This window comes from Mustela nivalis (genome assembly GCF_964662115.1).
Source record: "Mustela nivalis genome assembly, chromosome: 8".
In the NCBI taxonomy this organism is placed as follows: Eukaryota; Metazoa; Chordata; class Mammalia; order Carnivora; family Mustelidae; genus Mustela; species Mustela nivalis.
The window spans coordinates 34,761,904-34,812,628 of NC_139027.1; the positions used below are offsets into that span (position 1 = coordinate 34,761,904).

The 50,725-nt window shown below is 43.9% G+C and overlaps 2 protein-coding genes across 4 annotated transcripts; one reads left to right on the forward strand and one right to left on the reverse strand.

Moving 5' to 3' along the window:
* Positions 1-7,716: 7,716 nt before the first annotated feature.
* Positions 7,717-25,389, reverse strand: ZNF2 (zinc finger protein 2). 3 transcript variants are annotated; one of them, XM_082744220.1, is made up of 7 exons: positions 25,311-25,389; positions 22,499-22,558; positions 21,921-21,972; positions 16,063-16,134; positions 14,759-14,885; positions 12,348-12,461; positions 7,717-11,827 (listed from the first exon to the last, which is right to left on the reverse strand). In XM_082744220.1, the coding sequence occupies exons 4-7, from the start codon at positions 16,093-16,095 to the stop codon at positions 10,821-10,823; spliced, it is 1,281 nt and encodes a 426-aa protein (XP_082600346.1). In that variant the 5' UTR covers positions 16,096-16,134; positions 21,921-21,972; positions 22,499-22,558; positions 25,311-25,389; the 3' UTR covers positions 7,717-10,820. The 3 variants fall into 3 exon arrangements, with proteins under 3 accessions (XP_082600346.1, XP_082600345.1, XP_082600347.1); XM_082744219.1 differs by lacking the exon at positions 21,921-21,972; XM_082744221.1 differs by lacking the exons at positions 21,921-21,972; positions 22,499-22,558 and having other exon boundaries at positions 25,311-25,375.
* Positions 25,390-29,969: 4,580 nt separating this feature from the next.
* ZNF514 (zinc finger protein 514) lies at positions 29,970-40,616 on the forward strand. Its single transcript, XM_082744218.1, has 7 exons — positions 29,970-30,006; positions 30,589-30,681; positions 32,141-32,215; positions 32,978-33,033; positions 36,763-36,889; positions 37,220-37,303; positions 39,224-40,616. The coding sequence occupies exons 2-7, from the start codon at positions 30,663-30,665 to the stop codon at positions 40,201-40,203; spliced, it is 1,341 nt and encodes a 446-aa protein (XP_082600344.1). The 5' UTR covers positions 29,970-30,006; positions 30,589-30,662; the 3' UTR covers positions 40,204-40,616.
* The last annotated feature ends 10,109 nt before the right edge of the window (positions 40,617-50,725 follow it).

Below are 50,725 nucleotides of genomic sequence, written 5' to 3' on the forward strand. Positions count from 1 at the left end.
CTTCTTCAGGGTAATCTTTTTTGGTCACAGTCATTTTTTAAAAAAGTTTATTTATTTTTTAGTTTATTATTTCTACACACAACACGGGACTTGAACTCACAACCTTGAGATCAAGAGTTGCACACTCCTCCAACTCAGAGAGCCAGCTCCTCTGTTAGCCATTTTTTTTTAGTTTCCACAGCGCTAGGAGGCTATATGCAAAATGACACCCAGCTATTCAATGGTAAGTCCAGGCCTGAATACAGGGCAGCAGGACCAACCAGTGGACTGACTGACCACTGACCCTACATGGACTGGCATCTCAGAAGACCATGAGAAATAAAGGATTAGCTAGAGAGCTAGTGTATCCAGAGTGTAATGGTCACCTGCAGAGGCAGACAGGCCCCACCCAAAGTTTGGTTCCAATACTGAGAATGACGGTGCCACATAAACACACACCAAGTGTATGAAAAGGTTCATTACTTACGTAACTGAGGTCTAGACCAGGGTCAGTCTCTCAATCCGGGCCAAAATGGCTTAAGAGAGTGAGGAAAGGAGGTTGGGTTTGTATTGTGCTTAGGACCAGGGTGAGTGTTCCCACGCCCACAGGAAGGGGCTTGTGTGATGTGGATCTCTTGCCAAGGCCCAGGGAGACAGCATTCAGGCTTTCTTATCAGCTTGTACAGGTGTGAGACTCAAGGGGTAGGAGGGGTGAGTCTTAAAAGCTGTCAGCAGTCAAATATCAGAAAGCGAAGGCAGACTACACAGAGTAACTATCCATCTGGAACAGGATGAAGAATCTCTGTCCTCTTCTCTCCAATCCTGCTCATCGTTGGGCCTGATGTGGAGACCACCTATGACATAACAGTACCTGGAAGACAGGAGAGGTAATATTCTCAAGAGAAAGATGCATTCATCTGACAGAAATTTTATTCAGGGAATCTGAAAAAACATTCCAGGAGTGGCCAGGAACAATGGTCTCCCCAGGCTTGCCCACAGAGAAAGCTAGAACAATGTTCTGTCAGGGTTTTATTACAAAGGCTGTTGCAAGATGGAGTCAGTACCAGTAGGGAGGACGTTAGAGGAGAAAAAAAAGGGTAAAAGGATCCATCAGTGCTCATCTGAGGCTGATTCTATGTAACATAATCCCTATGGTTCAGCAGGATAAATCCTATTTGGCACCATCTTTGGGATTCTGATATGGTTGTGATCCACTACCAATCAGATTTTTTTTTTTTTCATTAATAGAGTTGTGTACCCTGCTGGATACTGAAGGATGATGGTGCTGCACATTCTTTATCTCTTGCTCTTAAGATCTCTACATAGAGAACGTGGATATGCCATCTTGGACACTTAGAATGGCCGATAGCAAGATTATATTTATAATTTCTGTGTATGCAGGCCATCAGATATGGGCATGGAGGCAACCACAAATGAGAATGGTGCTGAGATAAAGGGTGCTCTCTCAAGCCATCAGGGGCTAAATGGGTCTTGCATCTCTTCATCTCCCAACAGAATGTTTTCAGAACATTGTCCTCTGTACAGATAAGGCTCAGTGAGGTCTTTAACTCCCAGCCCTCCTGGGCTTGCTGATCTAACACCCACAATTCACTGGCCATGGTCTCTGCATCTCCTACTCAGAATTCTCAGGACCTTATCTGTTGTTAGCCATTGAGAGACTAATGACCTTAGATCATGTTTCCACCTCTTGCCCACTCAGCCATTCCCAGGAGCAGAAAGAGCAGTTCTCAGAGAAAGGGACTATGGCAAGGATAGGGTGTAAATTACTCTACATAAAGTAATTTTCTTAGTAGTCCTATTTCAGGGTGAGTGACAGGCAACAGGGAGCAGCTACTGTTCCGTCTCTTGAGCTCTGCCAATACTTTACACTTTTCAAGGAAATGGCTCTACCCACATGGATACAACAATAAAAACGGACTCTACTTCCTGGCCAAAACTGATTGGCATCTAAACCAATTAGTCCTTCTCATGGAATTTTGGAAGTGGAACCAAGAAAAAGAGGTCAGTCTCTTCTCATGAGGCTCCACTTGGGAGCCCTTGACAGTCACATTTTGTCAAGCCATTGGAGAGCAGAAATGCCGGTCAGCAGTGACAGGAAAATATGAAATATAAGTACGTACAAAAGCAGAGGCAGGGGGTTAAGAGAGGGTCTCCAGTCCCAGTTTACCCACCTGTATTCTTTTCTTTGGGGCTCCGTGACCTAAAAAATATCCTCTGCATGAAATCTTCCCCCACCCCCATAGTAGTTTGAGCTGGGTTTCCGTAATTTGCACCCCAGAGACCCAGATAGGTAGCAAAGGCAACCCTTCTACCTTCCTCACCTAAGGTTTCATTGTTCATGTTCTGCTACCAGACTTCTCCTCTCAAGAGCTCTTTGGAGTCTGGCGGGTACATAGAGGACACAGCATCCAATGTGGCTCACAGAACCAAAAGGTGGTATTAATCTTAAGATGCCCACCAGTGTCATTAAAATAAGCTATGGCTGTTTCCAGCCAAGCCTATAAACTCTTTTTTTTTTTTTTTTAAGATTTTATTTATTTATTTGACAGAGATCACAAGTAGGCATAGAGGCATAGAGGCAGGCAGAGAGAGAGAGGAGGAAGCAGGCTCCCCGCCAAGCAGAGAGCCCGATGCGGGACTCGATCCCAGGACCCTGAGATCATGACCTGAGCCAAAGGCAGCGGCTTAACCCACTGAGCCACCCAGGCGCCCCAAGCCTATAAACTCTTTTCCAATCCAGAACCAAATGGATCCTCATGATGAAACAAAGAGTCAGGGTCTTTATCTTCCTTGAACTCTCAGATTTCTGATTCAATCGCCTAGTATGTAAGTTATCTTTGTATCTTTGTCTTGCCAAGTAGGTGGTAAATGTTGGGACTCACATCTTGGTTCCCTCACACTAAGAAAGCTACTTCCACATAGTACTCCAGAACTATCTGCAGACTAACTGAAATACTAAGTTGTGCACGAAGTCTGGCTGGCATTGGAAAGCAGCACTCAGAAGAGGGAGCACCACTGGGCAGCTCCAAGGAGCCGGGTGTAAGAGGTTGAAACGCCTGGACCTGGCCCAGGGAACGGAGAGAAATGAGCGATTGAGGTGTTTTCCGGGAAAGACGGACCAACAGGGTTCTGTGGGCCCAGTTCAATCCCGGTGTACTGAACCCCTACGACGGGTAAGCAGGGGAAGGACAGCAGGGTAAGCTTCGGAAAGGAAGGCTAGGGGAGGAAATGCACCGTTCTACCCGAGGGACTCGCACCGCGGAGCGCGGCCCTGCGCACCCCAGGGCACTCACGCTCTGGGATCAGGCTAGGGACATCTCACTACACCTCCGAGCCACGTCGTCACCCTGAGCAGCGCCCGGCCTGCAGCCGGCGCCTCCTCCCCTGCCCCGCAGCAGGTCGGATCAAGGTCAGCCTGAGGAAGGGGCCAAGGATAGTTCGAAACATCCCATTTCGGTTCCACCCTCACGTCATCGCGTCTCGAATCCCTCCTTCCTTCCCCGTCCTTTCTTCACACCTCCCTCCCCCTGCCGCCGCTCCCGCCACACGCTACCCGCTACCCCTGGTCCTCACCTTGGGCGCCAACCTGCTCGCGGCGGCCCTACAAGGAGCAAGGACCACAGAGCGCCGACGCACAGTACCCTCAAAAATCTACGATTCCCAGGGGCGCCTGGGTGGCTCAGTGGGTTAAAGCCTCCGCCTTCGGCTCAGGTCAAGATCTCAGGGTCCTAGGATCGAGCCCCGCATCGGGCTCTCTGCTCAGCAGGGAACCTGCCTCCCCCTCTCTGCCTGTCTTTGCCTACTTGTGATTTCAGTCTGTTAACAAAAAACAAAAAACTACGATTCCCATAAGGCCCCAGGCCCCGCCCCTGAGGTACCAACGCGGTTCTCGAATGTGCCCTTCAAAAGGTGGAAATTGATATTTGGAGTAAAGATGAAGGGAGGCCGAGGGGTGAAGGGGTGAAGAACTAAAGCTGTCTCCTGGATCTTTTCGCCCTCGCCAGGCGGACCCCGCACCGCGTATGCCTGTTTTTATGCTGCTTGCAATTCAGTTCTCCAGGAGGATCTTTGTAACCTCTGCTCTCCCCAGGCCCCTGCTACTTCATCTTCCTCACTTTGCCGGGGGTTGCGGGGGTGGAGGGGGTGGGGTGAGGTGGGGGGGTGCGGGGTGCGCAAGAAGCATCCGAGAGAATTCCCATACTTGCCTGTAATCAGATAAACAAATTCGCCTTTCCTTACTTCCATTCTACTGCCCTCGCCAATTATAACAATAAACAAGAACTAGACCTGAGCTCTGCAATTCTATCAGTTAATAAAGTCCCTTTAGGCTTAAGCAAGTTAGGGAAGAATTTTCTGTCCCCTGTACCTGAAGGCATCCTGGTACATGTTCACATCTCTCCTATTTTAAAAGAAGTATTTGCTTAGTCTTACGTCCCCCTCCAGCTACCAGTCTTGACCTCTCCTTCTTCTAAAGCCAAACTACTCAGCATTGAAAATACTTGTTATTTCTGCCTTCCACTCCCCACTCATTCCTTAACCACATTCATTCCAACATGGCTTTGGCGCCACCATCCCAGTTACCGACAAACATGCGGGGAGTGGACGTTATTGCTTTGTCTTTCCCCATCCCGCCACCACAGTGAAAACCTTTATATTTAGCCAGCTGGGCTCAGTTTAGTATGGTCCCAGTTTTGTTGGCAACATCCAAAGCACCGTATTCAGTATTCACTGTATGCCTTCTCTCCATCAGGCCTGATTAGGGTGTTGACCTTGGCTCTGTCGGTGTCATAAGGCTTCTTCAGGGCCTGTTTGATCTGATGCTTGTTGGTCTTGACATCCACAATGAGCCAAGTGTGGTGTTGTCTTACATTTTCTTCATGGCTGACTCCATAGTCAGGGGTAATTGATGGTGGCATAGTGGTCAACCTTGTTTCTCCTGGCGGCAGTCTTTGGAGGGTGTTTGGGCTGCCTTCAGAGACACAGTGTCTTGGGCTGTGCAAATGTAGGTGACCTTGGATCTTCTTTTCACTGTAACTGTGGATGCCTTTCAGCACCACGTTCTTGGCCTTCAAAGCTTTTGCTTTGGCTTCTGCTTTGGGAAGGGCGGGGTTTTCCTTTCCCTTTGGTGCCATCTTCCTGAAAAGGCTAATGCTTTGTCTTTCTTGACCACCTGGCAGCATTGAATACTTTTTTGCTATCCTCTTTCTTGAAAGTCTTTCTGTGACCCTGCTCTCACCTAGTGTTTCTCTTGCTTCCCTATCCTCTTCTATGCATTCTGCTTTTATGGGCTCTTCCTCACTTCATGCCTGTCTAATCTCCATATTCTTCAAGGACCTATCCTGGATCCTAGTCTCTTCCTACCTACACTTTGATAAACTGTTTCCCACCACTCACCACCCATATACCTGGGATCACTCTTTTCACCTTCAGTTTTGCCTACAGAACATTCCCACATATGTCTGGATATTTCACAAGCATCTCAAGCTCAATGTATTCAAATGAACTTACTTTCTACCCTCATTCCAAACACCTTGGGTGCACTACTCCATATTCTCTTGGCCCAAATTTTACCCCAGCCACGCTGCAGCAACCACTTTTGCAAACACAATCAGATAAATACTTGCTTCAGTTGTACCCCACCCTCGTCACTTTATTCCCTGGAGTGAGTCTCTGACTTTGCCAAAGGGGATGACTACAGAAACCTTGGGTGTTCATGCAGCAGCACTTAACCACCAGGAAATGGAAGCCAGTAGATAAATGCTCCCTGCTTCAGGGGCAGACAATTATGAAGCCCATGCAACAGGACTCCCATGTCCCAGTGGGGTTGAGCCTCAGTTGCCCATGGCAGTGACTAACTTGATTATGTACTATTTACTGGCTTTTTCTCCTTCTCTTTTTTAACAGATACTGCCATTACTATAGTGAATAACTTAATTATTTTAATTATTTAAATCTTGCTTTATCAAATTATGGTACAATGCAAAAAAAAAAAAATCTCAGGGGCAGGCCAATAAAAATAAATTGCTAGTGTGTTAGGTAAGCTAAATTTACACTGCTATCGGCAGATCAACTTAATGGGTATAAAAAAGAACTAACTAGATCAGTCGCTACACATCAGTCAAAGGGCAACTTACAGCTACCTTCCAATATAGAAACGAGGTGAAGCACAGAACTAGCTACAGTTGACTCCACTTCATTAGCTTTTCTGTAATATCAGAGACACTTAACTTCCAGGATCTAGCTTTTTGATCAAACCAAGGAATCAGAAAGAAAATGGTGGAACAATCACTCCCAAGACCTCCAACTTTATCATCATGGCTGTAGTTTTCCTTGTTTGTATTGACAATCTTGGAGTGGTGGGGGAGCTCCAGTGGCTTCTACTGGGCACATCCTTCGCCAGCACCCATGCATGCTTTGCTCATTCTAACAGAACCCCTCCTCCCTCCAGAATCATAAGTGGATTCTAATAGTCTGCTCAGAAAACGTGAAATTATCAAAGTAATTTTCATCTTCCACTAACGGGCAATCTTAGGTACTTCCTCCTCCATATCCTGGTTGGGTTGTTAAAGATTCATAAATAACAATCCCTTCCCCACCTGAGGTAACAAAAGATCCAACTCAGAACAAAGGAGACAGGCACACAGAGATCAAAGCAGCTGTTTTGAGATGTGTTAAAAATGTGTCTGAGGGATGGTAAGAACAGGCTTCCCAGTCTTGGACCCCACTTGACCTACTGGAAGCAGATGACTACCTTATACAGGTGCAGAGTGCTTGCCACATGGCCAGAAGCAAGCATCCCTCCAACATCTCCAATGACCAAAACAATCCCTTTATCTTTTCCCTCTAAAAGCTCCTGATGGCTATCTGAAATTGTGCTATTCAAGGCAATAGCTATTGAGCACTTGAAATATGTCTAGTCTGAATTTGAGACGTGCTCTAAATACAAAGTAGTTGAAGATTCAGTTTTTTAAAAAAGGATGTAGGGTATCTCAATACTTTTTGTATTGATTACATGTTGAAGTAACACTGCATGAAAATTTTAAATATTTGAATTAAATTCAAATATTAAAATTCCATCAGTTTCATTTTTGATTTTAAAAATAGGGCATACTTCCAATTTGACCGATTTCTGATTCCAAGATTTGTACACCCAATGATCATTTGGTGAAGCTAACACCTCAAAATTTAAGGCCTCCATGGGGTGCCTGGGTGGCTCAGTGGGCTAAAGCCTCTGCCTTCGTCTCAGGTCATCATCTCAGGGTCCTGGGATCGAGCCCCACATGGCCCCACATTGGGCTCTCTGCTCAGCAGGGAGCCTGCTTCCTCCTCTCTCTGACTACCTCTCTGCCTACTTGTAATCTCTGTCTGTCAAATAAATAAATAAAATCTTAAAAAAAAAAATTTAAGGCTTCCAGTACTGTATGCCCTCTTGGAAGATATCAGTTAAAAGGGAAAATGGCCCTTCCCTCAGAATTTTTAGTAGGAGGTAGAATAGCACTTCACATTTTTAAAAATGCTCTGCAGATCACCAAATTTAAAAAAGGAACAAAGGCAATGTCCCCATTGTTTCACTTATCAGCATACTCAGAATTCCATTAGTGTTCTGAATTTGTTCTGGTCTCATCTTGCTGACAATGGCAGAATATCTTGGGGGAAATACTCAATCGTGTTTATTTTTAACAAGGGAATAGATTAAAGATTCAGAACTCTCAGATATAGTCCAGTCCAAAGTCTGTTAATAGTCCCTTTTATTTTCTACTTGACATTATTAAATAATACGAGATATTATCCACTCCAATAGATTCTGCACTCTCTGAAGTGTTTTTCTTCAGGTTGCTTCAAGAGTCCACACGTGAAAAGTCTTCCCTGTCACTCATCTGCTTTAAGAAAGGTGGACAAATAGGGTTGTTAGTAGACTGGGGTGTGGGGGAAGGGTGTCTGTTTGGCAATCCATCTTCTTGAATCTGGCTTTACCTCTTAGGAGAAATGCATCTTGGTCCACTGGGATTCATGCAGGTAAGCTAAATTCTAGACAGCCTCTGTCTAGAATCAAGTCCTCTTCCGGGCTTCACTTGAAGCAACTAGGAAGGGAATGCAGATGCCTAGGGCCAAAGCTGCCTAGTCCCTGATCCTTAATAAGATAAAAATAAAGGACTGGGCCCAGGGCATAGAAGAGTTTTGGGAGTCAGAACTTAATGTGGAATCACATCAAGGCAGACCTTAAATATTCAGAGAAGCTTTCATTAAACAGGGAGCTATTTTAGGTCTCAAGTAAGGCAATGATGAGCAGGAAAGGGTCATTTAGAAAGACTGGTCTACTGCAAAGAAGACATCCAGATGGCCAACAGACACATGAAAAAGTGCTCCATATCACTCGGCATCAGGGAAATACAAATCAAAACCACAATGAGGTATCACCTCACACCAGTCAGAATGGCTAAAATAAACAAGTCAGGAAATGACAGATGCTGGCAAGGATGCGGAGAAAGAGGAACCCTCCTACACTGTTGGTGGGAATGCAAGCTGGTGCAGCCACTCTGTAAAACAGCATGGAGGTTCCTCAAAATGTTGAAAATAGAACTGCCCTATGACCCAGCAATTGCACTATTGGGTATTTACCCTAAAGATACAAACGTAGTGATCCAAAGGGGCACATGCACCCGAATGTTCATAGCAGCAATGTCCACAATAGCCAAACTATGGAAAGAACCTAGATGTCCATCAACAGATGAATGGATCAAGAAGATGTGGTATATATACACAATGGAATACTATGCAGCCATCAAAAGAAATGAAATCTTGCCATTTGCTACAATATGGATGGAACTAGAGCGTATCATGCTTAGCGAAATAAGTCAAGCATAGAAAGACAACTATCATATGATCTCCCTGATATGAGGAAGTGGTGATGCAACATGGGGGCTTAAGTGGGTAGGAGAAGAATCAATGAAACAAGATGGGATTGGGAGGGAGACAAACCATAAGTGACTCTTAATCTCACAAAACAAACTGAGGGTTGCTGGGGGGAGGGGGTTTGGGAGAAGGGGGTGGGATTATGGACATTGGGGAGGGTATGTGCTTTGGTGAGTGCTGTGAAGTGTGTAAACCTGATGATTCACAGATCTGTACCCCTAGGGATAAAAATATATGTTTATAAAAAATAAAAAATTATATATTAAAAAAACAACATATGAAACTAAAAAAAAAAAAGAAAAAAAAGAAAGACTGGTCTAAGCATAATGTGCAAAATGTCAGTAATGTGCAAAATGTAATTCGTGACAGACACTTTTGATGTTACCAAATACTGAGGTGCTTGTTTACTTTTCTGGCCTCTGGTGCTAGGTTCTGGTTTATGAGATGTGGACACAAGTGATGGTTCTTAGAAATAACCTAAAATATCTTCCAGCTTTCTCTTTCATGATACCCTTAGAGGCAACATGTTCTAAATGATGAAGATGGAGTGAGACAGACTGACTCATAACAGATTTTATGTGAGATGTGAATTTTCAGTTTGGGGGTTACTTATTATGGCACCAAAGCTTAACAAACCCCTGTTCAGTAAGGAAGAGGTTAGGGATGCCTGGGTGGCTCAGTCGGTTAAGCCCCTGCCTTTGACTTGGGTTGTGATCCTGGGGTCCTAGGATCAAGTCCTGCATCTGGCTCCTTGCTCAGCAGGGAGCCTGGTTCTCTCTGCCTCTACCTGCTTGTGCATGCACACACTCTCTCTCTCTGACAAATAAATAAAATCTTTTAATAAAAAAAAATAAGAGGGAAGAATTCAATGACTACCACAGTAATGGGCGCCTGAGAGGATAAAGGTGCAGTCTACACTGAAAATTCAGAGAAAGGATGTACACTCAACAGATGTTTTAAATAGAGAGAACCTGATAAGTAGAAAAATCACTAATTCAGATAAATATTTATTGAGCACCTATTATATGCAAGGCACTGTGTGAGATGCAAAGACACCTAAGTCACGCCTCCAAGTGCTTCTAATCTAGTTGAGGAGATGATACCTGTACATAAATTATTAAACCACATAGCATAATGGTTAAGAGAATAGACTCTGAAGGTAGACTTGTATTCAAGGATTAGCTTCACCTTTTACAAGCTGTGTCACTTTGGGCAAATTATTTAATACCTCTAAATTTTAGTCTGCTTATATGTAAAATGAGGATAGTAATAGTACCTACTTCTACTTCACAGGGTTGGTGAGAGGACCAAACAGTCTACTCTTTGCCAAACTTTCCACTGAGTGCTTACCCCATAGTGAGCGCTCAGTAAGTGCTAGCCAGCAGTAGTAGTAGTAGTAGCACTAAGTGCTAGCCAGCAATAGTAGTAGTAGTAGTAGTAGTAGTAGTAGAAGAAAGGAACCTAGAAGTTGGGACACAAAGAACAAGACCATGGCCCAAAAAAGCTCCCAGGGAAAGGGACGCAAGCTATAAAAAGAAGTGTTCTGGAAACAACAGTGCTGTTTTAACTTCGCCTTCCCTCCTGCTCGAGCCTCCGGTTATTAAAGTGCAGTGATATTTGGGGCCTCAGACAAGAAACATGTCTGACGATCACCTCCTAATATTTATCCTGTTGTCTAACAAACTTCTGCAAAGTGTCGACCCTTTAGAGTCACATCCTAACTTCTGGCATCCTGCAGTTCTAGAACACGGTAAGTAGAGAATGTTTATTCACACTGTGGTAGCAGAGGTGGAAAAGGAGAGGTGTAGCCAGAATAAGTAGAATGCTCAAAGGATGGGTTTGCTTACAATGGGGAAGACCTAGCTTGAGTTTCTACGGAGGTCCTTTGACTAAAGCTTTCACCCAACTCAGTCTATTCCTTGTTTGGCATAACGCCGTTGGTGTTGAATAACGGATGACTTAGAACTGAAGACTTTCCCACACACGCTGCATTCAAAGGGTTTCTCTCCTGTATGCACTCGCTGATGTCGCGTGAGCCGGCATCTCTGGCTAAAGGCTTTCCCGCATTCGGCGCACTCATACGGCTTGTCTCCGGTGTGGATCTTCTGATGCTGTGTAAGGGATGAACGGTCGAAGAAAGCTTTCCCGCACTCACTGCACTGATAGTGAGGTTCTCCAGTGTGAGCCTTCTGATGTCTGTTCAGTGATGACACGCCGTAGAAGGCTTTCCCACACTCGTTACATTCGTAAGGCTTCCTGCCGGTGTGGATGAGCTGATGTCGAGTGAGAATACTTTTCTGGCTGAAGGCTTTCCCACACTGATTACATTCATAAGGGCTTTCTCCGGTGTGGATTCTCTGGTGTCGAGTAAGGGATGAGCGGTCGAAGAAGGCTTTTCCACACTCACTGCATTTAAAGGGCTTCTCTCCAGTATGAATTCGCTGATGGACAGTTAGGGACGACCGGTCGAAAAAGGCCTTCCCACACGCATTGCATTCATAGGGGCTCTCCCCCGTGTGAGACATCAGATGTCTACTGAGACTGCTCCTGTGACTGAAGGCCTTCCCACACTCGTGACAGTCATAGGGCTTCTCTCCAGTGTGAGTCCTCTGGTGGCGGGTAAGGGATGAGTGGTCAAAAAAGGTCTTCCCACAGTGGCTGCATTCCTGGTCTCTCTCTTTAGTGAGGATTTTCTTGAGAGGGGTAGACCCCGGCTGCAAGCTTTCCTTCTGGGAAAGGGACTTCTTGCAGGTCTGGATGGCAGGCCTCTCTTTCCCTGCTTCTGACTCACCCTCCAGTGCATGAGCATTGAATTTAGGACACACGGGAACTTCTCCTCGAAGCTTTCCCCTCCCCCTTCCTTCTGATTCTTCTCCTTCTGAAGGACCGTGAATCTTGGGCTTAGTCTCCCGGTCTGGAAGAGACAGAAAATACAGATGCAATTTCTCTCCTGGGCTAGGAAATACTACAGTGCGACAGCAGAAAGATGAGATGCTACAATAAATCTGAACAGTAGTGTACAGGGACTGCCCCGCTGGCTCCCATAGACAGTTGTTCGTGTTGGGAAAAGACAGAGACTTGAAAAGAGAACAGAACTGACAGCGGACAGCTCAGAAGAGAGAGAAGACTTTCCACTGGGAGCGTGGCCAGGATAATTGGGAGAGTAGGCTAAGTGGTGTGGGGGGGCGGTGGGCAATAGGTGTGTATGGGCAACATGACAGATCTGAGAGAAAAACAACATTTGGTGGATAAAGAGGAGTAACACTTTCATGTGTGGAGAAAAAAAAATGAAAGCTGGTGGGTGACAGAGAATAAACACTAAAGCAGAAGATGTGAATGTGAGAAAACTGTGGTACCCAAGCCTCCTTCCCACACACCCACCAAATAACAGTCACAAAACAAAAGTCGGCCCTGCTCTGTTCATACACAGTTACCTAGAGAGACATTCTCTGGACATTCTCTCTCCTCAGATCCATGAAGATCAACTACCCAAGGCTCATCCCCTCTCTTCAACTGAAAAATGATGTCAGGTTGAGGAACTGGAAGTCCTGCTCAGGGAGAAAGAAACAAGCCAGGTATAAGATGGAAATAAGCAACTATTCCAAAGCTTAAACCCAACCTCTCACTCTTTCTGACAGAAAATGGAAAGCCAGAGGACCCACGCTGGGAATGCAGAGTACAAAGTGAGGCAAAAGGATGTGGGAAGCTCACAATGGAGGTCAAGACTGAGGTTCTACAAAGGAACAAGTAGCACTTGGTCAAAAGTTGATAAAATCCATTTGAACTAATGTGTTTATTCTCCCCACTGAAGTGAATGGGATGTCATAGCTTTAGCACTGGTACAATCGTGAAAAGGAGTCCTTGGCTCAGGAAAGATAAGAATGAAAACAGATCATCCTGAGTAAAAAAACGTGTAATTTTGTCGGTTGGTTTACCCTTTAGTATTAAGCTTTTATTTACACAAGAGGGTCACGTTCATCGTAGGAGAATTAGAGGTAAGTAGAAATAAAAAGAAAGATCACCTTTTGTACTTTGTATTCATTTTTTCTTTCTTTCTATTCATTTTGAAACTGAAAGATACCTATAGATACATTCTGTTAAAAACTGGGTTATGAAATAATGCTAATTTGTAAATTTTATTTTTTTCACATAATAAAGTGTTACTTTACTTTGACTAGCACAGATCTACATCACCACTTTAATGGCTACACGCTGTTAGTTGTATGGGATAATCTAATTTATTTAATCTCCTGCTGACAGCCATTCAGACTGTTTTTACTGTTTTGCTATTAACAAACAATGATGTGACGAACATCTTTGTACACTCGGGGCTGCTGATGCTATTATTTGCTTGGGATGAATTTCTACAAGTGAGTCTATCCATTTTTGGTCACTGAAAGAAACAATCCATCCTAGAAGCAGTCTTGAAGTCTAAACTTCCCTTACATTGGGGGTCCCCAACTTGTGAAAGAGAAACACCTTCTTATTGAGCCCAAGGATCACCTATCTGGTTAAATTCTGATCACCTACTACAAATGGGCCACATGCATTGCCTTCCTGTTTGGTTTCCTGTTTCTGATCTTAGGAATTCTATTTTCCCCAATATTTCATCCCACCAAAGTCTGTGACAAAGGCTCAGCAGTCTCCCTTAGTGCTCCCTGAACATTCTATCCTGGCTATCCTGTTTTTCCTATTTGGCATACTTAAATTCTTGACTGGCCTCATAGAAAACCTGCAGTGTGAGTCCTCTGATGGCCACCTGTTGCTTGTTTTATACCTATTTCTGAATCTGCACACTCTCTCAGTCTCTTAATTCTGGAAGTTCCTGAGAGGTTGGCATTATGTACAGGAGCCCAACCTTTACTTCTCATGAATATCTCAAACCAACATTCTTTTTCTTTTTCCTTTTCTTCTTCTTTTTTTAAAGTAGGTTCTACACCCAATGTGGGGCTTAAACGCACGCCCCCAGATCAAGAGTTCCACGCTCTATAGACTGAGCCAGCCGGGCGGGGGCCTTCAGAGCAGTCATTCTTAATTTTCCTTTTGTCAGCCAAGTCTCTATAACTGCAAAGTGCCTTCTGTGGGCCTCTATCTAAGCCTGCACTTAAGATAAATATTCAAAATGAAACACACTTTTAGTGACTTACTCTGAAGCACAAGTTTGTATTTCTATACCCACACCTGCCCTCTTTTTAAAGGAAAACACTTGGGGCACTTGGGTGGTTCAGTCGGTTAAGCAACTGCCTTCGATTCAGGTCATGATCCCGGGGGCCTGGGATTGAGCTCTCTGCTCAGTGGGGAGCCTGCTTCTCCATCTCTACCTGCTATTCCCCCTCCTTGTACTCTTTCTCTCATTCTGTCAAATAAATAAATAAAATCTTTAAAAAAAATAAATAAAGGAAAACACTTCTTCCTCCCCTCCTCTGCTTCTCTGAGGAGAAATTTTCTCTCAACAAGATGGCATCCTTAGTCCTCTGGACGGAGCTGAGTAAGTTACCTGACGGATGAGCTGGTGGAGGAACTGGGCATATGTAACTCAGCTTCTTCTGTTTGCCCCCCACCCCCTTTGGAGAGTGGGTCCTCTATACTATAGGGACAGGCTTCTGAACAAGGGAGGCTGGGGTTGTACAATCTGCCCATGGCTCAGGAAGCCAGTCTGTCCAATCTTGGGGTTCAGGATGAAGAAGCCCACTGTCGCTGTACCCCTAAGCCATACCTTCTACTCCTCTATCTTGTCTCTCACTGCTTCAGAAGTCAGGTGGGAGAAGAGGTATCATTTATTGGCCCCTCAACCCCCCCATTAACACAGTACCGAGTCTAACTTCTTATGGGAAGCTCTCCTTACCTAATGAGACAATACTCTTATAGTTTTCCAGCATCACCTCCTTGTAGAGGTCCCTCTGAATAGGGACTAGATGTCTCCACTCCTCATCTGTGAAAATCACGGCCACATCCTCGAATGTCACTGATTCCTGGAAACACAATCACATTGCCCCTTACTTAAAACCCTTCTCTTCTCTTTATATGGACCAGACGAAACAGTCATCAAGATGATAGCCCTGAGGTTGTGGAAGGAGGGTAAGTAAAATTGTTCTGATGAAGCAGGGCTTTGAAGCACTTGGGAGAAAGTGGCATAATTCCCTGAGGCATGAAGTTCTTGGTCTTAATTCTTATATTCATAGCCAAGCCTGTAAATTTCAGATAATTTGCAAGAACAGAACAAAGAATGCCTATGTACCCTTCACCCAGCTTCCCCAAATGTTAACATTCTCCACATGTGCTTTATCTTTTTGTCTCTCTCAGTAAATACACATTCTCCTCTTTCCTGAACTTCTTGAGAGTAACTTGCAAACATGATGCCTCTTTACTCCTATTTTATAAAAACAAGGATATTCTCTAATATAATCACAGTGTAATTATGAAAGTCAAGCAAACACCATTGATATTATACTATAATCTACAACCTTATTTGAATTCTACCAATTATCTGGGTGTTGTTGTTGTTGTTTTACAAATCCTTAAAATGATGGTATTGATTAGATTGTCCTTAGGATCCCCTCATTTCACGCAAATGCTTTGTGATTGTGTAAGACAGCATCTTTACCCCCAATCCTAAAACCCCAGATGAGTTTCCAGTGTGCAAGTTCTAAGCTAGAGCATAGAATTCATGACTCCAGGTCCATGGGCAGGTGTGGGGCAAGCCCCATGTCTCTACCTATACTCATCTCTCTTTGGGACTCTTACCACCTCATTGAGGGGCTCTTCAGCAAGTATCATATCCCCCAGCCTAACCCAACACTTCCTGGAATACTTGGGGTCCACTCTCAAATGGATGCACTGAAGGCAGGTCAGGACAGGAACTGTTCCCTCAAACCACCCAAGCCAACCTGTACCATCATTTTTTAGGCAAAAGCTCTCAGAGCCAAGTCCACAGGGGCCGTGTCCCTGGTGACACACTACTGGGCACATGTTCAAGGCAAGAGGAGGTCACTGAAGGATACCACAAGTCAAATGGGAAAGACGCACTCCCCCCCAGAGCCTTTCATTTACCTGGCTCAGTTTGACTGAAGCAGCTCCCAGATAAAGAGAGAAAAGTGGTTACAATCTGGAGACTAACCGAGTATTCCAGACACACAAAGTTCACCTCACCTGGCATCTGGCAGTCGGAGACACAGCAGCCATTCCCTCCTGTGTACTCTCCTTGTAGAAAAGGGCAGAGTCCTAATGAGGAAAAGGTATGGGATGAGAAAGACAAGTCTTGGTTTGTAGTTTTTTGACCCATAAAGCAAGAAATCTCCAAATACCAGTGAGTTATATACCCATTCTCTTTCTTAATACCCTACAAACAGGAAAGACAAAGCAAAGCCAGGCTAGGAGCAACCCCACCCTAAACCAGAGTTGGAATGAAAGGCCACGGATAGTGCTATTCAGGACACAAGTGGGTGCTGGTTTGACCATGACCCCAGACGTAGAGCTCTGTTCCTGGGAATCAAGAACATATGAAGCTTATACTATATAAGTTCACATTCAATATTGCCCTGACGGTTACCAGGTAAGAAGTCTAAGAAATTTTATAAATGACTATATGGAAAGACATGTCCAGTAAATACCCACAGCCTCATTAAGGGAAAAATACCCCATTTGTAACTCTGTGCTAAAGGAGCCACTGTTGGGCAGCCACATCTTGTTCCACATGACACTGTCTCTCCCTCCTGGAGCCACACTGACGTAGGCCTCAGGTAGTGAACTGAGATGTGATCTACCTTGAAAAGGGGAACATGAGCTAAGAAATGTCAGCACAACAGGTGAGCAATGAGCTGAAAGGGTATCAGGAGGGACGGAAGTAACCATGAGGATCAGGGGAGCCAAAGCTACCCGGAAGCAGATTCCATGAGTGTGTAGGAGGCAGGACCCGGGAAGACTAGACACAGGCTGGGGGAAGAAGAGCCTGGTCACCTTAGTGGTGAAACACTGGAGCAAAGACTTACGGGTTTTTTACTGGTGTGAAGTCCCTCAATGCATGCAGACCACCCCTGGGCTCCAATTTGCATTTAGACCAGCCTCCTTTATTCTGGGATTCCTGTAACCTTCTTAGGCTTGGTGTGAATCCTATCGCTAACCCCCTTTCCTTGAGTTAGCTGAGTAGGTCTCAGTTTCCCACAGGCAAGAGTCTAAGTCAACACAGTTAAGTCAAGCATTTCTGGAAATCATGAGTGGGACGGGAAGTGCGGTCCGAGGAAGGACGAGGCAAAGAGGGGGCGCCCCGAGTACTCTCCTGTGGTCAAGGGGATACGGGTACTGATCCTTGAATTCATTCATCCGTCTATCCAACCAACATTTATTCAGCACCAGCTATTTATACCAAACACAAAAACTTTAGGACACTGTCCTTGTCCTCTAAAAGCTTATAGCTCAGAATATAGGACAAACCAGTAGCCCCAATAGTGTGTCACTACAGGATGGGTACGTACTATACAGAGATACCCACAACAAACTCTCAGAGCCCAGCAGAGGCTTGCCTCATCCAGACAGGAGGCTGTAAGTTCCTTGGCAGAAATGGGATGTAAGGCTTGATTTGGGGGAAGAGGTGGAACATTCTAGGCAGGAAAAGTACCAAGTTTTCAAAAATAAGGAGGTGTGTCTTTACATGGAAAAATGAACAACTGGAACTAGCTTAGAATGGCAGCAGTCTAGGCTGTGAGCAGTGCAGTGGGGAAGTAGACAGAGACCAGCTAGATCAAGGACAGCTTTGTATGGTCCCATACATGGAAGAGGGACCACAAGCATGGAGATCACTGAAGTATTTCAACATGGAAGTATTATCAGATTTGTGTTTTAGAAAGATCATTGCAAATTGTATGAAGAGCCTTGGAACACACATACTCTGGCTCAGCAAATCTTTCCTAGGAGTTTGTCCTAAGGAAGTAAGTGAGAATATCTTTTTTTTTTTTAAGATTTTATTTATTTGACAGAGATCACAAGTAGGCAGAGAGGCAGGCAGAGAGAGAGGAAAGGAAGCAGGCTCCCTGCTGAGCGGAGAGCGATGTGGGGCTCGATCCTAGGACCCCAGGATCATGACCTGAGCTGAAGGCAGAGGCTTTAACCCACTGAGCCACCCAGGTGCCCCACAGATAGGTACTATCTTACAGATTAGAAAAGTTAGGGTTAAAAGGGAGAATTTGAGGGAGAATTTGAACCCAGGTCTGTCCATCAGTTTCTAACCTCAATGCTATAATATGATTTTCATTTTCATGAAAAAAATAGCCACACAGATAACAGACCAATAGACTAGAATAAAAAAATCCCCAACATATCCAAACATGTACGGAAACTTGATATACAACTGAACCGGCATTACAAATCATTGAGGAAAAGATCACTAGTGATAAACTGCAAACAACTTAAATGTTCATCAGAAAAACCAATTGTTATTTTATGTGTGAACTTATGTGTATTGGAGTATTATACATTAAGATGAATGAAGTAGAGCTTAGTGTTAATAATAAATCATAAAAGGTAATTACTGAGCAAAAAAATAAAGTTTTAGAATTACTGTGTAACATCTATATAAAACTTAAAAAACAGGGCACCTGGATGGCTCAATCGGTTAAGCCTCTGACTCTTGATTTTGGCTCAGGTCATGATCTAGGGCCATGATCTCAGGGTCATGAGGTTGATCCCTGCATCAGACTACACACTCACTGGGGAGTCTGCATGAGGTTCTCTTTTTTCCTCTGCCCCTCCTTACCAAGCTCACACTCTTTCTCTCTCTCTCAAATAAATGTATCTTAAAAAAAAAAAAACCCAAACTTAAAAACAGGTAAATAATATCTATAAAAATCTGTGTGGGACAGTAAGTACCAAATTATGAGTTATCTCTGGGAAGGGAGGGATATGGAATTGGGACAGATAACCAGGAGAGTTCAACTTTGTCTGTGATGTTTTGTTAAAAAAATTTTTTTAAACAAATGTACAAATATTAAGTGAAGAATGCATACTTAAAGCTATTTACTTGTGTATGTGCATATGTAAAGAAAAAGGACTGAAATAGTGTACACTAAAATGTAAGTGCAATTTGAGTGGTGGCATTTCAAGTGGTTTTATTCTATTTCTTGTCATTCTTTATTCCCTGATTTTTTTTTTTTAAAGATTTTATTTATTTATTTTGACAGAGAGATCACAGTAGTCAGAGAGGCAGGCAGAGAGGGAGAGAGGGAAACAGGCTCCCTGCTGAGCAGAGAGCCCGACGCGGGACTCGATCCCAGGACCCTGAGATCATGACCTGAGCCGAAGGCAGCGGCTTAACCCACTGAGCCACCCAGGCGCCCCCCCTGATTTTTTTTTAAAAGATTTTATTTATTTATTTGACACAGAGAAATCACAAGTAGATGGAGAGGCAGGCAGAGAGAGAGAGAGGGAAGCAGGCTCTCCACTGAGCAGAGAGCCTGATGCGGGATTCGATCCCAGGACTCTGAGATCATGACCCGAGCCGAAGGCAGCGGCTTAACCCACTGAGCCACCCAGGTGCCCCAATTCCCTGATTTTTGTTTTTATGAGTCTGTATTTACGTTGGTGTACAGGGGAAAAAAATAAGAAGGAATGTGGGTATATAGAAAAGTTAAAGCAGACCCAAGATAGCTATTCTCAGAAAATTCCATTTGCGAGGTTGGTCCTTGGCTGGGGTCTGGGAACTTCGATTTGGGGAGGGTTCCCTAAGAAAGAAGGGTGGCCCATTATGCCAAACTATTTGAACAAACGATGTGGTTTATGTTGAACACTTGCTCTCCTGCCGGAGGGTCTGAAATTTTGGTATGTGTTAGGCAGAGAGTGCCTGCCTGACCTGCTCTCAATAAAAAAAACTTGGGCTCTGAGCCTCTAATGAGCCTTTGTGAGCTGGAACATCACACACGTTGTTGCATTTTTATTGCTGGAGAGGATGCGTTTGGTGTGACTCCTCATGGCAGGGAGAGAGCACAAGAAAGCCAGTAGTTGGGTTTCTCCAGACTCTGCCTCTCTCATCCCTGATTGACCTAGCTGTACATCCTTGTCTTAGCCATGAATGCAAGTATAGGCTGAGCCCCACATCCTTCCAGCAAATCCCTGAATGGGGGGTGATCTTGGGGACCTCCAACACAGGCAACCATGCCATTCTGGGTAGCTGTAGCAGAATGGAGGTGAGAAGACCAGTGAGGAATCTCATAATTAAATAAGGAAAAATGATGAAAAGCTGAATGAAAGTAGTGACAGCAGAAATGGACAAAAGTGGAACTACTGTCAAGACATTAAGAACAGGGATGCCTGGGTGGCTCAGTGGGTTAAGTATCTGCCTTCAGCTCAGATCATGATCTCAGGGTCCTGAGATCGAGTCCTGCATTGGGTTCTTTGCTCATTGGGGAGCCTGCTTCTTCCTGTCTGCAGCTCCCCCTGCTTGTGCTCTCTCTCTGTGACAAATAAATTAAAAAAATCTTAAAAAAAAAAAAAAAATGAAGAACAGACAACAGACTTACTGTGGAGGCTGAGGGTGATGGGAGAAGCAAGAATGATCTCCAGGTCACTGATCTGAACAACGGTGTGCACTGAGGTACCAATCATGGAGATGAGCAACAGAGGAGGAGGTTTGGAGGGAAAGCTACTGGGTACAGTTTGGAGTATTTAGAGTTTGAGCTGTTGCCAACCAACCAGGTGATTCTGGCTTCCACTGGCCAGGTTATAAAAATTATTATTGCTGAATGAAACAGTTTGAATTTTGAAAGACCACAAGTTCCATACTCAAAATGAGAAAAAAAATAATATATTTTAAAAATAATTGTAATACAAAGAGGGCAAATACACCTTTAGTGATACAAACAAGTACTTTGGTTTGTTTTTTTTTTTCTATTAATTGTATGACTATTCACAAAGTATAGATGTATCCTTAGGATATATAAAAGAAATCAAGGGAATGTGGATAAACCAAGTAATCCCAGAATCAGGAATGTCAAACCCCAAACAGACTAATCAGTACTGGGGAGAGGAAGGAGTATGAGCTCGTCTAAAGAGGCAAAGTAATCATGCAGACTTAATCCTTCCTCCTTTAGGAGATGAGCCCACTAGATTGTCTTATTATGAGATACTACTAAGGTACAGTTAAGTTTTCAAAAAGACCAGACCAATACATATTTACTAGACAATGGGTTATTGAGCACTGGCCAAGCAAAACTTTCAAAGATTACCACCTTGAGGGTGAACACCAGTTTGCAAAAATGTTTAAACCTATGCAAAAGATGGGGCACCTGGGTGGCTCAGTGGATTGAGCCTCTGCCTTTGGTTCAGGTCATGATCTCCAGGTCCTGGGATTGAGCCCCCCTCAGGCTCTCTGCTCAGTGGGGAGCCTGTTTCCCCCCTCTCTCTCTGCCTGCCTCTCTGCCTACTTGTGATCTCTGTCAAATAATAAAATCTTTAAAAAAAAAAAAAACTATGCAAAAGGTAAAAACTTAAAAAAAATACTGGAAAACATGTTTAGTGTAACTACTTTTTTTTTTTTTTTTTGGACCTGAGAGATTGGGATTTGAATCTTGTTAGGAGGAGGTAGAGTGATATATACACAAATGGAAACAGCTAAGATATCATCAGTAGCCTGAAAGCTGTGCTGTTTAAGACTGTAATCCTTCCCTTGCTTGTCAAGATTCCCCCATTCCCAGAAGGGTTTTAAAACATTACTCTTGGGGCACCTGGGTGGCTCAGTGTGTTAAAGCCTCTCCCTTTGGCTCAGGTCATGATCCTGGGGGTCCTGGGATGGAGCCCCGCAGCATGGGACTCTCTGCTCAGCAGGGAGCCTGCTTCCTTCTCTCTCTGCCTGCCTCTCTGCCTACTTGTGATCTCTGTCAAATAAATAAAAAAAATCTTAAAAAAAAAAAAACTATTAAAAAAAACACCACATTACTCTTGGGCCCTCATAAGAAGTCCAAATTAGTATTTTGAGATACAGGAGAGACTGCCAGAAATAAAATTCCAGCTCTGCTTACTACCTGTATGACCTTAGGCAAGTTTCTCAACCTCTGTCTCAGTTCACCCAGTCATCTGTAAAATTAGAATAATGAAAGTACCTACCTCAGAGCTATTGTGATGCGTAAGTAGAATACAAATAAAGCATATAGAATAATGGGCTACACGGGTTATAGTCTTAGGAAGGTAGAAAGAATGAAAACATTAATTACAATGTGTTGTTGCTTTTTTAGAATAGGTTTAAGTGTAAGAGTAGGAATCACTTTGGAATCAAAGTATTTGAATATGTTGTCGAAAGCCATTTGAGCTTTTCAAACAAATCCGCTGAACTACATCTGAGATTGTAGTTGAAACTGCTCAATGTTTAAATCCTTAAAGACAATTTTGTTTTGTTTATTGGATTACGACTTCATAAAATGAACACTGAACACCTTACAAATGGTGGTGGGCATAAAAGCTCCCCAGCCATTCAGTAACCTTTTCCACTACAGCCAATACTCCTGAGGTGCTATTATTCGTGGGATCCCTGCCAGGCTGACTTCCCTCCCCTGGCAGTCGCTTCAGTAGCCTCCCAGTGATACTCAGGGCTCCCCAAGTATACCAAATTCACATGGAGTCACTTGTGTTTTCTCTTGTCCAACTGCTGGTTCTCAGAGTATTTCTAGAGAAAAAAAAAGAACAACTCTTCAAATTCTTATTCTAGATCTTCAAATGAGCCCTTGCCTGGAAAGCTTTTCCTGTTTGCATCCTTGCCATTCGATTTTGGAAGAATGCTCACAAGAATTCCAAAGTCTGTGTGGTAAAAAGCATTCCATGGGCACGTATTTATTAACGATGAAGGCTTGGGCAAATTAAGCTAAAGGTTGACCTCCAGTTGTTTACTACCTACCTCACAGAGTAGTTATAAACAGTAAATGAGACAGTTAATGTAAAGTGTTTATCTTAGTCTGTTCAATAAATGAAAATTGCTTTCCTTTTGACTGCCCAATACCAACCCATTCATCCACTCATTCACCCTGAGTCAACAAATACATCCAAGGACCTGCTATGTGCGTGGTAGCATGGGGTGTGAAGACGAAACAGAAATGTTTCTGTCTCTGGGTCTTTCCCTGAGTGTCCTGTGTGTCCTACCTCCTTTTCCACTACTGTTGCTTTTCAGAATCTGGTCCCTGCATTACCAGGTCTTGCTTTCTCCACCATCTCCCAGCTCACCAGTAACTTCTTCCCCATATTTTCAAACAGATACAACTCTCATCTCTCTGAAACCTTCTTCACCGAATCCCATGGCCTCTCTTTAGCAAAAGAGTTCTCATTTAGGTTTTCCTTTCATGATCAAAGTTCTTGGTAACACATACTTATCAACTCCATCTCCTCTTTTTGAATCTTTTTCTGTTCTTGTCACCCCTCACCATCTGAAACTGTACACTTGAAAATGACCAATGCACCTCTAATTACCATAGTCTTTTTCTCCTTATCTTCATTTCTCTGCAGCTTTTGATTATTCTGACAAGTTCTGGCTTCTTTTCCCCAGTCTTGCCCTGGAAACCTGGTTGCTGCCCAACAACACTTAGTCTTTGTACAATGTTCCTGCTATCCCTCAGAAAGTCCATCCACCTGGCCCTCCATTTTCCACCTCTACAAAGATGGTTTCCAGTCTAGTCCCCATGACTCTTCCAAACTCAGCTGGCATTTCCAAGTGACTGCAAATTTTGATTCAGGCATTCTGCCAGCACCTTAAAACATCTTCCCCTATGCAACTCCGCAATTAATCCCTCTCCCTAGCTTGACATTTCTGTCAGATGTTCTATCATTTTCCCAGATGACTCCAATTCACTTTTAACTTGCTCTCTTTCCTCCCAAATCTAGTCACCAGGTCCTTCTTCTTCTTCTTCTTCTTTTTTTTTTTTTAATATTTATTTATTTGACACACAGAGATCACAAGTAAGCAGAGAGGCAGGCAGAGAGAGACAGGGGGAAGCAGGCTCCCCATCAGGCAGAGAGCCCAACACGGGGCTTGATCCCAGGACCATGGGATCATGGCCCAACCTGAAGTCAGAGGTTTTAATTCACTGAGCCACCCAGGCACCCCTCACCAGGTCCTTCTGACTCTTCTTCTGCATTGTCATTTTTATCCTTTCCTACCACTGACACCATTAATTCAGGTCTGTAATAACAACCCACATCAGGATTACCTTGCATTCCCAACTGGCCCCCTGCCACTAGTCCCTTTCTCTCTCTAGTCCTGGATGTGACCTCTAGAATTTCTGTCCCCAAATAGTTTTCTTCCTGATAGTCTTCAGATCAGAACTATACTATCCAGTTGCCCTGTGTTTTGTCCTGATCTTTGTCCTCTGTTCTCATGCCAGTGTACTTTTCTCCACCCTTGTCTCCCACTACTCCTTGACACTTCACTCCAGTTAAAATCAGCTCCCTCTCAAATCTGCCTAAGGCTTTGCTACTTCTTCCCTGTCCCCCCCCCCCCACCTCAAATCCTACCTCCTCCATGATAGGCCCTGCCTCATCAAGGCCCTTAGCAACTAAAGAATGATATTAAAGCATTCGTTTTACCATTCATTCCTCTGAACTAAGAAAAGATTGTGCATGATGTTGACAGCTGAAACAGACACATTAGGCATTAAGGTAGCTTTAATTACTGGTTTAATGGATAACCATATATGTCAAGCCAAGTGCTTTAAGGACTGCATCTCAGACTCAATTTGCAAATATCATTTTTAAAATCACAGATATCTCAGAGATGTAGTTACCTCTAGAATCAAACTTGTCACTAAGCTAAATAATAATCACCGGTTTCAACAATGGATTCCAACCAGCTTAAAAGTTAAACTTCCTTGGTTAATTTTTTTTTTTTTTTTAATGTTCAATGATGTAGTCTAAAACATGATGTATCTATCCTTAAATGAGGGCCTCGTACGGAGGGAGCTAACCGAGACAATCTGAGATGTTTTCTGAGAAAGACGGAGGGGTGGAGCCAGCGTCCCCAAAGATTTAGTGTTGATTCCACCCATATTTATTAAACACCCATTATGGGAAGGAGGACGACAGGAGCGGAAGAAGGCTCCAAACTTCCAACCTGCAAGCTGGGATCTGGCATATAGTGGGTGTATGATGAAAGATCACTCCTGACAGTGCCCACTCTCGATGGAATACACACACACACACACACAGGAGGCGAGGGGCAACTTTCCATCTGCACCTCTCCGAGCGGGGATACACACACACACACACACACACACACACTCACTCTCTCTCTCTCTCTCTCTCTGCAGGCTGGCTCTGCCCGCGTCACCCCGTTGAATTCCCATAGCACCTCCCCCAAGTTCTCAGTGTCCCCTTCTCTCGGCCGCTGCGCTCACTCCACATCTCGAAGTCAAACACTCGCAGCCTGAGCTCACCTCCTACACAGAGTGCTGGGTACCCAGGAAGACGGCGCCTCTTCAGGTCTGAAAAGCAATGCGCCTGCGTAAAGGCTCTGACGTCTGCGCTCACAGTGTTCGGCCTCCTCACAGACTCCATTTCCCAGAAGTCTCAGCGGTCTGTGCGCTCCACTATGACGTGTGAAATTTTGCGCAAGCGCACGTTTCTGGGAACCGGGCTGAAGGCTCTCTGGCGGCTTGCATAGAGCGTTCCAGTTGCTGTAGCCAGGTGATAGAAGATGTATGGGAGAATTGTAAGACCCTGGAAGTACTGCCTACGTGTGTTGTCACGTCCCTCCAGTCCTCTGATGGAAGGGCCATCCGAAGGAAATGTGATCTTTGGGGCCGGTCCCTACCCTTGTTTTTCACCGACGGAAGACAGAGAACGAGTCTCCTGGCGCTCCTGGCGCTTGAAAGAGGATTTTCCATGCTTCAGCTTGTCCGCTTTCAGGCATTTTGTTCTGAATTTTGGGAGAAAGGCAGAATTTGGTTCTAGGACAAGGCTGGGCCCGAGGCAGGGTATGTGCACATTTTTGCGCCGTAAGAGGAAAGCCCACGATACACGTCTGTTTAACTGGGCGGTTGGCTGACTGCCGGACAGTGTGAGCTCACACCAGCCTGCCTTCTTTGGTACTGCTAGAAGGGCCCTAGTTGGAGACATGTAGGGATTCTCATCGGTGGCTCCATGTAGGAATCACCTGAAGAGCTTTGGACACATTGTTACGTGGGGGTCCACTCCGAGGAGAGAGAGTTTACAAAGATCTTTAGGTGATTCTGATGTGCTACTAAAGCTAAGAACCACTGAACTAGAGCTTCAGAGAACACTGGAAATTGCAAGAATATGATAAAACACTACTTCGGAAACAAGTTTACCTTGTTTGTAATGTAATGCGGCGCGCCTGAGTGGCTCAGTGGGTTAAGCCGCTGCCTTCCGCTCAGGTCATGATCTCAGGATCCTGGGATCGAGGCCCGCATCGGGCTCTCTGCTCAGCAGGGAGCCTGCTTCCCTCTCTCTCTCTCTGCCTGCCTCTCCGTCTACTTGTGATTTCTGTCTGTCAAATAAATAAATAAAATCTAAAAAAAAAAAAAAAAAACTCAATCTTTGAAAAAAAAAAAGAACCTGTAATGCCTACCATTGTTACAAATGTAAGTAAGACATAGTTACTGCCTCAGACGAACTCATGGTCTAAAGGAAAAACCAGAATGTACAAGTTAAAACAATGCAGTATGTTCTATATGTCACACTGGAGATACTAGGGGAGTACAAGCAGGAAGCAATTAACTGTGGCTGAAAATGTTTAAAAAGGCCTGTAACAGTTACAGTCTTATAACCGATCCACTTAAAAAAAAAACAAAACAAAACCCACACAAACATACACACACACTTGCTTTGGGACACCTGGGTGGCTCAGTGGGTTAAAGCCTCTGCCTTAGGCTCAGGTCCTGATCTCAGGGTCCTGGGATCCAGCCCTGCATCAGGCTCTCTGCTCAGCAGGGAGCCTGCTTCCTCCTCTCTCTCTCTGCCTCTCTGCCTACTTGTGATCTCTGTCTGTCAAATAAATAAAATCTTATTAAAACCACTTGCTTTATTAAGAAGAAAGAAAGTGTGTCTTGGTGGCTCAGTTGGTTAAGCTTTGGACTTTTGGTTTGAGCTCAGGTCATGATCTCCGGGATCTCAGGATCCCAAGTTGGGCTCCATGCTCAGTGTGGACTCTGCTTGTGATTCTCTCTCTTTACCTCTGCCACCCCCAAATAAATAAAATCTTTTAAACACACGCGCGCGCGCACACACACACACACACACACACACACACACACACACACACAGTGCAATCTATGTAAAGAGAATAGCATCTTGTAAAGATACAGACTAGGGGATAAAAGTGCGAAAAATTAGTAGCAAGATGAGTGGCCAGTGAGTATTTAGGTTCTGACAAGTGTAATTTGGGGCCATATTGGGGATGGTTTTGTACTGTAGTAAGGGTTTGGATCTTCCAGAATTAGGACTTGATTAAAGTCATGATGTCTAAGACGGACATCCTTTCTTGCTGTTTCCCTCCTGGGTGTTGCTGTTTTTAATTTATCTAGCCTTAGATACTGAGAGTGGAAATTGCATACGATCAGAAGCTGGGTGATCAGTGGGAGAGAAATATTCTGGCACAATTTCACACTATACCTGAAAAACACTGTTGCTTTTATTTATTTTTTATTTTTTTAAAAGATTTTATTTATTTGACAGAGAAATCACAAGTAGACGGAGAGGCAGGCAGAGAGAGAGAGAGGGAAGCAGGCTCCCTGCTGAGCAGAGAGCCCGATGCGGGCCTCGATCCCAGGACCCTGAGATCATGACCTGAGCCGAAGGCAGCGGCTTAACCCACTGAGCCACCCAGGCGCCCCAACACTGTTGCTTTTAATACCCAGATCTGATTCCAGATTGGACCAGCTTTCTACTTCTATGTTTTTGTTTTCATAATACCTTCTTTCAGAATGGCCACCATTGGGGCATCTTTAGTCCACTGTCAATGACTGCATACTCCTGACTCCTAATTATGAACAGGTTTCTGTGTTTTACTATGGGGCTCCCAGCCCAGGAAAGTTGGAGGTTGTGTGATGATGGATGCCTGAGCACACAGGGGATCTATAGAAAAATTTGTGCTTCAATTCTGCCTTACAAAAGCACCTTTATAGTTTTGTTTTTTTTTATAATTGGCTTAAAATAGGATAAGCCATCTCCCTCAGGCTAATTTGATTTAGAGATGTTCTTGCCACCTGCTCTTCCTCTGAACAAACTTCAATTTACCAATATTGTTCCTAAAATCTGATGTCTTCTGTTTTTTCTCTCCATCTTCCATCGCAATAGAATGTTAGCCAGGCACATGTTTAAAGAGTACATTACTCTGCAGGTAGATGGGGCCAAGTGTTCTTATAAATAGGATGTAAGTGGATGTGGTGTATGGCTCCTTAGGACAGCCTTCCTTACAGGACAGCTGGAGTCAAGAGTACAAAAGAATTAACTATTGATCCTCATGACAAAAAAGAGATGGATCTCAAGGGCTTTATGCTGAGTGATAAAAGCCACTCTCAAAATGTTACATACTAGTGGTGCCTGGGTGGCTCAATGGGTTAAAGCCTCTGCCTTTGGCTCAGGTCATGATCCCAGGGTCCTGGGATCGAGCCCCAATTTGGGCTCTCTGCTCAGAGGGGAGCCTGCTTCCTCCTCTCTCTCTCTCTGCCTGCCTCTGCCTACTTGTGATCTCTGTCCGTCAAATATTTTTTTTTTTTAAAGCTACATACGACATAATCCTCTTTATATGGCATTCTGTAAAAGGCAAAACTATGGGTACAGAACAGTAGTCACACTGGGTTGGAATGGGAGAAATGTTATAAAGACTATAAAGGAGCAGCAAAAGGGAATGTTGGGGGCAGTGCACAAACTTACCGGGTTGCTGGAAACCAGAGCTACCCTAACAGTAGTTGACCTCCAGTGGCACATGAAAACACACTGGAAGAGTGTCTTGTTAACTTGTTAACAAACTTGTTAAGCTATTGATTAACTCTCTTGGGTAACATGTGCATTGTGACATAGGCCTCTGGATCAGGCTCTGTCCTGAATTTAAGAGGACGGATATTTCAGACACTGTAACAGGCCAATGCCAAAAGGCACACCAGGCACAGAGGGTGCTCCTCAAGATAATCTGAAGCAGTTCCATTTCTCCTAGTTGTGCTAGTCACAAATGAGATGACATTTTTTTTTTCTCATTTGTCCATCCCTTTCCTTTCTTGGTTGCAGAGCACAGAAGAGAACAAACTCCTGGGCCAAAACCAGGGTTCCCTGGCAGCACCCCCACGCCACCTGCTGGCCCCCTCCCCGCCCCAGAAGAAGAGGGCTTGCTTTTTGGGCACTTGCTATGCCATCCTGGCCATGTGTGCCACCGTGAGTGCTGGGAAAAAGTGACAGATTGAAAAGCAAGAGGGGAAAATGGTGGGTTTTGCCCTGACTTAATGGGTTGTCCCAGAACCCCTAGACAAGGTCTATAAACCACTCAGTCTTCACAAGTCCCCTCTCTGGCTAAGGACTGCCTCCTGAGAGCCATCGTTTAAATATTCAGACCATTTCTACATTTCTTTTAGAAATGATACTCGTTTCTGGAGCAGGAAGGAGTCCATATAATTTCTTCGTTGACCCTTCTCTGAACTCAGAGCTTGGAGAAGTGGGAGGAAGGCGGAGAGGCACGGGACGGCCTGTAGAATAGCAGTAAGTAACTAGCAATAAGCCAGCTGCATGTCCTGGGCACTCTGTAAGAGATATGCCTAGAGAGTCTCCTGTAAATCCTTACTCGGCAGATTCAGAGTAGGGCCAGGCTTCTCTTCTTAACAAATTTCCAATGGCTTCTGGTTGGACAGCCCCAAAACTGGCTATGGAGCCTAAAATGGAAGTTGCTCTCAGTTCCCAGCTGGTGGTGAGAGCCCGGGAAACCCTCTACCCTGGTCGGTGGCTAATAGTGCGGCTCCCAAAGGACTCCCGGCCCGCACCATCAGGACCATTCTCTCCCGCCCCCACGGCGCTGGCGCCACTCGCCCCGCCCCGCCCCGCCCCGCCCCGCCCCGCGGACCCGCCCCGGACGCTCGCTTGTTTGACCCCCGCGAGGCGGCTCATCTGCGCAGGCGCGGGACGGTCTGGGCTTAGGGGCTAGGGCTGGGGCCGGGAAGGGCTCTACTCTTTGTGGGATCTGTGACTTCGGGCGCGCGGGTTTATCGCGGGCACCGCGCCCCAGCCCGTGACAGAGTTGGGAGTGCTCTTCCGCCTGCCCGCCTGCCAGGGGCTCTGGGGGCCTAGAGCTAGGGGACAGAGTTGCAGGGCCGGTCCGTGTTCCTGTGAGTCTCTCTTCCGAATCCCTGCGGTCTTAGGGCCGCGGAGGCGCACTGACCCCCGAGGTCGCAGGCGTGGCTACGGACCTACCTCCTGGTGGTATAGTCGTCACTGTGGGTGTGGGTCTGCGAGGGAACTGGGTTCCGAAGCGTGGTCCTGAGAAAGGCGGCGGAGCGGCGCCAGTGCCCCCAGGCCGGGCTCGTGAGGGGTCTGAGAGCGCGCCTGAAAGCGGGGGAATGGCCCCTCCTCGGGCGGCAGAGCTCCGCGCCGGGGCGGCAGTCCGGGTTTGATATCCCTGCTCAGGGCCGTGCGGGTCGACTGGGCGTCACCGCGCGGAGTGGGAATGCCCGGTGTCACCCAGCGTACTCCCTGCTCCCTGAATCGTAGGGAGGACCGCAGGGCTGCGGCCGCAGAACAGAGATTTGGACCTAGTGAAAGGACGTCGCCCCTTAGACCCAGCTATGGACTCCACAGCATCAGGTTTGGCTCTCGAGGGTGCAGAGGGCCAGAAGCCCTTCTGGGGAGTTAGTAGTGGGCCGAGGAGGACGACGACTCTAGAAATAAGCCGGGGACTCCAGTGATGGGGCAGAGCCTGTAACTGTCTTCCCTGTGGCATTTCCTAATTTGCCAGGTCCAGGAGCATGAGGTCCCAGTATCCAGATAACATGGTAAAAGTGGAGGCGATGGCCACGGAAGTCTTCCCAAAGGCCAGAGGAGAGAGTATCGGGCGGGAGAGGATCTCTTCTGTGTGGGAGGGAGAGGGTGAACAATATAAAGCTGTGGGGGAGTAGCCCTTGGCCAGAGATCAGAGGGCAGTCGGGCCATTTAGAGCCTGCCTGCCCTTTCCTTTATTGCTTCATTGATAAGATTCCTCTAGCTCAACTGTACAAGATTAGCAGTGCACATGGGGGTGGGGGGGTCACCTTCTGTACCACTCTTTCACTAGTGTTTGGGAAGAGGCAATCTAGGTGACCCAGGCGGTTTTAAGCCATTCCTTTGTAAATTTAGAATCTACTGTCCTTCACCAAATGGCATTTTAATTAGACTTTTCTGTCTTCAGTGCCAATGCTCAAGGTCACAAGACTGGCCAACAGCAAAACTGGGCTGCATCTCTGGGACTACCACCCTCTCTGTATTCCTTTATGCCTTGTGTTCTGTAGACCATCAGCACAGGAATTATCTCGAAATTCCTTAGAAATCGCAGGCTCTCAGGCCCTACCCTACCTTCACTGAATCAGAGTCTGTTTAAGAAGATCCTCAAGAATCCATACACACATTCAAGTTTGAGAAGTGCTGACCTGTACTGTACCATGCTGCTTGCCACCCATGCTTTTATCGTTGTTGTTAGCTGTGACCACTTATCTGGTATAGTTGATTTTCAGGCTTTAAAAGCAGTAAGGGACAAAACCCTATCATAGAGGGACTTGCAAAGTATGGTTGCAGAGACCTAAGGATGCTTGGGAACTTGTCAGGAAGAACGGACCTTTGAGCTGGCTTCCCAAGGATGAGGGGAAGGTGTGACTTGCTTTCCCTTAGAGTCCCTATCCCTCTGTGGCCTTGCCCTGGGCCTTGTTTTGTATTCTTAACCTGTCTTATACCGCAGGCTAGATTTAAAGTTTCTTGGAAGTCTTCTCCACGTTTATATTGTGGATGCCCAATAAATAACTGTCCAGTGGAGTGGCCAAGCTATGGTGAAACCTAAGTTACCTGCAGCCTGCTGTGGCCTTTGGACATGAAGGGGGTGGGGAGTTTGTGCACTTCTTTCTCATGTGGAATAGTTAGAGGCTGCCACTCAGCTCCCTTTGAACCAGCTCTGTCCCCAGAACCAAGACACACGGACTCTTCAGGGATCTCTAGTGTGGGGAGTCTGGGAGCTGCAAAGGCCATGGGGTTAGTCTTCCTTATGGCTCCTTTTACCTTCCTAGTTCTCCCTTCTCAGGACCCTCCTCTTCCTCCAGAGAGATACCCAGGAGAAAAGGGAACAACCAGTTTATTCCTGAAAGCCAGGTCCCAGGTGAGTTGAGGTTTTCATTTTTTTCTCAAATGACTGAACTGCAGACGTCTTTGCCCCCTTTTCTCTGGAGCCCCTTTGTTCAATGCCAAGGGGAACTGACCCCAATTCCTGCTCTGTAGGAGCCTGAGCCCATCAAGGTGGATGCTGGCTTCCCTGGCCCTTTCCAGGGCCCTCTCCTCTCTGCTCTGTATGTACTCACTCAGATCCTTTGGTTTATTTCTGTCATGAGCACTGCAGTGAGTACCAAGTAATGTGAGAGAGCCCTGGCCTTGAAAGAATGTCACTACCACAGAAGGGAGAGGACTCTGGTACCTAGGATGCAGCCCCAGCCACAGTAAGGATATGCATGATTTAATGACAGATGGGAGTGTCACGGATAGGCCTTTCCTTCAAAGTTTAGTAAAAGGAAAAATCAGCCTGTGCTGGAGAGGCTGGGGGAAGGCTCATGGAGAAAAGAGGGACAAGGTTCTGAGGGTATAGACAGGTGGGGAAGCCATTTGAGTCTATGTCCCTGTTCAGATGTTATCTTCCTGGATTAGTGAGGAGATAGACTTAACGCACTACTTCCTTGCTGGAAGATGCACCTGACTTCTCTATGCATTGTTTTTGCCAACTGTAAAATGAAGATAGTAATCATGTTAATGATAAAGATGAAAGCCGTAATAGCCATTATGTACTGAGAACTAAATATGTATCAGGAACTATTCTACACAGTTTACTTGAACTAACTCATTTCATCTTTCAAACATTCTCATTTTGAAGAATGGCATCTAAGGCACAGAGAGGCAACTGAGAAAGCCAAGGCAGAGAGAGATAAGGTAACTTGTTTATGGTTATCTGGCTCATAAGGAAGGCATTCTAGTTTCAGATCTGGGTTGTCTGGCTGTGAGATCTTAACCACTCAGTAATGCAGCTAGCTCATATCATTGCTGCCATCTTCTGGCAAATGGTTACTGCTTAGTCCTTGTGAGCTGCAGTTGTGATGGGGGTAGAAGGGATAATGGTGACTGACTCCAGAAGTGCATTCAGGGTTGGCTACAGTGGTCCGGAGAACCAAGTGGAGGGCTGTGGATGCCAGACTGCATGGCTTCCTAGCATGGATGCCAAGGTGATACCATCTTGGTACTACCTAAATGATAGTTTCATGTATTCTAGCTTAATGATAGATATTGTGTTTAATTTTCTAGCAAATGGGGGAAATCCCAACCAGTATGTAAGTCTCACAAATAACTAGTAGTGTAATAGAGTTTAAACCTCTTTGGCCTTGATGTACCCATTCAGAGGTATATCAGAGAGCTTAATCTAATTATACCGTGGTGACAATGGCCTATAGATCTCAATGGCCCATAGTAACAAAGGTGTATTTCTTCTCTGTTACGTATCAGTAGTGGACTGGCTGTGACTGCTCCACACCCTCTTTGATCTGGGATTTAGGCTGAAGGATTAGTCCTCCTCTGGGATATGTTATGTGGCAGGGAGAAATGCAATGTCAGAGCCAGGAGATGGTTCTTCTGGCTTCTACCCAGGAAGGACATGTGTTGCTTCTACCCACAATCCATTGGCTAAAGCAAGTCATGTGGCCAAGCCTAATGTCAGTGAGATGGGAAATATAAGCCTCCCACAGTGAGGGGCACCAGGGGAGGGGCAGTGACTATTCTGAACAACTAATGAGTTTACCACTGTCTGTTTTCTTAAAAAAATTCACTCGCCTTCCTCCACACAAATTCCCTCCCCAAGAGATAACCCAAAAACTCCATTTAGTTACCTAGTAGGAACATCAAGATCAAAGTCCTGAATGGGGTGATGGCCTCAACATCAGGTCTGGATGTTTCTCCTCTGGATCTGGAGACCTATGAACTAAAAGGACAAACTGCCCAAAATCCATATATCCAATGTATAGTTGGATATTCATATATCCAACGTACTTAACCACAGTAAGAAACCCCTATTCAAAAGAGGGAAGCAAGGGAGAAGCGCAGCAGTCTCAGGTCCATAACCGTTAAGATATTCCACTTGGCAGACTTGGTGAGAACCAACAATGATCTTGGGACTGGGAAGTCTTTTGGTTCTGTCTGGGTTCTCTTCCCTGGGTGGAGCTCCTGAGTCCCATGTTTTCCTTAGCTCTTGGCTCTGCCCCACAAATTCCTTTTGCAGTATCCTCCTTGGTCACATAGGAGATGATACTGGAGAATAAACTCACTTGAGGGTTAGGCAGCTTTTTCATCCTGCCTGAGTAGGTTGATGGCCCAAGGATTTTTTCAAGTCCGGGACGTTCAGTGTAACTCTCAAAATGTAATCAGCTTTTAACGTATTAGCTTTCTGTTATTTCCATGTGTCAAGTTTTACCCATGGTTCTTTTTAAAATATACCCTTCTTTAGGCTTAATTGTGGAGCTTTGAGGGTTTTTCTTAGGACAGCCATTCTTTTAGGTAGTAAGCAGTTTGGTTGCCCTAAAGATATCCTAGGAGCCATCTGGAATTATTCAGATGTTTAAACAAAAGATTTGATTACCACACTCATAATTTGGTCCTTCCTTAGGTTGAGTTTTAATCATCCTTTGTCACTGCAAAAGCCTTATCTACATTGTCTCTGACCAGTTGGAAAGGAGAACTGGTTTAATCTCTTAACTCTCCAAGTCCTGGAATTTCAAGACACTTTCTTTTGCCTTCCATTTTTATTTTGTAAACTCACAAACTCTTAAGCTCATTTTTTTTCTTGTAATATTTTGTCAGATGCTGCCAGTAACAACCAGCTCACACTACTGATGTTCCGGCCTCTTCTTGTAACATCACAAGTTCATGCTTACATTGTTCATCTTTGCAGTTACTGCCGATAACAGTTTTAGCACACAGTTCACCATTAAATCATGTAGGTTGCTATCTTACCAGTAGGTTTCTTTACTACTGGCCCTGAAGCCAAAGTCAGATATTTTAGGCTTTTTGCTATGGCAGAACCCTACATTAAGTACTAGTTTCTTAATGAGCCGGTTTAGGCTAGTTATGTTGTAATAACAACAGCAAACTCTAAAAGACTTATACCAACAAAGGTTTATATCTTGCCTGCATTACCTGTTTTACATCCCATTTGTGAAAGCAGATTATTCGACTACCCCTGTGTTGTTGGGGCAGGGAACTCAATCCTGTAGGGAGAGCCAGTGATTATTTGAACAAATAAAATAATCTATCACAAGATGTTACTATAGCAGTGAGTTTTCCATATTTGACTATTTTGGACTGACTTTCATGTTAATGTAAAATTTTACTTTGACTTATTTTATGGAATCAATGCTAAATGGGATTTGATTTCTAAATATATTTTGGGAAAAGTAACAGGAATTTAACAGTCAGATGGGAGGTGTTCTGATTGTTGTTACAGAGGATGACAGGAGAGTCCTGACTGGGACCCACAGAATGGTTGTACCTTGTGGAGACCTGGGATTCAGTCTGTCAGTTTTGCACATTCAGGAATTGAATGAGTAGGGACAAAAAGTGATTAGGGTTTGGGGGAGAGGATTTGTGTTAATCAAACTCACAAAAGACTTACTGATTCGTTAAGGCCACTGGATATACTTTCACTGAACTGTGTGGTGGTGGTGATATAGTATTATAAATCCCCAATTATTTGATTTGGACTTAGTAAAAATTGTCTTTAAAATCATAGGCCACAAGTTTCAAAAATAGTTGGAGACTGTTGATACTAGTGCATCTGAGAATGCAAAACAGTGGCCTCTGGGTGGCACAGTTGGTTAAGTGTCCAACTATTGGTTTGGGCTCAGGTCATGATCTCGGGGTCTTGGGATGGTGCCCCATGTCAGGCTCCAAGCTCAGTGAGGAGTCTGCTGGAGTTTCTCTCTCCTCTCTCTGTGCCCCTCCCACACTCACTCATGCTCTCTCTCAAATAAGTAAATGCATCTTAAGAAAAAAGGAATGCAAAACATATTAGTCTGTTACTTCTAGTTGATTCTAATTAAATGCAACTATGTGGGAAATGGAAGAAATGAATTTCTTTTACCTTCCTTATGTAAGCAGACAGACTGTCTCTGTAGGCCTGAGATCTTGAGATCCTTATCCATATATATATATATATATTAAGCAGCGTGATACTGACAAGTCGGCATCAGTGGGTAGGATCCAAGTAGTAACAATAATACAATCCCTGGAGCAGCTTAAAATATTTTGGGGATGACAAGACCCAAAACTGGGTATTGGTGGGGCGCCTGGGTGGCTCAGTGGGTTAAAGCCTCTGCCTTCGGCTCAGGTCAAATCCCAAGATCAAGCCCTACATCAAGCTCTCTGCTCAGCGGGGAGCCTGCTAACCTCCCCCCACTATCTCTGCCTGCCTCTCTGCCTACTTATGATCTCTGTCTGTCAAATAAATAAAATCTAAAAAAATCCAAACAAACAAACAAAAACACTGGGCACTGGGATAGCTAGGAACTCTTGGAATCCCTTCTACATCCTAAGGTTTTACTCAGACATCCACTCACTCTTCTCCCTGGGGCTGCTAGTGTGTTCCCTTAGGGTACAAGAGTATTTTCTATGTTTCAGGATCTGATGACATTCGAGGATGTAGCTGTGGAATTCACCCAGTGGGAATGGGGACAGCTGGACCCTGCTCAAAAGGACCTATACAGGGTAGTGATGCTGGAGAACTTCAAGAACCTGGCCTCTCTGGGTGAGCTCAGCTCCTCCAAAGCCCAAAGCCTGCCTGTCAGGCCTGCCATCTCTATTTCATTGGTGTTTAAAAGCTTGGGGTTTCTAGGCCTGTTTGCTGAGTTTTGCCCTGTGATTATGGAATTAGGCATTTACATTGACCTTGGGGTCCTAATTCCTAGAAAAAGTTATGCTCCATATGAAGTTTCATGATTCTGCTCCCAATATTTCACAGTGCCTATTCTTTGGAGGCTTTCTATAACTACAGTCTGATCTCCCCCAGAGAGACCTAGAGCCAAAGCCTTTGCCTCTAACATACAGAGTCATGGTCCTTTTCCTTCTCTACCATCAGGGCTTCCAGTGGCTAAACCATATGTCATCTCCCAGTTGGAGAAAGGGAAAGAACCCTGTGTATTAGAGGGAGAAATCTCAACAGGTGAGTGAATGAGAACTAAGCAACATCACACATAATAAGGACCAGCCATGGGTGAGAAATTGCTCTGAACCCTTGCTCACGGGGGTCTCCTTTGAGAAGCTAAGACCACTTGTCAGGAGCTCTCCACTGCAGTATTTTGAATATTCTCGGGCTTTCTGGTGTCAGAAAGAAGAGATGCTCATTTTCTTCTCTAGTATTTATACTTTGGAACCCATCTCTGCCCACCCTTTCTGGGTTCTTGGTGCCACTCAGCATCACTAGATGTCATATGGAGATGTTGGATGGAATCAAAGGATTAACAGTTGTAAATGGCCAGGCCCTCCTTTGCCAGCAGGGTTAAGAGAGTTAGTGAAAGACCAAACAGTAGAGTAGCCTAGAAATTAAAGGGTTACAGGCAAGGACAGATGGTAGATGTCAAGAAGATCAAGGTAGAGACATTTCATGCTTGATCAAGCTGAGCTTCAACAGAGGTGGTTCCAGGAGCAAAAATTACTTCTTACTGTCTACTGATGTCACCTCTTTGAGACCACGTGTTCCTAGGTAACTTGAGAATACCTGATGAGCCTCACTTCTTGGAGCAGAATTCTGGACTCAAGCTCTTCTGCCTTCCATGTGTAACTAAGGCACAATGGAGGAAGGTGACAGTCTGTGCCAGTATCGATCTCAGGTAGAATTATAGCCCTGGGTCAGAGATAAATCTCAGGAAATAAGTGCTTATATCCTGGGAGCACAGGCTGGGCCTCATTAAAGGAGCCTAGAATAGAGATCAGGGAGTGAAGTTGCTAATCTCTGCTATATTCATATTTTCTTGATCTTTTTTTCCTTCTAGAATGGGAGCAAGGGTGTGACTTCTGGATCTAGTCTTGACAGTGCTCTACAAACATGGCTGTGTTTCAGAATCTCTCAGGGAGCCTGTTAAAGATCCAGATCTCCAGGGGCCACACGAGACCTACTGACTCAGAATATGGCTCCTGGGAGCACTGGAATCAGTAATCATCTACCTCTTCAGAAGTGTTACTATTATTACATTAGTTTTCTGTTATTGCTAGAACAAAGGAATACAAACTTAATGACTTTAAACACAAGTTTAGTTATAGTTCATAGGTCAGAAATCTGGCATGGATCTCACAAAAGATGTCAGGAGAGGTGTGTTCCTTTCTGGAGTCACTAGGGGAGATTCTGTTTTCTGTCATTTGAGTTGCTGGCAGAACCAATTCTTGGAGTTGTGAAATTGAGATCCCTGTTTTCTCGCTGGCTGTCAACTGAGAAATACTTCCAGCTTCTAGAGACTGCTACATTCCTTGGCTCATGGTGCCCTTACTCCATCTTCAAAGCCAGAAATGGTGGGCTGAGTCATTCTCACAGATCTCTCTGACCCAGCCAGGAAATGTTCTCTGATTTTAATTAAGGACTTATGTGATTAGATTGGGCCCATCTGAATAATCCAGGATAATCTCCCCATCTAAAGGTTTGGGCCCTTAATCATAGCTGCAAAGTCCTTTTTGCCATGTAAGACAACACATTTACAAGTTCTTGGGATTAGAGCATGGATGTCTTTGGGGGAGAATTATTTTGCCTGTCACAATTATATACTATAATATATTACTGAGGTGCTGAGGGGACTTTGTGGAGGACATCTTCCTACCCTCTTCTCGTCTTTATGTTAGATTTACCTTGTACTGGAATCCAAATGATTTTTTTTTAGATTTTCCTAATCTCCATTCAGTAATTTATCACCTCTTGATAACTCCAAAACCTTCTTCAGATATATACTATACTTGAAAGAAACTGTACACATCTCAGGTATTATTTTAAAGCTTCATTACCTTACATCCATTATAGGACTTTACTTCCTCTGGGCACATGGAACAGTTAATATGAGAATGTCTTGTCTTTTTTCTTTTTTTCCCCTCCTCTCAGACTGGGAGAAAAGGCCTAAAGCCAAAGAATCCATACTGAATCAGGGAATTTCTAAAGAAGAATTACTCCAGATAGCATCAGTGGAAAAATACATCAGAGATGAATTCTGCTTCTGCAAACTGAAAGCAACCTGTGGTTGTGATGACCAATTAGAAATACAACCAAAAATCCAGGCGAGACATCTGAAAGGAATGCCAGTCTCTCACAAATCTACCACCCTTAAGATAGATCATGAACAGAGTGAATTTGGGAGAAGTTTAGACCTAAGATCAGTCCTTGTTAACCAACGCAGTGTTCCTATAGAAGGAGCCTATAAATGTGACACAGAATTCAGACAGACTTCAGGGAGAAATAACTCCCAGAGAAGCCATCCAGGAAAGAAACCTTGTAAATGTAATGAATGTGGGAAGTCTTTCCATTTCCAGTCAGAGCTGAGGCGCCATCAGAGATGTCACACTGGAGAAAAGCCCTATGAATGCAGTGAATGTGGAAGAGCCTTTGGTCATATTTCATCCCTTATTAAACATCAGAGAACTCATACTGGAGAAAAGCCCTATGAATGCAGTGAATGTGGGAGAGCCTTCAGCCAAAGTTCATCTCTTGTTTTACATTACAGATTTCATACTGGGGAGAAACCCTACAAATGTAATGAATGTGGAAGAGCCTTTGGTCATACTTCATCTCTTATTAAACATCAGAGAACTCACACTGGAGAAAAGCCCTATGAATGCAGGGAATGCGGGAGAACCTTCAGCCAGAGTTCATCTCTCATCGTACATTACAGATTTCATACTGGAGAGAAACCTTACAAATGTAATAAATGTGGGCGAGCCTTCAGCCAGAGTTCATCTCTCACTCAACATTACAGATTTCATACTGGAGAGAAACCTTACAAATGTAATGAATGTGGGAGAGCCTTTGCTCATACTGCATCCCTTATTAAACATCAGAAAAGTCATGCTGGAAAAAAAGCTATATGAATTCAGTCAATGTAGGAAGGCTTTCAGCTGGAGCCCACAGAGTTTTCACATGACACACCCTGGAGAGAGATCCTGTATGTGTAATGTATGTGGGAAGACTTGGTTGGAAGACCTGTCTTACTCAACATCAGACTGTACACGCTAAAGAAAGGCTCTTTCGATGTCAAGAGAGAAGGTGGGCTTTCTGTCACACCTCGCCCTTTTATCAAACACCAGAGGATCCATATTAGTGAGAAACCAAGTAGATGTGATCGATTTGGAGAGGCTTTTGTCAGAGGACACATATTATTCAACAGCAGACAGTTTCTACTGGCAAGAAGCCTTATCAATGCACTGTGTGTGGCACAGCCTTCAGTCACATACTATTCAGAAACTAAGTAAGTAAGTAAATAAATAAATATCAGATAACTCAAGTGTGGTAAAAGCAATCTGTGATACTTCTCTTACTAAGCACCAAGAACACTTAGAAAAGTCTTTGAAAGCAATAAAGGTGGGAGGGCCTTTTAGAGCTCATCTCTCAATAAACATCAGAGAATTTATTTTTGAGAAAAACACTATGGAAATAGTGAATGTTGGAGAATCTTCAGCCATACCTCTTTCTTTTGCAAAAATCATTGAACTTACCCTGCTAGTTAGAAACCTGGGAATAGAATGCATGCGGAAAAGCCTTTGGCCAATGTTCCACCCATTTTGCACATCAGAGAATGTGTACTGGAGTGACTTTTTGAATTTGGTGAAACTGGGAAAACCCACTAGTATAGTTCAGGCCTCAGCATACATTAAGGCTTTACTCCAATGAGAAACCCTGGGAACTTAATGAATGTGGGAAAAGTTCCTTTCAGGCTTGAGATTCATAAAGCAAGAGCTGAAAGGTATCTGAGTGATTGAACAAGTGATTTCCTACCTGGTGGGGCTCTCTGTAACGGCACTGTGCTTCGCCTCCCTATCCTGTTACTGATGGGAGCAGAGGTGCTACTGTGTGGGTGAAGAGAATTGAAGCTGCGCTAGGTCGAGAGCCACCACTGATTCAGCCAGACCCTATCTTAGGGCTAAGAAAACTGATTTGAAAGTGCCGTGCGCTGGGCTAGGTCTCTCTTCCTTCTGGTTCACAGCTGTGGTTTTGAGATTGAGAGACTGAAGGTCTTCCCCATAAAAAAACCCCCATGGCACTACATGTTACCTCTCTTTAAGAGGCTGGAGTGATATTTTTAAAGTCTGAGCAAAAAGCAAATTTCATTAGATCTTTATGCTCCGAGATTTGAGATTTTTGAAATAAAATCTTTTTTAAACATTAAAACCATTAAAATGTGGGTATTAAAAAAAATCAAAACTTCAAAAACATTATTCTAAGTGAAAGCCAGATGCCACCATTCCATTTATAGCAAATGTCCAGAAATGGCAAATCCTCAGAGGCAAAGTAGATTAGTGGTTGTCTGGTACCGGGAGAAGCAACTGGGAATAAATGCAAATATTAGAAAGAGTCTTATTGGGGTGATGCAAATGTCCTAAAGCTGGATTATGTTGATGATTGAAGAGTTTGGTAAATTTACTAAAAATTATTGAATTGCACACACAAAATGGGTGAAATTTATGGTATATAAATTACACCTCAGTAAAATTGCTTTTATAAAACATCAAATATACATATATACCAACTATTGCTAAACTATTTTTCCTACCTTGTCTGTTACTTCAAGCCATCTGTATGTCTTTATTTTCTGTAATAGTTAACCCTAAGCTTTCTGGGTCTCAAGTTCATATCATGATGCATCTGAAATTTATGTGGAGACGCCAGGAGTAGGAGCTGGCAGAGAGCAGAGGAGTCTTGACTAAAAAGATTAGCTTATACTAAAGACAGTCCTTCAAGCATTTTAAGTCACTGAGCCTAGACTTCAGGGAATCAGTTCAAAGTGGGTCCATGCAGACAGGCAGAATCTAGAGGTCCAACAGGTTGGCTAAGGCTGAGAGGTGCAGGCAGACAGGATGAATGGAGGCATCTAGACAGCTGAGATCAGAATGCCCGTCTAGTAACCTAGAAATCATGGAAATTTCTTTCCAGAGAGCCAAAGTATACAGGAGAGAAACAGCAAATTTACTACATTAGTACTGTCTTAGTTTGCTCTGTCTTACCTTTCCTCCCAGTGCTCTTTTCTAACCCCAACTTAAGTCACTTTATATACCTGGATACCTGCAACTTTGTAGCTGGTCTTTGCTTAACATCTGTCTTGTGTATCTTTGCTATGGTAACCATTCTTATCAGTCTGTACCCACTGCCTTGTCTGAAAGCCTCTGTACTGCCTACAAGAAAAATCCTCACTCCGCAGTTTGGCATTTAACGCCCTCTTCACTCTGCCTTAACCTCCTGCTACTCCTGACAAGAACCTCTATTACAGACAAACTAATTTGCTTGCCATACCTCAGAGATACCTTCACACTCCCCTGCCTGCTCCACCAGCCTGAAATGCCCTCTCCACTTCTCGGAAGCCTAAAAATTAGAACCCTGGTCAAATACCCTCTCATCAGGGAAGAATTCTCTTGAACACTGATGTGAAGTCATATCTTACTGATTTGCAATTGTAAAAGCATTTGCATTTGCTTAAGGTTTTTAAAAATGAAAGATGTCTTGAGTAGTTCTTATTACTGTCTTGATCTCTTTAAAGCATTTGTTTATCAGCTTGCCCCTTTCTTGTCTCCTGAACCAGATTATCAGCTGCTTCAGATAATTTCCTCCACTTCCTCTCATAGGTGCTTACTAACCAGGTGTTAATTTGAGAAACTTGTATTGCCCATGTTTTCTCACTGCTTCTGACTTCACACTGTTTATAAAAAAATATTTTACTGTACAGATATACTACATTTTATTTTTTTAAAGATTTATTTATTTGGGGCATCTGGGTGGCTCAGTGGGTTAAGCCTCTGCCTTCAGCTCAGGTCATGATCCTGAAGTCCCAGGATCGAGTCCCATGTCCGGCTCCTTGCTTGGCGGGGAGTCTGCTTCTCCCTCTGACTTCTCCCCTCTCATGCTCACTCCTCTCTCATTCTCTCTCTCTCTCTCTCAAATAAATAAAATATTTAAAAAAATGATTTACTTTTTGAGAGACAGAGCATGAGGCAGAGAGGGTCAGAGGGATAAGCAGACTCCCTGCTGGGTAGGGAGCCCTATGCAGGACTCCCTCCAGGATCATGACCTGAGCTCAAGGCAGTCACTTAACCAACTGAGCGACCCAGGTGCCCTGATATACCACATTTTTAAAAATAGTATTTATTTAAGTAATCTCTTACCCAACATGGGGCTTGAACTCACCACCCCAAGATCAAGAGTCACGTGCTCTTCTGACTGTGCCAGCCAGGTGCCCTTGACTTCACACTTTTGTATTAGATGAAAAACTTTCCTTCTAGAAAACTACCAATTAAATATTTTTTTAGAAAAATACAATGTTAATTCCTATAATTATTTTTCAGATTCAAATGTAGATTGGGATTGTTCCATTTTTGGGGGGTGGGTTGGTATGTGTGTACATAAAAACTCATTGCTATTTTATTTTGTAGCACTACAATGACTTCTCATATCAACTATGAGAATTAGGTCAAACTCCACAGGTTAAAGATGCAGTACTCCACAAGATTGCTCTCATTTCAGACACCAGCCACAAATGTGGGGGTCCTTAGGCTATTCTTCTGACCAGTTGGCTACAAATTTGGGAGTTCCCACCACTCCTTCAGGTTTGATAATTCTCTGAGCAAATCTCAGAACAGGAAAGGGCTATATTTATTATGACAATTTTATTACAACAAAAAGATACAAATCAAATTCAACCTAAGGAAGAGGCACATAGATTGAGATCTGACAGCATCTCAAATGTGAGGCTTTCATCTTCTCCAGGAACACACCACTGATTGGTACAGCAATGTGTTAACTATGCAGAGTACTGCAAACTAGGGAAGCTTACCTGAGCTTCAGAGGCCAAAGTTTTCACTGGGGTTCATGTCACAGTTGGGTTGACCACACAGTTGAACTCAATTTCCAGTGCCTCTTACCTCCTTGGAGGTCAGGCTGATATCACGTGGCTCAGAGTCCCAACTCTCTAATCACAGACGGGTCTTTCTCACTTGGCCAGCCCCCATCTTGAATCATCTGATTAGTATAAACCAGGGGAAACCAGAGTCACCTTTTTATATATTGTTTTAAGATTTTATTTATTTGTCAGGGAGAACAAGCAGGGGGAGCAGCAGGCTGAGGGAGAAGCAGGCTCCCTGCCGAGCAAGGAGTCCAATGCAGGACTGGGTCCCAGGATCATGACCTGAGCCAAAGACAGATGCCTAACTTACTGAGCCACCCAGGCATCCCAAGAGTCATCTCATCTGCATGAACTATCAGGTGTGGTTCCCCAAGACCCACTATGAATAACAAAGACACTCTTATTCCTGTACAAAGGAATTTCCACAGATTTCACAATTACGTCCTGGGAGCCAAGGACATAGACCAGCCAAGTTCTTTATGACAGAAGCACACACTCAAGTCAATGTGAAAATACTTCTTCAATTATTTTTTTCCATTTTTTTTTCCACCCAAGTATTTGCCAATGGGCTGTAAGTTATAAGGAGACTTAATTTTACCTACATTCTTTTGCCTTTATTCTCTACATCAGTTGCACCAGTTTGCATTCCCACCAATAGTGCACATCCTCAATTCTTCAATTCTCCACATCCTCAATTCTTCAATTATCCAAAATAAACAAAGCATAAACATGAAGACTGTACTTTAGATATTCCTCAACAAATAACTGCTATATACTATATCTGCTTACAGATCAATGGCGAGAACTTAGACACAGGACCAGATCTGATGGCAAGGGAAGCCAGAAATTGGTCTTTGTCCTGGGCAGCAAATAGTCCAGTTAAAAGTTGGGGGGATTCTGTTATTAAGGAAAAAGAGGATGATGGATTTTGACAGATGACCAGGAATCTGTTTCTCAAGACCCAATACTGCAAAGCCATTTGGGTGTGAGGTCACATCCACAATTCTCTGGGTCTCAGCCTTCTCTGTAAGATGAAGGGCTCTGTACTTGTGAAAATAAGTGAAGCTCACTCAAATGAGAGCACAAAGGCTATTTATTCAGAGCCTGCGATTGCAAAGGATCAGCTACTATCACCTGCATTTGGCAGAGATCCAGAGGCATGCAGAAAGGAAGAATGCTTTAAACTGAGAAAAAGAATGAAGCTTCAGGGATGCCCTGATTGGAGGTTGTTAGCACGGGAAAGCTGGAGGTAGGTTAACTGGAAGCAGGACATTTTTTTTTTTTTAAGATTTTATTTATATATTTGACACACAGAGAGATCACAGGTAGGGAGAGAGGCGGGCAGAGGGAGTGGGGAAGCAGGCTCCTTGCTGAGCAGAGAGCCTGAGATCATGACCTGAGCTGAAGCAGAGGCTTAGCCCACCCAGGTGCCCTAGGACATCTTACATGATTGGTTTGGGGAGCTTATTTGGCTCTCTATGGTTGATCCTAAGTTGAAAGTGGGGACAAACAAAATAGGGGTACTGGCAGTCATTGACCAAGTTCTGGCTGTTCTGAGCTGATTGCTGTAGAGGCCGTGGTTTGCCTCTCAGATTGGTTACTGCAGAGGAGTGCATCAAAGTTCTATTGTCATATATGGTGTGTCGACTGTCCGTTGGTATATTTAGTTCCTCAGTTCCCCCGCTTTGGTCATTCCCTTCCTTGAGAAAGGTTGGCTAATTCAGATATACTAGACTTCCAGATCTTTACAACTTACAGATTTTTCAATTTTCCCCAACTGTATCATATCTTTTGTTATTGTATTATCACAGCAATAATCAAATAAGAGAGCAGTTGTGAAGAAGTATTGAGCCAAGTAGTGTTTTCCTTAAGGCAATATATACCCAGTGCTACCGTGTCTATTTCATATATCTAAGAACAGCAAGAAATTACGGCCATGGTACAGAACCACCATGGTTAGTCAATTAGAGGTTTAGAGTAGCACAAATGCCCGTAACTACTTGTGCCAGCAAAATGAGGCAAATTTACAGATCTTCCATGTAGGGAAGAGGTGATATCATTAATAACTTCTGCCAGTCAGTGATAGGTCTTCTAAAGTCTTTTTATTTCCCTCCATTGGAAATACTGCTCTGATTGTCCAGTAAACAATGAGTTAGCAACTTGCCAGAGTGCCTGAATAGTCAAGCTCCTCATTTTGGAGCTCCTATCCATGTTAGAATTTCCAGCATTGGTGACTAACAGGATTTCTGTACAAAGGATTTCTATACATACTCAGATCTTAGGATACTATTTCTAAACTGCATTAGGTTTTAGTATGAGAAAAACAAGACAGTTGTTCTGGCAGCAAGGGAAGCAGAATCCAGTAGGGGCACATAGAAATCAAGGGGGAGGGCGCCTGGGTGGCTCAGTCGTTAAGCGTCCGCCTTCAGCTTGGGCCATGATCCCAGGGTCCTGGGATTGAGCCCTGCATCGGGCTTCCTGCTCAGCCGGAAGCCTGCTTCTCCCTCTCCCACTCCCTCTGCTTCTGTTCCCTCTTTCATTGTGTCTCTCTCTGCCAAATAAATAAATAAAAATCTTAAAAAAAAAAGAAAGAAATCAAGGCGGGGGGGGGGGGGTTTGCCCAGGACATGAGATTGGGACCAAAGCCTTACATTAGTTTTGTTACCTATTTGGATTCCTACTACCCAAGTGATGAGTAACTGACCCATAACACTACAAAGGTTGTCGGAAGTCTACAGTTACCTGTGGTCTGATCATTAGATTGTAGTAACTAGCCTTTTATGGGAGTCAGGGACACTAGCAGTCACAGGTTGATTTGTTTAAGGTCATTTGTCCCTGTAGGTACATGTGGAAAAAAATTGGCTATAATTCCCTATAGTCTCTTAAGACGAGACCAGAATTGTTCAATCATATATATATAATATATCATGGTGGTCTGACAATGGACAGCATATTTAGCAGCTGGTAAGACTGAGAGTAGTGCTTACTGTTTGGGATAATTTAAGAATGGCATTAGAGTGAGTATGTTCCAACCTAACAATTATATGAAAGGAGAAAGAAAAGAGAAAAAAGGACAATTATGGGTGGGTGACAACCAGGGACCTATAGGAATGAGAAAAATAATAGAAGCAAGCAGAAGAAAAACACAACAGGACTTTAACGGAAGTCTCAGTCTGACATCTTGGGCAGAAGCTATTCATTATCTGAGGTCAGCTATTTCTTCCAGAGGTCTTCGGTCAGCTATATACTTCTGAACATCATCTGCTTCTAGAGTATCTTGGAGAAGCTTGTCTGAACTCCTTTACCAGAGTAGGCTTCTAGTTGTAGAAGAATTTCTTCTTTAGTTGTGAAATACGTACTGAAGAATTGACTCTGGTTTCACTGCTGTATTTTTTGTTAACAGTACCTGATAAAGTTCCATACAATGAAGCTCAAGAGAAGTTTTCTCTGATATCTCTTCTTATAGATAAAACCTCATGGTTGAAGAGCACAAAGAGGCTATTTAGGAAGATGCTGTGCAAAGACAGTGTTGACCTGTTGATGCTAAAACTGGGTATAGTACAAGAATCTCCTGCACTATTTTGCCATGTCTGCATGCAGCAGGGCAGAGTCTAGTATTGGCAGTAGAATCTCTAAATACATGGGCCTTCCAGTTATCAGTTTTTAGGGGGATAATATTGTATCCCCAAGGGAGTGACCCATATAGCCATCAGGGCTCTGGCCATAAGGGCTGCCTTTGGCCAGGCTGCTAAAGTGTTTCTAGAAGTTTTGCTAATTTTAAGTTAAAGATGCTGTTGGTTCTTACAACTTTACCAGGACACTATGTATGGTAAGGACAACACACTTTTTGAATAAGGGTTCTTAGAGAGTTCTTTTATAATAGTTCCTGTAAAGTGTGTGGGTGTCAAGTTGACATGGAATGGACTATAATGGCTTTAAAATGTCAACTTGGCTAGGCTGAACTACATTTCTCTACATGGTAGCTGGATACCTAGGGGATGAACGTGGAAGCTGCCAGTCCTCTTCTGGCTTTGCTAGAAGTCCCAGAACACCAATAGCTTTCCAATGAAGTCTTCAGATATTTTTTTCTGCCTTTGGAAATGCCCATTACATATGTATTAATGTTTATGAAGCTCCATTACTTATCCTTCACTTTCTTTCTCTCTCTCTGTTCTTTGGACTGTATAATTTTTATGGATCTAGAACACTGATGTTCTAGTTCTATGTTCTAGTTCTAGTTCTATGTTCTAGTTCACTGATGCTCTCTTCTGCCTTCTCAAATCTGATGAGGCCTCCACCACTTTCTATTGGTCAAAGCAAGTGATAAGTCCAGTCCAGATTCAAGGAAGGGGAAATAAACTTCACTTTTTTTTTTTTTTAAAGAATTATTTACTTATTTTTAGAGGAGGGTAAAGGCAGAGGGAGAAAGAGTCTTAAGCAGATTCCACACTGAGTGGAGACTACGACAGGGTCTTGATCTATATCTCAAGACCCTGAGATCATGACCTGAGCAGTAATCAAGAGTTGGGTGCTACACCAACCATGCTATCCAAGCACAATCTTTTTAAAAAGATCTTATTTATTTGACAAAGAAAGACACAGTGAGAGAGGGAACACAAGCGGGGGAGGGGGAGAGGGAGAAATAGGCTTCCCACCGACCAGGGAGCCTGAAGTGGGGCTTGATCCCAGGATCCTGGGATCATGACCTGAGCTGAAGGCAGACCCTTAACGACTGAGCCACCCATGTGCCCCTAAACTTCACTTCTTGATGAGATTAATAACATGTAAGTTAGAGACAGAGAAAGAATTGTTGGGACCATCTTTGCAGTGATCCTACCATTATGATTTTAACTGAGCAGTAATTTTCCTTCTTCAATCCTCTGTTTGAATACCTCTTACCCAAATTCCTGCCAGCACTGAGTGGGTCAATCTCTTTTAATTTAGCCAACTTGATATGTTAGAAGTCTATTAAAAAAGGGATGCATCATAAAATAGGGGTGAAATAGGTTGTCTAACTCAGCAAAGAAAAAGAAATGGATGAAGCGACCAAGTCAATCTTAATTTTTGGAATCTAACTTGTCACTATTTTTGTTTTTCTGTATGTTTGAAAATTTTTGTACTAAATTTGAAAATCGGGAGGTCTGGCTGAGCAGGAGTACTGACTTCTTAAAAGAAGTCCATATCCTTATTGGGGCTTTATCAAGATCACAGGCTTCTGCATAGCAAAGGAAACAGTCAATAAAACCAAAAGACAACTGACAGAATGGGAGAAGATATTTGCAAACGACATATCAGATAAAGGGCTAGTATCCAAAATCTATAAAGAACTTTTTAAACTCAACACCCAAAGAACAAATAATCCAATGAAGAAATGGGTGGAAGACAAGAATAGACATTTCTGCAAAGAAGACATCCAGATGGCCAACGGACACATCAAAAAGTGCTCCACATCACTCGGCATCAGGGAAATACAAATCAAAACCACAATGAGATACCACCTCATGCCAGTCAGAATGGCTAAAATTAACAAGTCAGGAAACAACAAATGCTGGTGAGGATATAGAGAAAGGGGAAACCTCCTACACTGTTGGTGGGAATGCAAGCTGGTGCAGTCACTCTGGAAAACAGTATAGAAGTTCCTCAAAAAGTTGAAAATAGAGCTACCCTATGACCCAGCAATTGCACTACTGTGTATTTAACTCAAAGATACAAATGTAGTGATCCGAAGGGGTACGTGTACCTGAATGTTTATAGCAGCAATGTCCACAATAGCCAAACTATGGAAAGAACCGTGATTGTCCCTCAACAGATGAATGGATAAGGAACTAGTAGTATATAAATATACAATGGAATACCAGGCAGCCATCAAAAGAAACGAAATCTTGCCATTTGCCACGACGTGGATGGAACTAGAGGGTATCACGCTTAGCGAAATAAGTCAATCAGAGAAAGACAATTATCATATGATCTCCCTGATATGAGGAATTTGAGAAGCAAAGTAGGGGATTTGGGGGGTGTGGAAGGGAACAAATGAAACAAGATGGGATCCGGAGGGAGACAAACCATAAGAGACTCTTAATCTCAGGAAACAAACTGAGGGTTGCTGGGAGGTTAGGGGGTCGGGAGACGGTGGCTGGGTTATGGACATTGGGGAGGGTACGTGCTATGGTGAGTGCTGTGAAGTGTGTAAGCCTGACGATACACAGACCTGTACCCCTGGGGCTAATAGTACATTATGTTAATAAAAGTAATTAGGGGCGCCTGGGTGGCTCAGTGGGTTAAGCCGCTGCCTTCAGCTCAGGTCATGATCTCAGGGTCCTGGGATCAAGTCCCGCATCAGGCTCTCTGCTCAGCAGGGAGCCTGCTTCCTCCTCTCTCTCTGCCTGCCTCTCTGTCTACTTGTGATTTCTCTCTGTCAAATAAATAAATAAAATCTTAAAAAAAAAATAATAAAAGTAATTAAAAAAAATCCGTATCTTCTCCATCCACATATTTGGGCAATC

Coding starts and splice junctions, on each gene's coding strand:
- ZNF2 (XM_082744219.1), bottom strand. CDS start 16,095: ATGGCTGCTGTGTCTCCGACTGCCAGATGCCAG. Junction 12,462..14,758: donor TAAGAGTATTGTCTCATTAG/GTAAGGAGAGCT, acceptor CTCCCTGAGCAG/GACTTCCAGTTCCTCAACCT. Junction 11,828..12,347: donor TCCAGAGAATGTCTCTCTAG/GTAACTGTGTAT, acceptor TGTCTCTTCCAG/ACCGGGAGACTAAGCCCAAG.
- ZNF514 (XM_082744218.1), top strand. Junction 36,890..37,219: donor CAAGAACCTGGCCTCTCTGG/GTGAGCTCAGCT, acceptor CTCTACCATCAG/GGCTTCCAGTGGCTAAACCA. Junction 37,304..39,223: donor AGAGGGAGAAATCTCAACAG/GTGAGTGAATGA, acceptor CCCTCCTCTCAG/ACTGGGAGAAAAGGCCTAAA.